The following is a 60,948-nucleotide window of genomic DNA, read 5'->3' on the forward strand; positions in this document are numbered from 1 at the left end:
GGGAGGTTGACTATATGTTTTACTGTTGTTCTATGCTCAACTTCCCAGGTCAGAGGTCAGAACCACACCTGTGGATGGGAGGTCAGTCTTGTCAGGGTAGTCTCTTGATCACCTCACATAGAGCCTCCACGGCCTGCACCTCTCTGTCATGAAGCTGCTCAGAATGACCTGGCCACAGCACAGCAGGTAGGCATCCAGCACCATGGCCACAGCCTAGCAGGTAGACCTCCAGCACCACGGCCACAGCCCAGCATGTAGTTCTCCAGCACAACGATCACAGCCCAGCAGGTAGGCCTCTAGCACCATGGCCACAGCCCAGCAGGTAGACCTCCAGCACCACGGCCACAGCCCAGCAGGTAGGTCTCCAGCACCATGGTCACAGCCCAGCAGGTAGGCCTCTAGCACCATGGCCACAGCCCAGCAGGTAGACCTCCAGCACCACGGCCACAGCCCAGCAGGTAGACCTCCAGCACCACGGCCACACCCCAGCAGATAGACCTCCAGCACCACGGCCACAGCCCAGCAGGTAGGCCTCCAGCACCACTGCCCAGCAGGTAGACCTGCAACACCATGGTCACAGCCCAATAGGTACGTTTCCAGAAACACGGGTCTGCCCAGCAGGTAGGCCTCCAGCAACACGGCCACAGACAGCAGGTAGTCCTCCAGCAACACGGCCACAGCCCAGCAGGTGAAGCCTCCAGCAACACGACCAGCAGGTAGGCCTCCAGCACCACAGTCAGCAGGTAGGCCTCCAGCACCACGGCCAAAGCCAGCATGTAGTTCTCCAGCACCACGGCCACAGCCCAGCAGGTAGTTCTCCAGCACCACGGCCACAGCCCAGCAGGTAGGTCTCCAGCACCATGGTCACAGCCCAGCAGGTAGGCCTCCATCACCACGGTCACAGCCCAGCAGGTAGGTCTCCAGCACCATGGTCACAGCCCAGCAGGTAGGTCTCCAGCACCATGGTCACAGCCCAGCAGGTAGGCCTCCATCACCACGGTCACAGCCCAGCAGGTAGGCCTCCAGCACCATGGCCACAGCCCAGCAGGTAGGCCTCCATCACCATGGTCACAGCCCAGCAGGTAGGCCTCCAGCACCATGGCCACAGCCCAGCAGGTAGGCCTCCAGCACCACGGCCACAGCCCAGCATGTAGGCCTCCAGCACCACGGCCACAGCCCAGCAGGTGAAGCTCCAGTACCACAGCCACAGCCCAGCAGGTACGCATCCAGCACCACGGCCAAATCCTCCAGCACCACGGCCACCGACAGCAGGAAGGCTTCCAGCACCACGACAACAGACAGCAGGTAGTCCTCCAGCAACACGACAACAGCCCAGCAAGTGAAGCATCCAGCAACACGGCCAGCAGGTAGGCCTCCAGCACCACAGCCAGCAGGTAGGCCTCCAGCACCACGGCCAGCAGGTAGGCCTCCAGCACCATAGCCAGCAGGTAGGCCTCCAGCACCACGGCCAAAGCCAGCAGGTAGGCCTGCAGCACCACAACCACAGCCCAGCAGGTAGGTCTCCAGCACCCCAGGCACAGCCAACAGGTAGGCTTACAGCACCACGGGATGACCCAGCAGGTATCCTCCAGCACCACGGCCACAGCCCAGCAGATAGGTTTCTCCAGCACCACGGCCACAGCCCAGCAGGTAGTCCTCCAGCAACACGACAACAGCCCAGCAAGTGAAGCATCCAGCAACACGGCCAGCAGGTAGGCCTCCAGCACCACAGCCAGCAGGTAGGCCTCCAGCACCACGGGATGACCCAGCAGGTATCCTCCAGCACCACGGCCACAGCCCAGCAGATAGGTTTCTCCAGCACCACGGCCACAGCCCAGCAGGTAGGTCTCCAGCACCACGGCCACAGCCCAGCAGGTAGGCCTCCAGCACCACAGCCACAGCCCAGCAGGTAGGCCTCTGGCACCACGGCCACAGCCCAGCAGGTAGGCCTCCAGCACCACGGCCACAGCCCAGCAGGTAGGCCTCCAGCACCACGACCACAGCCCAGCAGGTAGGCCTCCAGCACCACGACCACAGCCCAGCAGGAATGCCTCCAGCACCACGGCCACAGCCCAGCAGGTAGGCCTCCAGCACCACGGCCACAGCCCAGCAGGTAGGCCTCCAGCACCACGGCCACAGCCCAGCAGGTAAGCCTCCGGGACCACGACCACAGCCCCGCAGGTAGGCCCCTAGCACTACGACCACAGCCCAGCAGGAATGCCTCCAGCACCACGACCACAGCCCAGCAGGTAGGCTTCCAGCACCACGGCCACAGCTAGTAAAAAGGTAAGGACCTTTTTACTAGCTGACCACCACTACCAAGACCTGTGTCAAGATCAGTTACTTACAACACCGGCCCTCCTCATAACCTTTATGTACAAATAAGAGAGCAGGTCTGGGACCAGTGTGGTAGGATCAGACAATTACACAGAAGAATCTCCGCGCTTTTACGTGATGGTCTTTCTGCGGGCAGGAGAAATAAAGAGGCCTCTTGATTTGACGCTGATCGCTTGTATTAGAATGTCTACAGTGCGAACAGTGAAACAATTAATACATCATGCCGCGAGAGGTACAGGATCCAGGTAAATTTGTGCTGGAACAAACAAAGTCAAATCTGAGAGGTGTCGGATCCGGCTCAAATTAAGCACTGGTTTTACCTGAGCATAACCCAAAAACGAAGGACTAATTGGCCTACTCTGTTGTTTAGGATTTTGTTGTCATGAAAGACTGATTGCGCTTATTGCTTCGAGTAGAAATGGCATGCTTGGAACAATACCGAAAAGTGCTATTTGCATGTGAAAAATGTATGCTATAGGCCTATTGTTTACGTTTTTGTTGGTGACACCGATATCTCGATAATTTGCAGTCGATCAAAAATCCGCAATTTTTTGAGCAGCATGAGTTAGTTTGTGCAATAAAAGCCCAACTCGCGGTCTTCTTAAATTTAACTTGTTTTTGACAGTAGGGAGTACAATGCAATGGAGGAGTTTAGGGAAAGAATGGCCTGATAATGAAACATAAATCCTTGTTATGGCCTGATAAGGAGACATAAAGCCCTGCAATGGCCTGATAAGGAGAAATAAAGCCCTATTATGGCCTGATAAGGAGAAATAAAGCCCTGTAATGGCCTGATAAGGAGAAATAAAGCCCTGTTATGGCCTGATAAGGAGAAATAAAGCCCTGTTATGGCCTGATAATGAGAAATAAAGCCCTGTAATGGCCTGATAAGGAGAAATAAAGCCCTATTATGGCCTGATAAGGAAACATAAAGCCCTATTATAGCCTGATACGGAGACATAAAGCCCTGTAATGGCCTGATAAGGAGAAATAAAGCCCTGTTATGGCCTGATACGGAGACATAAAGCCATGTTATGGCCTGATAAGGAGAAATAAAGCCCTATTATGGCCTGATGAGGAGAAATAAAGCCCTGTAATGGCCTGATAAGGAGACATAAAGCCCTATTATGGCCTGATAAGGAGACATAAATCCCTATTATAGCCTGATACGGAGACATAAAGCCCTGTAATGGCCTGATAAGGAGAAATAAAGCCCTATTATGGCCGGATAAGGAAACATAAAGCCCTATTATAGCCTGATACGGAGACATAAAGCCCTGTAATGGCCTGATAAGGAGAAATAAAGCCCTATTATGGCCTGATACGGAGACATAAAGCCCTATTATAGCCTGATACGGAGACATAAATCCCTGTTATGGCCTAATAAGGAGAAATAAAGCCCTGTATGGCCTGATAATGAGTTCATATTTTGTTGCCAGATAAGAGTTTCCTGTGAACTGACAGGTTACCTAACTGAGAGGAAGTGTTGAGAGTTTACTGTGAACGGACAGGTTACCTAACTGAGGGGAAGAGTTTCCTGTGAACTGACAGGTTACCTAACTGAGAGGAAGTGTTGAGAGTTTCCTGTGAACTGACAGGTTACCTACCTGAGGGGAAGAGTTGAGAGTTTATTGTGAACTGACAGGTTACCTAACTGAGAGGAAGTGTTGAGAGTTTCCTGTGAACTGACAGGTTACCTAACTGAGGGGAAGTGTTTACTGTGAACTGACAGGTTACCTAACTGAGAGGAAGAGTTGAGACTAATAATTGTCAGTAAAGTCCCTGTTTTTTGAGCCAATCACACAGAGAAACAATAAAAAAAGAGCAGTTGTACTTCCAAACATATAAATGTACGAACCTGTTTAGCTTGTTGTCACTCATAGCTCAAATGATTTCAGTCATGGAATCCAAATTATTTTTCTGTGAGAGTATTTCTTATTTTTTTATTTAACCTTTATTTAACCAGGAAGGGCTCATTGAGATTTAAAATCTCTTTTTCAAGAGCGTCCTGGCCAAGATAGGCAGCACCAAGTCATTACAAAAATTAGACAGACAACATGAAAAACTACAAGTAATCTAGTAAAAACCATTGAATTCACAAGAGTATAACAAAATCAAAAACAGCAAATTAAAAACATTGACAGGTCAGGGAATCAGCCTCAAAATCCTTCATCAGTGATTTAAAAACACCAATCGGGACAAGTTCTTCCAGTTTAAAATTATTTTGTAAGGTGTTCCAAGACGATGGTGCAGAGTACATAAAAGACCTTTTACCAAATTCAGTTCGGACATTTGGAACAGTTAGCAGGATAAAGTCCAGCGAACGAAGAGAGTACCCACCACATTTCTGAACAATTAAAATGCCCAAATAAAAAGGTAGTAAACCCAAAATGGCTTTGTAAATAAAAGTATACCAGTGACTGAGCCTATGAGTGACTAGAGGCCAGCCAACCCTGGTATACAAAGTGCAGTGGTGCGTAAGGGTTTTGCAGTTTAAAATAAATGTCAAAGTGCCATGGTAAAGAGTGTCAATTGATCTCAAACACTAAGCGGAAGCATTCATATGTAAAATATCCCCATAGTCTAGTAAAGGCATAAATGTAGCTGATACTAGCCTCCTTCTGGCTTAAAAAGACAGGCCTTATTCCTAAAATAAAATCCCAATTTCAGCTTCAATTTTTTTGTAAGTTGTTGAATATGCAATTTAAAAGAGAGGCCGTCATCAATTAGAATTCCAAGATATTTATATGAGGTTACAACCTCAATCTCCTTGCCCTGACAGGTAGTAATAGGTGAAAGGTTCAGAGGTCTATTTCTTGCATTAGAAAACACCATTAGTTTTGTTTTGTCAGTATTGAGGATAAGCTTCAATTGACATACGGTATGTTGAACAGTATAAAAAGCAGTTTGCAAGTTCTGGAAAGCTTTTGTAAGAGACGAGGCACAACAGTAAATAACAGTATCATCAGCATAAAAATGAAGTTGTGCATTTTGGAAATTTTGTCTAAATCATTTGTATAAATAGTGAATAAGAGAGGACCAAGTACAGAGCCTTGGGGAACACCATTAAGGACAGACAATTTAACAGACATCAGCCCATCAAATTGAGTGCACTGAGTTCTATCAGACAGATAGTTAGCAAACCATGCAACTGCATGCTCCGAAAGACCTACACTCAACAATCTCTGCATGATCAACTGTATCAAAAGCCTTAGAGAGATCAATAAAAAGTGAGACACAGTGCTGTTTTTTGTCAAGGGCTTCAGTGATATCATTTAAAACCTTCATGGCTGCTGTAATTGTGCTATGCTTCTTCCTGAAGCCCGATTGGTACATTGATAAAATAGAGTTAGTAAATAAAAACTCTTTTAGCTGTTCACTTACAAGGGTTTCAAGTATTTTCACCAGGGGAGACAGCTTTGAGACTGGCCTATAATTATTTAAAAGAGTTGAATCTCCCCCTTTTAAAAGTGGTAGAACAAATGCTGATTTCCAGATCTTTGGATTTTCATTACATTCCAGGGTTAGATTGAACAGATATGTAAGTGGTTCAGCTATGAAATCAGCTGCCAGATTTAAAAAGCAGGGATAAATAGGCCATAGGAGCGAATAATTACAATTTAGCAGATTAACACTGGGGTGATAAATCATCAGATGATCATGTGCAAATAGAGATACTGGTGTGCAAAAGAGCAGAAAAGTAAATAAATGAAAACAGTATGGGGATGAGGTAGGTAAATTGGGTGGGCTATATACCGATGGACTATGTACAGCTGCAGCGATCGGTTAGCTGCTCAGATAGCATATGTTTAAAGTTGTTGAGGGAGATAAAAGTCTCCAACTTCAGAGATTTTTGCAATTCGTTCCAGTCGCAGGCAGCAGAGAACTGGAAGGAAAGGCGGCCAAATGAGGTTTTGGCTTTAGGGATGATCAGTGAGATACACCTGCTGGAGCGCGTACTACGGGTGGGTGTTGCCATCGTGACCAGTGAACTGAGATAAGGCGGCGCTTTACCTAGCATAGTCTTGTAGATGACCTGGACCTATTCCCCTAACAGCACAAGAACTTGCATTACCCAAAACAGTTACAAGCAATACAAAAATAAGAATGCTCCAATAAATATTTAAAATGAGCAAGGGGGATAAGAGTCTCAAGTTTAAGTTTAGTCTGCAGGATATTCCATAGGCAAGGAGCGTAACAGGAAAAGGCAGCCATACCCAACTCTGTGGAAATCGCATGGGCCTCAAGTGTAATCCATGTTGAGACCTGGTTTTAGGAATTCTAATTCTAATGTTGATGAGTGATGATAAATAAGAAGGTAGTTTATTCAGAAGTGCTTTATAGACAAACACGAGAGCATGTTGTTCTCGTCTCACGGACAGCGAAGTCCAACCCACATTTTGATATAAAACACAGTGGTGAGTTCTGTAGCTAGCACCCGTAATAAACCTAAGTACGCAATGATAAGTAGCATCCAGCGATTTAAGTGTTGATGCCGTAGCATGCATGTAGATAATATCCCCATAATCTAAAACAGACATAAAAGTAGCTTGCACAATTTGTCTTCTATTTGTAGAGGACAAACATGTCCTGTTTCTATAGAGGAAGCCTAGCTTGATTTTTAGCTGTTTACAAAGTTCGTCAATATACATTTTAAAAGACAGTTTATCATCCAACCATATCCCTAAGTATTTATATGCAGAGACCTGATTAATTTGAGAACCATCTAAGCTTGTAAATGCAAGTGTATTTTCAACCAACTTTTTGAACCTATTAAACATCATAAAATGTGTTTTCTTTGCATTTAAAACAAGTTTCAGCTGTATAAAAGACCCTTGTAATATATTATCTGTCTCCAACAGTGATAATGCTTGGGCAGCCGTTGAAGCGATAGAGTACATGACAGTGTCATCAGCATATAAATGAATTTGACACTTTCTTATCTCATCACCGATATTGTTTATGTAGAGAGTGAACATAACATGCACATACAGTCCATTCGGAAAGTATTCAAACCCATTGACTTTTTCCACATTTTGTTACGTTACAGCCTTATTCTAAAATGTATTAAATAGTTTTTCCCCCTTCATCAATCTACACACAATACCTATAAATTACAAAGCAAAAACTGTTTTTTATACATTTTTGCTAATGTATTATAAATAAAAAACAGAAATACCCCATTTACATAAGTATTCAGACCCTTTACTCAGTACTTGGTTGAAGCACCTTTGGCAGAGACTATAGCCTCGAGTCTTCTTGGGTAAGATGCTACAAGCTTGGCACACCTGTATTTGGGGAGTTTCTTCCATTCTTCTTTGCAAATCTTTCTGACAATGGACTATGGACCTAGTTGAGAATCTATTCATAACTTACTGCAGCATGGCTTCAGGAAATGAACTAGATTGCCATGGTAACAACACAACACAGACCCCTGGCTTAAACCCTGCCAATATGAACCAAGCAGGTTCAACCTCTAATGAACTGGAGTCTGTGCTGCAGGTTTCCATATAACCTCTAATGAACTGGGCCCAGATTTACAAAACCTTCTTAAGAAGAAATGTCTTCTTAACTGCCATTTTTTTCCTTAACTCTGGACTTAAGAAGAAAGTTAAGCAAAGTTGCTATTCCTCAAAAAGGTTATTGGAAATGTTATTGTGCTATTTCTTATGTGATTCTTGAAAAAAAAGTCATTTGATTTCTTCTTAATCCCAAGTCAGCTAAACTCAGAATAAACTCATGAAAGCAATTGAATATGTTTAATTCACTCACAAACTTCATCAGAAAGTTTCAGTATTGATTATTTTAAACACAAGAACATGTTTTAGAACCGTAATCTCAGTATGAAATATGATAACATGATTTCCATTGCTAGCTAGATAGCTAGCTAAAACGGTTGCCTAGCAACAAACATCTTAAGATTTATACGAATATATTTGAAAAGTTCATAAGAAAATCATAAAATCTTAAGATATTGTTGAGAAATTGCACTTAGGAACTATCTTATGAACTTCTTTTTTCTTAAGAAGCTTCTTAAGTGTTTGCGTAAGAAATGTTTGGTGAATCTGGGCCCTGGAGTCTGTGCTGCATGTTTCCATATAACCTCTAATGAACTGGAGTCTGTGCTGCAGGTGTCCATATAACCTCTAATGAACTGGAATCTGTGCAGCAGGTGTCCATATAACCTCTAATGAACTGGAATCTGTGCTGCAGGTGTCCATATAACCTTTAATGAACTGGAATCTGTGCAGCAGGTGTCCATATAACCTCTAATGAACTGGAATCTGTGCTGCAGGTGTCTATATAACCTCTAATGAACTGGAGTCTGTGCTGCAGGTGTCCATATAACCTCTAATGAACTGGAATCTGTGCAGCAGGTGTCCATATAACCTCTAATGAACTGGACTCTGTGCAGCAGGTGTCCATATAACCTCTAATGAACTGGAATCTGTGCTGCAGGTGTCCATATAACCTCTAATGAACTGGAATCTGTGCAGCAGGTGTCCATATAACCTTTAATGAACTGGAATCTGTGCTGCAGGTGTCCATATAACCTTTAATGAACTGGAATCTGTGCTGCAGGTGTACATATAACCTCTAATGAACTGGAATCTGTGCTGCAGGTGTCCATATAACCTCTAATGAACTGGAATCTGTGCTGCAGGTGTCCATATAACCTTTAATGAACTGGAGTCTGTGCTGCAGGTGTCCATATAACCTCTAATGAACTGGAATCTGTGCAGCAGGTGTCCATATAACCTCTAATGAACTGGAATCTGTGCAGCAGGTGTCCATATAACCTTTAATGAACTGGAATCTGTGCAGCAGGTGTCCATATAACCTCTAATGAACTGGAATCTGTGCTGCAGGTGTCCATATAACCTCTAATGAACTGGAGTCTGTGCTGCAGGTGTCCATATAACCTCTAATGAACTGGAATCTGTGCAGCAGGTGTCCATATAACCTCTAATGAACTGGACTCTGTGCAGCAGGTGTCCATATAACCTCTAATGAACTGGAATCTGTGCTGCAGGTGTCCATATAACCTCTAATGAACTGGAATCTGTGCAGCAGGTGTCCATATAACCTTTAATGAACTGGAATCTGTGCTGCAGGTGTCCATATAACCTTTAATGAACTGGAATCTGTGCTGCAGGTGTACATATAACCTCTAATGAACTGGAATCTGTGCTGCAGGTGTCCATATAACCTCTAATGAACTGGAATCTGTGCTGCAGGTGTCCATATAACCTTTAATGAACTGGAGTCTGTGCTGCAGGTGTCCATATAACCTCTAATGAACTGGAATCTGTGCAGCAGGTGTCCATATAACCTCTAATGAACTGGAATCTGTGCTGCAGGTGTCCATATAACCTTTAATGAACTGGAGTCTGTGCTGCAGGTGTCCATATAACCTCTAATGAATTGGAATCTGTGCTGCAGGTGTCCATATAACCTTTAATGAACTGGAATCTGTGCTGCAGGTGTCCATATAACCTCTAATGAACTGGAATCTGTGCAGCAGGTGTCCATATAACCTCTAATGAACTGGAATCTGTGCAGCAGGTGTCCATATAACCTCTAATGAACTGGAATCTGTGCTGCAGGTGTCCATATAACCTCTAATGAACTGGAATCTGTGCTGCAGGTGTCCATATAACCTTTAATGAACTGGAATCTGTGCTGCAGGTGTCCATATAACCTTTAATGAACTGGAATCTGTGCTGCAGGTGTACATATAACCTCTAATGAACTGAAATCTGTGCTGCAGGTGTCCATATAACCTCTAATGAACTGGAATCTGTGCTGCAGGTGTCCATATAACCTTTAATGAACTGGAGTCTGTGCTGCAGGTGTCCATATAACCTCTAATGAACTGGAATCTGTGCAGCAGGTGTCCATATAACCTCTAATGAACTGGAATCTGTGCTGCAGGTGTCCATATAACCTTTAATGAACTGGAGTCTGTGCTGCAGGTGTCCATATAACCTCTAATGAACTGGAATCTGTGCTGCAGGTGTCCATATAACCTTTAATGAACTGGAATCTGTGCTGCAGGTGTCCATATAACCTCTAATGAACTGGAATCTGTGCAGCAGGTGTCCATATAACCTCTAATGAACTGGAATCTGTGCAGCAGGTGTCCATATAACCTCTAATGAACTGGAATCTGTGCTGCAGGTGTCCATATAACCTCTAATGAACTGGAATCTGTGCAGCAGGTGTCCATATAACCTTTAATGAACTGGAATCTGTGCTGCAGGTGTCCATATAACCTTTAATGAACTGGAATCTGTGCTGCAGGTGTCCATATAACCTCTAATGAACTGGAATCTGTGCTGCAGGTGTCCATATAACCTCTAATGAACTGGAATCTGTGCAGCAGGTGTACATATAACCTCTAATGAACTGGAATCTGTGCTGCAGGTGTAATTGCATTAGTACTGTACAAAGTTAGAGGTGCGCAATTTGATAGATTCCCCCGCTCCCCCTACCTCAGCCTTCCAGTTGGGAGACCTGAGGGTTATCTACACCCACCCCCCTCCCCATCTCGTACTTCTGAGTGGGAGACCTTCCCAGGCAGTAACCTGCCTAGCTTACAAACTAGAATCAGGGCGCCCACTCCGACAAGGTTAATTGACCCACAGTCCCACACGGTGACATGATATCATTGACGTGACGTGCAAATGAGCGATAGAAAACCGATTGCGCAAATGTCACCATTCCGAATTTTTTGGTGTGGGCGCCCCGTGCCGCCCCCGGCAAGATGCCGTCCTGGTCGGCTGTCTACGTCGCCTATACCTAAATCTGCCACTGGTAACAACATAATACAAACCCCTCGCCTAAACCCTGCCAATATGGACCAAGCAGGTGTCCATATAACCTCTAATGGAGTCTGTCCTGCACATGTCCATATAACCTCTAATGGAGTCTGTCCTGCAGGTGTCCATATAACCTCTAATGGAGTCTGTCCTGCACGTTTCCATATAACCTCTAATGGAGTCTGTCCTGCACATTTCCATACAACCTCTAATGGAGTCTGTCCTGCACGTTTCCATATAACCTCTAATGGAGTCTGTCCTGCACGTTTCCATATAACCTCTAATGGAGTCTGTCCTGCACGTTTCCATATAACCTCTAATGGAGTCTGTCCTGCACGTTTCCATATAACCTCTAATGGAGTCTGTCCTGCACGTTTCCATATAACCTCTAATGGAGTCTGTCCTGCACGTTTCCATATAACCTCTAATGGAGTCTGTCCTGCACGTGTCCATATAACCTCTAATGGAGTCTGTCCTGCACGTTTCCATATAACCTCTAATGGAGTCTGTCCTGCACGTTTCCATATAACCTCTAATGGAGTCTGTCCTGCACGTTTCCATATAACCTCTAATGGAGTCTGTCCTGCACGTTTCCATATAACCTCTAATGGAGTCTGTCCTGCACGTTTCCATATAATCTCTAATGAACTGAGTTGTGTGCACGCAGTGGTGGAAAAAGTATCCAATTGTCATACTTGAGTAAAATCAAAAGATACCTTAATAGAAAATGACTCAAGTAAAAGTGAAAGTTACCCAGTAAAATACTACTTGAGTAAAAGTCAAAAAATATTTGTTTTTAAATCTACTTAAGTATCAAAAGTAAATGTAATTGCTAAAATATACTTAAGTATCAAAAATAAAAGTGTAAATCATTTCAAAGTCCTTATTTTAAGTAAACCAGATGGCACAACGTTCTTGATTATTTTAGTGATGGTTCGTTCGCGAACAAGTTGGCTCGCATATCAGAAGAGCCGAATCTATTTATTAAAAATACCAAAAAATGAAGATATGAATATTCAAAAGATTTAAATTAATAGAATTAACTAATTCAAAGAACGAAAAATAAAATAATATAGGCCTAAATGCTCAAGCGCACACACATTCGTTCTGACTGTCTGCTCAGACTAACAGCCTCACCTGTTGTTCCTGTCAATCAGACACGCAGTGTCAACCAATGAACCAAAGATGCGTGAGGGAGGGCGGAGCCAACTCCCTCACAGTCACACACTTAGCAGCCGAGGAGACAGAGGAAGGACAGCTGTGAAAACAACAGCTGGAAAATGAGTCGGAAGCACAGTAGCATTTGGATGCATTTTAATAATGTACACAATGTTAGAGCACAGTGTAGAATTTGCCAAAGCAAAATGTCATATGAAGCCTGTTCTACGCACAACCTACACACGGCATATGCGAACTGTGCACCCAACTGTGAAGCTAGCTGTAGCGGAGCTTCGAGAAACTAGCGGGCCTGCTAGTGATAGTGGTGGAGCCAGCACCTCCACACGTGGAGATGTATCCACTCAGTCAAGTAGGCCTACTCTGCGAAACACAGCAACACAGTCTTCTATGGACCAGTTTATGCCAAAGTCTATGTCTGTAGCAAAACAAGGGCAAATTGATATTGCATTGGCTAAAATGATTGCCACCGACTTCCAGTCATTTTCGATCGTGGAGGACAGAGGTTTTTTGAAATTATGGCAATAGTCTAAATCCAATGCTGTAACGATTCTCGTTGGTGGAAGGAGAGGACCAAGGTGCAGCGTGGTAAGTGTTCATATTCTTTAATCCAATACGCAACACTAAACAAAACACGACAAACGAACAGTCCTGACCTTAGTTCCGTTTTTGTGTCTCTATTTTAGGTTGGTCAGGGCGTGAGTTAGGGTGGGCAGTCTATGTTCTTTTTTCTAGGTTGTTGTTTTTCTATGTGTTTGGCCTGGTGTGGTTCCCAATCAGAGGCAGCTGTTTATCATTGTCTCTGATTGGGAGCCATATTTAGGTAGCCTGTTTTCCATTGTGTGTTGTGGGTGATTGTTTCCTGTGTTAGTTTCACATTTCAGGACTGTTTCGGTTTTCGTTATCATTCACTTTGTTATTTTTGTATTTTGTCGTGTTCAGTTTTATTAAACTATCATGGACACTTACCACGCTGCGTATTGGTCCGATCCTTCATACTCCTCGTCTGAACAGGAGGAAAATCGTTACAAATGTGCACAATTCCAAGCAGGAAAACCCTTTCAAAATCATTTATTCCACAACTGTACAAGAGCACACAGGCTTCAGTGTGGGAAAGAGTCCAAAAAGCTACTGCAGTTTGCCTTACCACTGACTGCTGGACATCAAGGGTAACCACTTCTTAAATGTCAGTTACATGTCACTTCATTAAAGATTTTTCGATGTCTAGCTGTCTTCTGGACTGCTTTGAGTTTAGCGACAGACACACCTCAGAGAACTTGGCAGAGGAACAGTTGAGTGGCCAGGGAATGACAAGTAGATGGAAAAGTGGTCTGTTGTGCTAGCGACAATGCAGCTAACATAACCGAACCATGACAATGTTTAAAGGGACCAATCATCCATGTCTTGCCCACACAATCAACCTGATAGTAAGAGATGCTCTGATGGAGGAGGAGATGTGCAGAGTCCTGGAACCCTTTGAGCAGGTCACTGTGGAGATCAGTGGAGAGAGGTACAGTAAGCAGTTATTACTACATCATTATTTAATCCAGTATTATATATGTATGTGAGCAGTAGTTTTATATACATTAAAGTTATACTTTAAATGCAAATGTTTAATAGCATTCTTTCTCATATCAAATCATTGCATTTTTAAATACATTGTGGTTAAGGTAGATTATGATTTCATTTAATTATTTAATTAGAATTGTTTTAACACCAATCATAGTCAAACTATCGCAAACTGTTTGACTTCAAAAAATACAAAAAAAAAATTTTAAATAGCCTTTTGGGGGCCAAAAGAGCCGCTCTTTTTGGTGAGCTGAGCCGAACTAGCCGGCTGAATGCCCATCACTAGGTTTGCGAGCAGCATCACTAGGTTTTGGAGCCCAGTATGGCAGAACGTTGACTTCGGTTTCACCAGCAACCCTTATTCCCACCATAGCCCTACCTCGAGGCTAATGCAACTCCCCAGTAGATAACCAGTTGGCATTACTGTAATATAATCTAGGAATAGTTGTTAGGAGCTAGTAACATAAGCATTTCGCTGCACTGCTATAACACCTGCTAAACTGTGTACACGACCAATAGCCTTTGATTTGAGCGGAGTACATGTTTGACATTACAAGGATGTAACACTAGGGGGCCTAAGAGAGTAGCCAATGGCTCTGCGGAGGAGGAATGGAAATATGGAAAATAGCAGCAGGTCAAATGATTCCTAATTTCTACCAGGCAACAGGGTATTGATTCAACGTGAACCACTACCACCAATTTATTAACAGCCAATTATCAATTATTATGCAATATCCGGTGACACTCATCTCCATGAAAAGAATAACCACACAATACATCACATTTATAGATCTTTATTCAACAGCAATGCATTGTATGGCATAGATTTATGTCTGAAAATGTGACATCACAATCAGTTGATGAATAAACCCTGAAAGCAATTATTTACACAGATTACGTACTAGTGCATAAAATAATATGGGTTCATTATGTCAATGCAAAATCTAAGCAGAACACTTTTGCTTCAATTGGACGCAAACAGAATGAAAGACAATAGAAATACTGAAGACAATTTTATAACAGAAATACAATGATTCACCATTCTCATGGCAATAGATTCATTTTAAAAACATGTTTCATTTTAATGTTTTAATGTTGAGTAATCCAGATGTGATCATCTTGAAAATCACCTGACCTTGTTTCACTTGAGGAAAATAACTATAAAACAAGAGTAGCCTATGTATCAAAGTTGATCAAATACGTTATGGTAGTTTCTGGCTGATAGTCAAAGCTTTTGAAAATTCAGTAGACAATGTTTTAAATCCATTTATATCTAGAAAATCGCACAAAGATAAACATTTATAATAATCACCAGCAGGGCTATTGTCATACATCTTGTCCTGGAGGCAGAGCTGATCTATTTCCTGCTAGATCGGCCAGCTGCAAAGTCAAAATGGGCTATGTTGTAAAAATGTATGGAAACAAAAATTTGCTTTTTGGTCTTAATTTCAGGTTAGGGTTAGGCATTAGGGTTAGCAGTGTGGTTAATGTTAGAGTTCATTTTTAAATCAGTATGGTTAGGGTTAGGTTTAACATCCAATTTTATGACTCTGTGGCTGTGCCAGCTAGTGACCACTCTGCAGAGCTGCCTTCATGACAATAAATGACAATGTTTTCCTAAGGGATACCTGGCCAAGAAGACAGCTGCTCCTGTATAAACAATAATATAACATAATAACATACTCTCAGAACATTCAATAAAAAATACAACACCTGCCTGGTGACCAATGAGACCAATAAGCAATAGACCAATAAGAAAGAGAGTTCCAAACCTCTCTGACAATAACAGATAGTTTTCAGTTTTCCCCTCCCCACTCCACTCCCAGACAAGTCCAAGCAAAATTCTTGCTTGAGAAAAATGACTGTTTGCTAAAAAGCTATTTTTGTTTCTTTTTGACCATTTGAATTGAAAACAATTACAGTAAGGTTCTTAATTGTTACCCAGAAAATATTTGATATTGAGATAATAAAAAAAAAACGTCTGCATTTAACCTTAAAACATTTATCCACATCCCACTGTGTTGCTCTCATCCTCACTGCTTGGACAGAGAAGACGGGGGCACAACATATTCCTTTCATCTTCTGCCTGAATCACTGGTCACTTTAATGATGGAACAATAGTCACTTTAATCATGTTTACATACTGCTTTACTCACTTCATATGTATATACTGTCTTCTATTCTACTGTATTTTAGTCAATGCCACTCCGACATTGCTCGTCGTAATATTTATATATTTCTTAACTCCATTCTTTTACTTTAGATTTGTGTGTATTGTTGTGAATTATTAGATATTACTGCACTGTTGGAGCTAGGAACACAAGCATTTCGCTACACCCGTAATAACATCTGCTAAATATGTGTATGTGACCAATAACATTTGCTAAATATGTGTATGTGACCAATAACATCTGCTACATTTGTGTATGTGACCAATAACATCTGCTACATTTGTGTATGTGACCAATAACATCTGCTACATTTGTGTATGTGACCAATAACATCTGCTAAATATGTGTATGTGACCAATAACATCTGCTACATTTGTGTATGTGACCAATACAATTTCATTTGATTTGAGTACAGTGAAAACATCTTCAAATGCAGGACTAAGATATATATTTTTTATTTATTTAGCCTTTATTTAACTAGGTAAGCCAGTTAAGAACAAATTCTTATTTACAATGACAGCCTACACCGGCCAAACCCTAACCCAGATGACGCTGACCCAATTGTGCGCCGCCCTATGGGACTCCCAATCACGGCCAGTCAATACAATCAAGGCCTCTCAATACAGCCTGGAATCAAACCAGGGTGTCTGTAGTGATGCCTCTAGCACTGAGATGCAGTGCTTTAGACCGCTGTGCCACTCGGGAGCCCAAAGATATTGAAAGACGAAAAAAGTCAAAGAACAGTAAAAGCCTGTGGTAGTCACTCGAACATCTCAGCATGTGAAAATGCATTTGCCCTTGTAAATGAGAACCAATTTTCTAAATACAATATCAGCTGCCTCCCGAAACACTACACCAGCACTTGTATTGAAGCTTGATGAAATATTGACCAACTATAAATACATGGTACAGGTAATTATACATTCAGTATAATATTATAAAACTGGTATTTTTGGTCCTTACTGTACTATGGTCCTTACTGTATTATGGTCCTCACTGTACTTTGGTTCTTACTGTACTATGGTCCTTACTGTACTTTGGTCCTCACTGTACTTTGGTCGTTACTGTAGTTTGGTCCTTACTGTAAATTCCCTTCCCAAGTTTCTGTGTCTGTCTCATTCCAAATTGAATGCATCTCATCGTCCCTCTTCTCAGCTGCCATTTCTGGGAGACATCTCTCCCACCTCTCCTCTGCCTCATTCCAACACACCTGCCCTGTGCTGTGACCTCACCCACGTCCTCTCCAGCTCCAGCTCAGGGCGTTCGCCCTTCCACCGGAAGAGTCTGAACAGCGCCTGACGTACCTCCCAATTGCGAATGCCAAAGATAAGTGGGTTGATGCAGGGAGGCACCATGATGAGGATCAGAAGGCAGATGTGCAGAGTTCCAGCTGACAGCGAGGTCCCAGCCCCGGAGAGGGCGGTCGTCATGGCCCCTGTGCCCTCCAGCTCCCACAGAGCATCTGAGGTGATCTTGAGGAACATAGGGAGAAGCTGCAGGAACACCATTCCACAGTAGAAGAGCACAGTGTTGCGCGCCCGAGTGTTCACCGTGTTGAAGGGCACCACAGCGTTGCGGGCGTCCTGGTACATCCGTACATAGGCAAAGAAGTAGCTGAGGAGGCAGAGCAGGGTGAAGATGAAGCCCACCAGCTTGCGGGTGATAGCCGCTGCCCTGGGGAAACCCATGTGGCGTTCCACGGTGTCAGGCTCACATATGAGTCCAGAGGTTGCTGTGCCATACTCCCCTTCCCCCTGGTGTAGTAGGGTGAAGTTAATGCAGCCAATGCTGATGGACAAGACCCAGGTGAGGCCGACGGTGAGGCGCAGGCGCAGTGGGGTGAGGACGGACAGGTAGTGGATGGCATGGCACACATACAGGTAACGTTCAATGGCCATGCAGGTGATGGTGATGAGGGTGCTGAAGATGCAGACGCTGCCGGTGAAATACTGGAAGAGGCACATGGTGTTAAAGTTCATTGTGCTTCTCTGCAGTAAGCAGTGGGTCACGAAGGGACCCAAATTGATGGTTTGCACCATGTCACTCAGAATCAAGTTCTTCAGCAGGGCGTAGCGTGGCTCCCAAGACAGGTCCTCCGAGCGTCCCAGTCCCAACAAAGTGAATCCGTTCACAGCCAAAGACAGGATTGTGAGCATCAAGAACACAAAAACCAGCACATTCACTACAGCATCAAATGGCATTATGAACAAAAAGAGGCAGCCTCCTAGGTTGACGTTGCGGTGGTCATCTTCCGTTCCGTTCTCAAAAGTATGAGCAACGCATGGACCCGTGCGGTTGAACACCTGAGTGGAATTCATGATGAACTTATGAGCCATGGTCGAGCCGAGCGCATGTCTTTACTCCTTTATACTCTCTCTCTCTCTCTCTCTCGCTCTCTCTCCCTCGCGCTCTAGAAGGGGGCTGAGACTGTGTCCACCTGTTGAATCAGTGGTTGCAGACTTTCATGTTTAAATTTATATTTTATTTACAATTTATTTTGGTTATTCATTGATATTTGTTGGTATGATAATAAATAATGACAGTAAAAATAGCCAAATAGTCATCATCACCTTCATCCTCATCACCTTCATCATCCTTGTAATTGACATTGTCGACTAGTTTTCTATAAAAAAAAATATATATATTTAAAGTAATTGTGTTAAATAGTTTTCCTTACAATAAATGGTAATTAAGTATGTTAAAAAGCAGCTTTTCTGTGTTGGAATGGTGAAGGCGTACCTCAATAATAAAATGGTTTGGGAGTATATGAATCATTCAAAATATGAACGCGAGTAGACCTCTGATTGGCCAGCTCATGGATGACATCATCCTCTATGAGGAAATGGCAAGCATTTTTGAAATGGTCTATTTGAGATACAAGTTTTGAGGTGTTTTTTTTAAAGTGTTTATTTCTCAAATGTTTGCTTTGGCCACAGATGCGAGTATAGGATGAGTCAACAACTCTATTTGGATATGAGTTGACAGAATATGAGATTTTCACTGGATAGTTACTTTAATAATGACTTAATTATATTTAATATATTTGGTTATAAATAGAAGATTGAGTATCCTAAATCACCTGTCACTCACATCTGTGGTAGCTGCGAGTATTGAATTGCTTAAAGAATTACTTATTACTGTAATTATATAAGTTGCACACGTGTTCGTGTGTGCTTGTGTGTGAGAGTGAATCGTTTTCAAGACAATAATTCAATTGATAATGAAAATCATTATCAAACATTTAGCTAATTTTGTAGGCCTAGTTCAAAATCCATATTCTCAGCAATATTAAGTATAAATTGGGTCATTCCACTGAGATAGTGCCTTTTGGGTAGTGTAACTTGGTTAAAAAAACATGTTTTCCCATCTCAAGAAGAAAGACTAGTAAGTGCCAATTAAAGTAACAGGGTTGATTGTAACAGAGTTGATTGTAACAGAGTTGATTGTAACAGAGTTGATTGTAACAGAGTTGATTGTAACAGAGTTGATTGTAACAGAGTTGATTGTAACAGAGTTGATTGTAACAGAGTTGATTGTAACAGAGTTGATTGTAACAGGGTTGATTGTAACAGGGTTGATTGTAACAGGGTTGATTGTAACAGGGTTGATTGTAACAGGGTTGATTGTAACAGAGTTGATTGTAACAGGGTTGATTGTAACAGGGTTGATTGTAACAGAGTTGATTGTAACAGGGTTGATTGTAACAGAGTTGATTGTAACAGAGTTGATTGTAACAGAGTTGATTGTAACAGGGTTGATTGTAACAGGGTTGATTGTAACAGGGTTGATTGTAACAGGGTTGATTGTAACAGGGTTGATTGTAACAGAGTTGATTGTAACAGAGTTGATTGTAACAGGGTTGATTGTAACAGGGTTGATTGTAACAGGGTTGATTGTAACAGGGTTGATTGTAACAGGGTTGATTGTAACAGGGTTGATTGTAACAGAGTTGATTGTAACAGAGTTGATTGTAACCGGGTTGATTGTAACCGGGTTGATTGTAACCGGGTTGATTGTAACAGAGTTGATTGTAACAGGGTTGATTGTAACAGAGTTGATTGTAACAGAGTTGATTGTAACAGGGTTGATTGTAACAGGGTTGATTGTAACAGAGTTGATTGTAACAGGGTTGATTGTAACAGAGTTGATTGTAACAGAGTTGATTGTAACAGGGTTGATTGTAACAGGGTTGATTGTAACAGAGTTGATTGTAACAGTTTTGATTGTAACAGGGTTGATTGTAACAGAGTTGATTGTAACAGAGTTGATTGTAACAGGGTTGATTGTAACAGGGTTGATTGTAACAGAGTTGATTGTAACAGGGTTGACGATTTGATCTTGAATAGCTATAAATACCCATGTGCTTTGCTAGCGCTGATTGGAATATGTTTCAAGACGCCACCTATAACATTGACGAGTGAACCAGGTTGGCGCTAAACTAAAGGACAGGGCTACCGCAGACAACGCTGAGGCTACGGCAGAGGACAGGAATAAGTACAAGAAGTCCCGCTATGACCTCCGCAAAGTCATCAAACGGGCAAAGGGACAATATAGAAGTAAGGTGGAATCATATTACACAGGCTCCGATGCCCACCGCATGTAGCAGGGGCTACAGTCCATTACAAAGGAAGACCCAGCTGTAATCTGCCCAACGACACCAGACGAAGACAATGCATTTTATGCACTCTTTGACAACAACAACATCGTTACGGGTGTGATGGCCGTCACCGACTCAGAGGATTGGGTGATCTCGCTCTCTGAGGGGCCCGACACTGGGTCTTTAATCAGGTCAACACCCGCAAGGCCACTGGGCCGACAGTGTTCCAGGGCACGTTCTCAGAGCATTCGCAGAACAGCTGGCAGGTATATTCATGGTAAGGTTCAACCTCTCCTTGTCCCAGTCTGTAATCCCCATGTTTTAAGATGACTACCATCATTCCTGTCCCCAATAACTCTAAGGCTTCATGCCACAATGACTACCGCCCTGTAGCACTCAGTTCTGTAATCATTTAGTACTTTGAGAGGCTGGTTATGGCAAACATTAACTCCACCATCCCAGACACCGTAGACCCACTCCAATTTGCATACCGCCCCAACAGATCCACAGATGACGCAATCTCAATTGCTCTCCACACTGCCCTCACCCACCTAGATAAGAGGAATACCGATGTGCGAATGCTGTTCCTTCAATACAGCTCAGGGTTCAACGTCATTGTCCCCTCGAAGCTCATCATCAAGCTTCAATCATCAACTAGATCCTGGACTTCCTGACGGGCCAACCCCAGGTGGTGAGGGTAGGCAATATCACCTCCGTCACGCTGACCCTCAACACAGGGGCCCCTCAGGGGTGCGTGCTCAGTCCCATCCTGTACTCCTTGTTCACCCACGAGCAGGTCGAGAGCTTCAAGTTCCTCGGTGTACAAATCACTAAAGACTTAAAATGGTCCAAACACACGCGCACAGTCGTGAAGAAGGCACAACAGTGCCTCTTCCCCCTCAGGAGGTTGAAAAAGTTTGCCATGAAACCTCAAATCCTCAAAAAGTGATACAGCTGTACCATTGAAAGCATCTTGACTGGCTGCATCACTGCCTGGTATGGCAATAGCACCGCCCTCCATTGCATTGCGATACAGAGGGTGGTGCGGACAGCCCAGTATATCACTGGGGCTGAGCTCCCTGCCTTCCAGGACATCTATATCAGGCAGTGTGGTAGGAAGGCCCTGAAAATTGTTAAAGACTCCAACCACCCAAGCCATAGACTGTTCTCTCTGCTTCCGCACGGCAAGTAGTACTGGTGCATCAAGTCTGGCCAAACAGGCTCTTGAACATCTTCTATCCCCAAGACTGATAAATAACTAACAAAATAGCTAAACGGACTATCTGAATAAACCTTGTATCTTTATTGGCCTTTTAGTTTAGTTTTGCACTCTCTCTATGCACAGTCACAGGGCCTTACACAGTCACAGGGCCTTACATAGTCACAGGGCTTTACACAGTCACAGGGCTTTACACAGTCACAGGGCTTTACACAGTCACAGGGCTTTACACGGTCACAGGGCTTTACACAGTCACAGGGCTTTACACGGTCACAGGGCTTTACACGGTCACTGGGCTTTACACGGTCAATGGGCTTTACACAGTCACTGGGCTTTACACAGTCACTGGGCTTTACACAGTCACTGGGCTTTACACAGTCACTGGGCTTTACACAGTCACTGGGCTTTACAAAGTTACAGGGCCCTACACAGTCACAGGGCCTTACATACTCACAGGGCCCTACACAGTCACAGGGCCTTACATACTCACAGGGCCCTACAAACTCACAGGGCCCTACAAACTCACAGGGCCCTACAAACTCACAGGGCCTTACATAGTTACAGGGCCTTACATAGTTACAGGGCCCTACACAGTCACAGGGCTTTACAAACTCACAGGGCCTCACACACTCACAGGGACCTACACACTCACAGGGCCCTACAAACTCACACACCCACAGGGCCCTACACACTCACAGGGCCCTACACACTCACAGGGCCATACACACTCACAGGGCCTCACACACGCACACACTCACAGGGCCCTACACACTCACAGGGCCCTACACACTCACACACACTCACTCCATCATCTTCTCACTCACACATAATATGCCCATACATTTATACTGAATCTATACACAAACACACCCACTCACATACCCACTCAGAGGAAGGCCCTAAAAATTGTCAAAGACCCCAGCCACCCCAGTCATAGACTGTTCTCTCTACTACCGCATGGCAAGCGGTACCAGAGTGCCAAAAGGCTTCTCAACAGTTTTTACCCCCAAGCCATAAGACTCCTGAACAGGTAATCAAATGGCTACCCGGACTATTTGCATTGTGCCCCCCCTCCCCCACCCTCTTTTACGCTACTGCTACTCTCTGTTTATCTTATATGCATAGTCACTTTAACTATACATTAATGTACGTACTACCTCAATTGGCCCGACCAACCAGTGCCCCCGCACATTGGCTAACCGGGCTATCTGCATTGTGTCCCACCCACCACCCGCCAACCCCTCCTTTACGCTACTGCTACTCTCTGTTCATCATATATGCATAGCCACTTTAACCATATCTACATGTACATACTACCTCAATCAGCCCGACTAACCGGTGCCTGTATATAGCCTCGCAACTGTTATAGCCTCGCTACTGTTATTTTTCACTGTCTTTTTTACTGTTGTGTTATTTCTTTACCTACCTATTGTTCACCTAATAGCTTTTTTGCACTGTTGGTTAGAGCCTGTGAATTAGCATTTCACTGTAAAGTCTACACCTGTTGTATTCGGCGCACGTGACAAATAAACTTTGATTTGATTTATACTGACTCTACACACAAACACACCCACTCACATACATGTATACTGACTCTACACACAAACACACCCACTCACATACATGTATACTGACTCTACACACAAACACACCCACTCACATACAATCTGCTGCTACTCTGTGTAACGGCAGCCTTCCCTCTCTTCACTAGAAGAGAGAGTGTAGCAGGGATCGGACCAACACGCAGCGTAGCCAGTGCTCAACATGTTTAATAACACTAATAAACAGTGAACACTTAACACTTAACAAATAACAAAATAACAAAATGTGGCAAACCGATAACAGTCCTATTTGGTGCAGAACACAAACACAGAGACAGGAAACAACCACCCACAATCCCCAACACAAAACAAGCCACCTATATATGATTCTCAATCAGGGACAACGATAGACAGCTGCCTCTGATTGAGAACCATATTAGGCTGGACACAGAAACAGACAAACTAGACACACAACATAGAATTCCCACCCAGCTCACGTCCTGACCCACACTAAACAAGCAAAACACATAAGAACTATGGTCAGAACGTGACACTCTGTTAATCATATATCCTGTTGCCTAGTCACCTTACCCCATACATATCTACCTCCATCACTCTAGTATCCCTGCACATTGTTAATATGGTATTAACTGACCCTGTATATAGTATGGTATTAACTGACCCTGTATATAGTATGGTAATAACTGACCCTGTATATAGTATGGTATTGAACTGACCCTGTATATAGTATGGTATTGAACTGACCCTGTATATAGCATGGTATTGAACTGACCCTGTATATAGCATGGTATTAACCTGACCATGTATATAGTGTGATATTTAACTGACCCTGTATATAGTGTGATATTGAACTGACCCTGTATATAGTATGGTGTTGAACTGACCCTGTATATAGTGTGGTATTGAACTGACCCTGTATATAGTATGGTATTGAACTGACCCTGTATATAGTATGGTATTGAACTGACCCTGTATATAGTATGGTATTGAACTGACCCTGTATATAGTGTGATATTGAACTGACCCTGTATATAGTGTGATATTGAACTGACCCTGTATATAGTGTGATATTGAACTGACCCTGTATATAGTGTGATATTGAACTGACCCTGTATATAGTATGGTATTGAACTGACCCTGTATATAGTATGGTATTGAACTGACCCTGTATATAGTATGGTATTGAACTGACCCTGTATATAGTATGGTATTGAACTGACCCTGTATATAGTATGGTGTTGAACTGACCCTGTATATAGTATGGTGTTGAACTGACCCTGTATATAGTGTGGTATTGAACTGACCCTGTATATAGTATGGTATTGAACTGACCCTGTATATAGTATGGTATTGAACTGACCCTGTATATAGTGTGATATTGAACTGACCCTGTATATAGTGTGATATTGAACTGACCCTGTATATAGTATGGTATTGAACTGACCCTGTATATAGTATGGTATTGAACTGACCCTGTATATAGTATGGTATTGAACTGACCCTGTATATAGTGTGATATTGAACTGACCCTGTATATAGTATGGTATTGAACTGACCCTGTATATAGTGTGGTATTGAACTGACCCTGTATATAGTGTGGTATTGAACTGACCCTGTATATAGTGTGGTATTGAACTGACCCTGTATATAGTATGGTATTAACTGACCCTGTATATAGTATGGTATTGAACTGACCCTGTATATAGTATGGTATTAACTGACCCTGTATATAGTATGGTATTAACTGACCCTGTATATAGTGTGATATTGAACTGACCCTGTATATAGTGTGATATTGAACTGACCCTGTATATAGTATGGTATTAACTGACCCTGTATATAGTGTGATATTGAACTGACCCTGTATATAGTGTAATATTGAACTGACCCTGTATATAGTGTAATATTGAACTGACCCTGTATATAGTGTGATATTGAACTGGCCCTGTATATAGTGTGATATTGAACTGACCCTGTATATAGTGTGATATTGAACTGACCCTGTATATAGTGTGGTATTGAACTGACCCTATATATAGTGTGATATTGAACTGACCCTGTATATAGTGTGATATTGAACTGACCCTGTATATAGTGTGATATTGAACTGACCCTGTATATAGTGTGATATTGAACTGATCCTGTATATAGTGTGATATTGAACTGACCCTGTATATAGTATGGTATTGAACTGACCCTGTATATAGTATGGTGTTGAACTGACCATGTATATAGTATGGTGTTGAACTGACCCTGTATATAGTATGGTGTTGAACTGACCCTGTATATAGTGTAATATTGAACTGACCCTGTATATAGTATGGTATTGAACTGACCCTGTATATAGTATGGTATTGAACTGACCCTGTATATAGTATTCTTACTTACTTAGTTATTATGTTCTTCATATGTCTTCTTATTTCTCATGTGTTTTGTCTAGTATTACATTGTCATCGATTATTGCATTGTTGGGTTTTGAGTTTGCAAGAAAAGTATTTTTACCGTACTTGCGCATGTGATATTAAAACTTTAAACTTGTTCAATGTTTCTTTTGGAATAAAAAAAATTAAGTAATATTTAAACGAGAGTTCAGTTCATGTTTACCTTGAAATGAGGGACAAATGTAAATGAATCACTAATCACGTTAAAATAATGAATCACCTTCAAAGCAATCAAAATAACTAGGGCTTTACAATGATGGTGAAAACCGTATGGGGTTTACAGGGTTCAAAACGTCCATGTCCCAGATGACGTGGGACATTTTAACACACATATTTATGTTACTTTATCAATTCTTTATTCATATTTTTTTTTTTTATCAGATTTATAGAATTTTCCATGTGATTTATTTTAAAGGGCACTTCATTTAATATAACAGGCTTTTAAAATGCAGTATTGGTGAACAATTTCAACATATCAAAGGAATGTAAAAGGCACTCTATTCGTGGAACGATCCAATTCACGGTATTTCTCTCTGGGATTTGCGGCAGCACCAATATTGATTTCTTCCAACATTGAAATTGTAAAGAATGCCAAGATGGCACCTTTTAACCACAAAGGAGATATTATCAGCATCCATTCAACAGTGACCCCTAGAGAAATCTATCCATCCCAATCTGTGTCCCAAATTCAACAGTGACCCCTAGAGAAATCTATCCATCCCAATCTGTGTCCCAAATTCAACAGTGACCCCTAGAGAAATCTATCCATCCCAATCTGTGTCCCAAATTCAACAGTGACCCCTAGAGAAATCTATCCATCCCAATCTGTGTCCCAAATTCAACAGTGACCCCTAGAGAAATCTATCCATCCCAATCTGTGTCCCAAATTCAACAGTGACCCCTAGAGAAATCTATCCATCCCAATCTGTGTCCCAAATTCAACAGTGACCCCTAGAGAAATCTATCCATCCCAATCTGTGTCCCAAATTCAACAGTGACCCCTAGAGAAATCTATCCATCCCAATCTGTGTCCCAAATTCAACAGTGACCCCTAGAGAAATCTATCCATCCCAATCTGTGTCCCAAATTCAACAGTGACCCCTAGAGAAATCTATCCATCCCAATCTGTGTCCCAAATTCTCAGTTTGCTAATGGAGTTGTGATGAAATGCAAACGCTAATTTATTTAAGTCCCATTGAGGTCAGAAGACATATTTCCCAGTTAAGGGAGACATGAGAGAACTAAGAGGTAGAATGATAGATGTTCCACTACTACATCTGTCAATATATTTTGATTATTGGGTCCAATTCCAAATGATCCTCTGGGTCCTTCCTACAGGACTATCTGTCTCCAGGACTATCTGTCTCCAGGACTATCTGTCTCCAGGACTATCTGTCTCCAGGACTGCCTGTGGGGACTATACCCTGGTGGCTCAGACCAGTCATTGCAATGCAGGGATCAGTATGGCCCCAGTCTGCTTGCCCTGATGAGGTCATGTTGGCTCAGAGGGTTATGGGTAGGTTAGGTAGGCTACTACCCTGGTTTTACATCACACTTTACATCCTATCCAAATCTGGAATTAATGTTATGCAAATGTGACATGACATTTTTAAAAATAAAAGTTGATATATTGAATGGAATTTCAGGAAAAAAATGTAAACATATTCCTCTACAGAGAATATTCGACACATTTTCTTTACGCTGATCTGTAAAGCCATCCACTTATCCTACCAATACATGGATCGGCTTTTCTCGCAAAGAAACATTTGGTGAGCGTCTCGACAAGAAAGAAACCCAGCTGTAGACACAAAAAAACACTCCTCCACACATTATAATAATGGATTTGATACAGTATATTGCCTCTTGTAGTCCTACTCTTTGCCCTCCTGCTTATAAATACAACAGAGACTCCCGTGGGGGGGGGGGGGTCGGTCTATGCGTAAGTCCACTAAACCATCTCCTATAGGGAAGTGAGAAATGGATGGATGGGAGGAGTACACATGACTCCTCCAGCCTTATTTAGTTTGTAACTTCATGTGACAGGACTGGTGGAGCTTCCAGCTGCTTTTCTTGGGAATGTCCAAGAATAGAGTGAGGAAAAGAGGAGGAGGTGGAGGGGGAGGGGTTAAGGGAAGGAGAGAAAGAGTGAAGCAGAGGCGGGGTGAAGGCCTAGGGATCAGCTGGTTCCGTCTGTCAAGGATAGATTAGACATTTGGACTAGCAGAGGTGACATCAGTGGTCCAAAGGGAGGCAGAGAGAGGAAGGAGAGAGGAAGGAGAGAGGACGGAGAGAGGAATGAGAGAGGAATGAGAGAGGAGGGAGAGAGGGGGGAGAGAGGAATGAGAGAGAGAGGAGACAGGACTGAGAGAGGACTGAGAGAGGAGGGAGAGAGGAAGGAGAGAGGAAGGAGAGAGGACTGAGAGAGGAATGAGAGAGGAATGAGAGAGGAGGGAGAGAGGAATGAGAGAGGAGGGAGAGAGGAAAGATAGAGGAGGGAGAGAGGAAAGATAGAGGAGGGAGAGAGGAGAGAGCAGGAAGAAGAGAGGAAGGAGAGAGGAGGGGATGTGTTAGCTGAGCCCTCTCCTTGATATGAGAGGAAGGGGAGATAGATTGACTGCTACTTACGAGGTGCAACTGCAGTTGGGGTGGATGATTAGGGGCCAGCCAGAATGGTGTGTTGTTACACTTTGGGTCGCTCAAAGTCCGTGATGACAGATAACTGAATCTGCATTGAGTACGCCAAGACCTTGGTTTCCCTAACTATGTTATACAGTAGTATACTGCATACTTGTGAACCGTACTACGCAGGCAAGAGAAACGTAGATAAAGACTTTCAAATGTGGAATTTACCATTTTCTGACTTTCACTTTCATGCACAGATTAAGAGAATTTGCCCAATATTAAGGTATTCCTACGCAACGCACAAAGTATTTCTGGACAAATTTACTTATTTTAATGGATGGTGATTTTTTTTTTTACATGATGAGGCTGTTCAAATGTGTTAATGGATTCAGCCAGGGACCCTCTTGTGTCTGAACTCTGACTGACGCAATGGATAAGGTTATGGAGTGGTTACATATACTGTAATGTATGTCTGTGGTTGAATCATGTCAAACTCAGGATATTATGTCCATTTTAAGGCGTGTGCAAATTGACTTATCTTTGTAATAAAAATAGGACTCAGATTTAAGTTTAGACTGAAGTCCTTATTTTAAAGTATTCGATTTGGCCTCGAATTCAGTTGTGGTTCTCTGTACTATGCTTTCATTTTGTGATGTAAATCACTTTAAAATAAATACTTTAAAGTACTAGACTGAAAACAATATACACACACCATGTGTAGTGTTGGTCCCATGTTTCATGAGCTGAAATAAAAGATCCCAGACATTTTCATACGCACAGAAAAGCTTATCTCTCTCAAATGTTGTGCACAAATTTGTTTACATCCCTGTTAGTGAGCATTTCTCCTTTGCCAAGATAATCCATCCACCTGACAGGTATGGCATATCAAGAAGCTGATTAAACAGCATGATCATTACATAGGTGCACCTTGTGCTGGGGACAATAAGAGGCCACTCTAAGGTGTGCAGTTTTGTCACACAACGCAATGCCACAGCTGTCAAGTTTTGAAGGAGCGTGCAATTGGCATGCTGACTGCAGGAATTTCCACCAGAGCTGTTTCCAGATAATTGAATGTACTTTTCTGTCATAAACCTCCTCCAACGTCGTTTTAGAGAATCTGGCAGTACGTCCAACCGGCCTCACAACCGCAGACCACGTGTATGGCGTCGTGTGGGTGAGCAGTTTGTTGATTTCAACGTTGTGAACCGAGTGCCCCATGGTGGCGGTGGGGTTATGGTATGGGCAGGCATAAGCTACCCCATGGTCTGGTTCGACGTGTACGAGTGTGTTCCAGTTCACTCAAATATCCTGCAACTTCGCACAGCCATTGAAAAGGAGTGGGACAACATTCCACAGGCCACAATCAACAGCCTGATCAACTCTATGCGAAGGAAATGTGTCTCACTGCATGAGGCAAATGGTGGACACACCAGATACTGACTGTTTTTCTGATCCACGCACCTACCTTTTTTTAAGGTATCTGTGACCAAACACATGCATATCTGTATTTCTAGTCATGTGAAATCCATAGACTGATTTCCTTATATGATTTCCTTGAAATTCTTGCATGTTGAGTTTGTATTTTGGTTCAGTACTACTTAAGTTGTTTTTTGGGGTATCTGTACTTTACTATTCATATTTTTGACAACTTTTAGAAAATAATGTAGTTTTTACTCCATACATTTTCCCTTATACCCAAAAGTACTCGTAACATTTTGAACGCTTAGCAGGACAGGAAAATAGTCCAATTCATGCACTTATCAAGAGAACATCCCTGGTCATCCCTACTGCCTCTGATCTGGCGGACTCACTAAACAGAGAACATCCCTGGTCATCCCTACTGCCTCTGATCTGGCGAACTCACTAAACAGAGAACATCCCTGGTCATCCCTACTGCCTCTGATCTGGAGGACTCACTAAACAGAGAACATCCCTGGTCATCCCTACTGCCTCTGATCTGGAGGACTCAATAAACAGAGAACATCCCTGGTCATCCCTACTGCCTCTGATCTGGAGGACTCACTAAACACAAACGTAGTTTCTAAAGTGTTGGAGTGTGCCCCTGGGTATCCATAAAAATTATAAATATTTTAAAAACGTGCCGCCTGGGTTGCATAATATCATAAATTTGAAATGATTTATACTTTTACTTTGATACTTAAGCATATTTTAGCAATTACATTTACTTTGGGATACTTAAGTACATGTAAAACCTCTATACCTATAGGCTTTTACTCATGTAGTATTTTACCGGGTGACTTTCACTTTTACTCAAGTATGACAAATGCCTACTTTTTCCATCATTGTTTTTAGTTGCACTGCAGCGTGTTCCAGCGTACTAGGATGTACTAGGAGGAGTAGTATTATGGTCATGATTATTTATCATCTCCTATCCCCATCATAAAATAGTCTTCCTAAACTTAGTTAATCTATTTTAGGTCTGATTATTACCTTAAAGCGATATGGCGAGATTCATTTTTCGACTCACACAGTCAGATGAATTTGTCGATACCATGTCTATGTATCAGCGTGCAGAATGAAAGAAGTTAGAGGTCGTTTTTGTGAACCAATGCTAACTAGCGCAGTCACAGTCACAATTTTCTTGCAAAATTATCACTAACAGAGCATCACACTATACAGGCGAAACTCGCCTAGCCACGCTAGCCTCGTGCTAGCAAGCAAGCAAGCTAGCTAGGTAGTGCTACGTTTCAACAGCCATTGTCAGACAATTCCTGTCAGACATAGTCCTCCCGGGTGGCGCAGTGGTCTAGAGCACTGCATCGCAGTGCTAGCTGCGCCACCAGAGTCTCTGGGTTCGCGCCCAGGCTGGGCTGGGTTCGCGCCCAGGCTCTGTCGCAGCCGGCCACAAACGGGAGGTCCGTGGGGCGACGCACAATTGGCATAGCGTCGTCCGGGTTAGGGAGGGTTTGGCCGGTAGGGATATCCTTGTCTCAGTATGTAAAATGTAATGAAATGTAAAAAATGTAATAAAATGTATGCACTCTACTGTAAGTCGCTCTGGATAAGAGCGTCTGCTAAATGACTCAAATGTAAAATGTAATTCAGTAAGGGTTGGAAGCTATGGTGAGGTTTGATTGGTCACTTGCGCCGTGATATCGCAGAGGATATGCATACAGTTCAGCTTTCCCCCTTGCCCATGCTCACATCACTCAATGGTCCCTGCTTCTCTTGCATTCCTTCTATTATAAATGAATGGCTTCTGAAGTTTCACCGCGCAATGTGTTTGTATAGTGTGAACGCACTAACGACTTGTATTGACTAGGGATGACGTTGTGCGATGAAACATCGGAACCCATTCATTTTCAATGGAAGGAAAGTGATGAGAGGTAGAACGGGCAAGGGACTGTTGGGCGATTCCAGCATGGGCGAGGGCGTGTGAACAGGGTGGGACTAAAGAGCTTTATGCAAATGATTCAAATCAAATCAAATCAAATGTATTTATATAGCCCTTCGTACATCAGCTGATATCTCAAAGTGCTGTACAGAAACCCAGCCTAAAACCCCAAACAGCAAGCAATGCAGGTGTAGAAGCACGGTGGCTAGGAAAAACTCCCTAGAAAGGCCAAAACCTAGGAAGAAACCTAGAGCAGAACCAGGCTATCAGGGGTGGCCAGTCCTCTTCTGGCTGTGCCGGGTGGAGATTATAACAGAACATGGCCAAGATGTTCAAATGTTCATAAATGACCAGCATGGTCAAATAATAATAATCACAGTAGTTGTCGAGGGTGCAGCACCTCAGGAGTAAATGTCAGTTGGCTTTTCATAGCCGATCATTCAGAGTATCTCTACCGCTCCTGCGGTCTCTAGAGAGTTGAAAACAGCAGGTCTGGGACAGGTAGCACGTCTGGTGAACAGGTCAGGGTTCCATAGCCGCAGGCAGAACAGTTGAAACTGGAGCAGCAGCACGGCCTAGGAGTCATCATGTCAGGTCGTCCTGAGGCATGGTCCTAGGGCTCAGGTCCTCCGAGAGAGAGAGAGAAAGAGAGAATTAGAGAGAGCATACTTAAATTCACACAGGACACCGGATAAGACAGAAGTACTCCAGATATAACAAACTGACCCTAGCCCCCCGACACATAAACTAATGCAGCATAAATACTGGAGGCTGAGACAGGAGGGGTCAGGAGACACTGTGGCCCCATCCGATGATACCCCCAGACAGGGCCAAACAGGAAGGATATAACCCCACCCACTTTGCCAAGGCACAGCCCCCACACCACTAGAGGGATATCTTCATCCACCAACCTACCATCCTGAGACCAGGCCGAGTATAGCCCACAAAGATCTCCGCCACGGCAAAACCCAAGGGGGGGCGCCAACCCAGACAGGAAGATCACGTCAGTGACTCAACCCTCTCAAGTGATGCACCCCTCCTAGGGACGGCATGAAAGAGCACCCGTAAGCCAGTGACTCAGCCCCTGTAATAGGGTTAGAGGCAGAGAATCCCAGTGGAGAGAGGGGAACCGGCCAGGCAGAGACAGCAAGGGCGGTTCGTTGCTCCAGAGCCTTTCCGTTCACCTTCACACTCCTGGGCCAGACTACACTCAATCATAGGACCTACTGAAGAGATGAGTCTTCAATAAAGACTTAAAGGTTGAGACCGAGTCTGCGTCTCTCACATGGGTAGGCAGACCATTCCATAAAAATGGTAGCCGGAAAGTAAAGCATTGCAGTAGTCTAACCTAGAAGTAACAAAAGCATGGATTAAATTTTCTGCATCATTTTTGGACAGAACATTTCTGATTTTTTCAATGTTACGTAGATGGAAAAAAAGCTGTCCTTGAAACAGTCTTGATATGTTTGTCAAAAGAGAGATCAGGGTCCAGAGTAACGCCGAGGTCCTTCACAGTTTTATTTGAGACGACTTTACAACCATCAAGATTAATTGTCAGATTTAACAGAAGATCTCTTTGTTTTTTAGGACCTAGAACAAGCATCTCTGTTTTGTCCGAGTTTAAAAGTAGAACGTTTTCAGCCATCCACTTCCTTATGTCTGAAACACAGGCTTCTAGCGAGGGCAATTTTGGGGCTTCACCATGTTTCATTGAAATGTACAGCTGTGTGTCATCCGCATAGCAGTGAAAGTTAACATTATGTTTTCGAATGACATCCCCAAGAGGTAAAATATATAGTGAAAACAATAGTGGTCCTATAACGGAATCTTGAGGAACACCGAAATGTACAGTTGATTTGTCAGAGGACAAACCATTCACAGAGACAAACTGATATCTTTCCGACAGATAAGATCTAAACCAGGCCAGAACTTGTCCGTGTAGACCAATTTGGGTTTCCAATCTCTCCAAAAGAATGTGGTGATCGATGGTATCAAAGGCAGCACTAAGGTCTAGGAGCACGAGGACAGATGCAGAGCCTCGGTCTGACGCCATTAAAAGGTCATTTACCACCTTCACAAGTGCAGTCTCAGTGCTATGATGGGGTCTAAAACCAGACTGAAGCATTTCGTATACATTGTTTGTCTTCAGGAAGGCAGTGAGTTGCTGCGCAACAGCTTTTTCAAAACATTTTGAGAGGAATGGAAGATTCGATATAGGCCGATAGTTTTTTATATTTTCTGGGTCAAGGTTTGGCTTTTTCAAGAGAGGCTTTATTACTGCCACTTTTAGTGAGTTTGGTACACATCCGGTGGATAGAGAGCCGTTTATTATGTTCAACATAGGAGGGCCAAGCACATGAAGCAGCTCTTTAAGTAGTTTAGTTGGAATAGGGTCCAGTATGCAGCTTGAAGGTTTAGAGGCCATGATTATTTTCATCATTGTGTCAAGAGATATAGTACTAAAACACTTAAGTCTCTCTCTTGAGCCTAGGTCCTGGCAGAGTTGTGCAGACTCAGGACAGCTGAGCTTTGGAGGAATACGCAGATTTAAAGAGGAGTCCGTAATTTGCTTTCTAATGATCATGATCTTTTCCTCAAAGAAGTTCATGAATTTATTACTGCTGAAGTGAAAGCCATCCTCACTTGGGGAATGCTGCTTTTTAGTTAGCTTTGCGACAGTATCAAAAATAAATTTTGGATTGTTCTTATTTTCCTCAATTAAGTTGGAAAAATAGGATGATCGAGCAGCAGTGAGGGCTCTTCGATACTACACGGTACTGTCTTTCCAAGCTAGTCGGAAGACTTCCAGTTTGGTGTGGCGCCATTTCCGTTCCAATTTTCTGGAAGCTTGCTTCAGAGCTCGGGTATTTTCTGTATACCAGGGAGCTAGTTTCTTATGACAAATGTTTTTAGTTTTTAGGGGTGCAACTGCATCTAGGGTATTGCGCAAGGTTAAATTGAGTTCCTCAGTTAGGTGGTTAACTGATTTTTGTCCTCTGACGTCCTTGGGTAGGCAGAAGGAGTCTGGAAGGGCATCAAGGAATCTTTGTGTTGTCTGAGAATTTATAGCACGAATTTTGTGTCTCTTTGGTTGGGGTCTGAGCAGATTATTTGTTGCGATTGCAAACGTAATAAAATGGTGGTCCGATAGTCCAGGATTATGAGGAAAAACATTAAGATCTACAACATTTATTCCATGGGACAAAACTAGGTCCAGAGTATGATTGTGGCAGTGAGTAGGTCCAGAGACATGTTGGACAAAACCCATTGAGTCGATGATGGCTCCGAAAGCCTTTTGGAGTGGGTCTGTGGACTTTTCCATGTGAATATTAAAATCACCAAAAATGTGAATATTATCTGCTATGACTACAAGGTCCGATAGGAATTCACAGCCTTCTGTCCTTCATACTGCAAGCAGAGACATGGAAATGGTATCCACGAGTTCATCTGACTCTGAGAAAAATGTCAAATAGAATACGGCTAATAGCTAAACCCAATTACAAAATGACAAATTGGTTTCCTTAACCTGTAAGCAATTTAACGTCAAAGTATGACAGCAATCCATGCTTAGGTTTAGTTTCCCTGGCACTGTTTCCACATGTTAACGTTTTAGCATTTGTGGTACAAATCCCATTCCAAGTCATGGGATCGATATTAGCATTTTTCGCGCATCATGTCCAAATCATCGTAAAGTATTTAACATTGATTGTGAAGCTCAACAAAAGTCACTTGGAGATGATGTGGACATAATCTTGCAGTATCCCATGAACAACTACAGAAAACGGATTTATTTTTAAATGAATGTTAGTCTGTGTCACTGTGTTACGAGTGAAATTTATCTGACAGGTGGATCAGATTTGTTCCTCACTTCCCACTGTGTTTCTCTGTTTGACAGAGTGCTCTGCATCGGTCTGTTTACAGGAAGTCATGACATCTAAAGAGACAGTAATAGATGCCTGGGTCATTCCATGAAATTAAGTACATTTTGTAGTGCAAAATTGTAAAAAATAAAAATAAATAAAAAAGATTACATTCACCTAATTGTAACATTCTGCCATAAAGAGCACATGTTCAACTTAATAAAAAAAACAGTTTTTTGATCTCAAAGGGGTAAAAAAAAAGACTATTTTAAGTGCCAATGAAGTGTCATTAAAGTAGCAGGGTTGAGGTTTTCATCTTAAATCAGCCATAAATCCCCTTGTAACAGGGGGAATGGAAGCTTGCTTAGCGAGTACCATTTCCTCCCGATTCGGCCATATCTGCCGCGAACTCAGGACCTCTGCCTTGCTAGCACACGTGACGCCCTCCTGAAGCACCTTACCAGTCCACGCCAAGCAAAAACCTAGCTATTCGCTGGCTATTTGCTGGCGTAAGTGGGGACACTTCAGGCTGAGGAGTAAGTTTCACACATCCCCATGGCGATACACAAGATTAACAAACAAAATGTAACTGTTAAAACACTTCTAGCCTAGCTATCTATGGGTAACAGGGTTGACGTGTTATGCTTGACACACTAAGTTTTCCACCACAAAACACCAGAAAATGGCCAAAAAGACTAGAACCAGCTCAGCTGCTTTTACACTATGATTTGACTAGTAGATGTTCAATTTTTCTTTTGTAAAATATTTTTTTTTAAAGGAATAATTTCACCATATTATAACAAGAGTTCAGTTCACATAACAGGTTTGACCTTAAAATCAGGGGCAGATGTAAATTAATCACATGATATAAATAATCATGTTCAGAAATGACTTTGTCAGATCAAAAATAAAGCTTGGCCTTTACAATGATGGTGAAAACATGAAGACATTTTGGAGCTGAGGGATTTAAAATCTTCCAAGAAGTTGGAAATACTTGATGAGGGTCATGCTGATTCTTGACACTTTTTTTATTTATTTTTTATTCACATAAAAAAATATATATATATATATATACATATATAATGAATTTTCCATGTGGTCTATATTAAATGCCACTTAATTTAATATAAACAGGATTTTAAAATTCAATATTGGTGCACAATTTCCGTATTCTACTCGTGGAATGACCTGTGTGTGTGTGTGTGTGTGTGTGTGTGTGTGTGTGTGTGTGTGTGTGTGTGTGTGTGTGTGTGTGTGTGTGTGTGTGTGTGTGTGTGTGTGTGTGTGTGTGTGTGTGTGTATCTCGAAACTTTAGCAGTGTATTTTGTGTGAGTGCCTTAGTATGACTGTGGGTAGCATTGTATGTTCAGTGTTTTATGTCAAATAAAATCTAAATGTTATTGGTCACATACACATATTTAGCAGATGTTATTGGTCACATACACATATTTAGCAGATGTTATTGGTCACATACACATATTTAGCAGATGTTATTGGTCACATACACATATTTAGCAGATGTTATTGGTCACATACACATATTTAGCAGATGTTATTGGTCACATACACATATTTAGCAGATGTTATTGGTCACATACACATATTTAGCAGATGTTATTGTGGGTGTAGCGAAATGCTTGTGTTCCTAGCTCCAACAGTGCAGTAATATCTATGTATATGTCTATGTGTGTACGTGTGTGTGTGTGTGTGTGTGTGTGTGTGTGTGTGTGTGTGTGTGTGTGTGTGTGTGTGTGTGTGTGTGTCTGTGTGTGTGTGTGTGTGTGTGTGTGTGTGTGTGTGTGTGTGTGTGCACGTGCGTAAGTCTGATTACGATTGCCAGTCTATAACACACACTGATGGGCCTTGGGAACAGATAGTGTATATTTGCAAAGCCAACGAAACTCAAGATCTTGAAGGATTACCATGAGAGAAACCTGATCGGGCACGGAAAGCCAATGAAGTGGATCGGGAGATTAGTGGCTGACAAGGTCACTCCTTGTGATTGGTCTGTAAGAACAGCCAAAGAGCAAGCAGCGAGAGAAAGATAGAACACAAACACACAGACATGAAACTGATATCTACAGTTACATTTCAAATATCGAGATATATAACAGTCTTCAAAGTAGTTGTCGACTTCTATGTTCTTGTATAATTAGATGGGTTTGATATCCTTGTTGAGACCTCTGATCTGTCAGCGTTTGGCGATTCTCAATGAGGAGAAAAAGAGATCGGTGGGATGGTTGATTTGATGGCACTGTTGTGCGATGAGAGATCATAACTTCATGTGCATGTCGTTTACAGATGTCACAAATCCAAGGCCGTGAGTATAGTGAAGAGTGCAGACTGAGTGAAGACAGAAAATCCTTCGCCCTCATGTCCAGCCCATCCCACTTACAACACAAGGCTAGTGCATGTGTGTGTGTGTGTGTGTGTGTACATGCTTGTGTGTGTGTGTATGTGTGTGTGACAGACAGTGTCCATCTGCTGTTAGATGGTCAACTGAACACTTGCCATAATAAATGTCATTGAGACTGCTACTCTTGTCCTTTAGCTAAATATGGAGGGAGCTTAAGGAGAGGGGGGGAGTATGAGTGAGGTGGAGGTTTTGTGGCGTTGCAAAGTAAGCAGCAAGACGATTGGTTGATGCTAGTCCAGGCAAAGGGCTTCTTGCCCAATCCTGATCATATTCAGACAAAGGTTACCTAGATAAGGGGTACTTATTGGGTAGTCATAGTACTGTGTCTATCAACGGTGTATCAGAAAGACACTCTTTCCCTGGACTTCCACCTTTCTCTCTGTTGTCTGTTGCAGCGGAGACAGCCACCATGGTAAGAGTCTGTAGAGGGAGAAACCGAGAGCGAACGAAGATGAGAATCTTTAATGAACAGATGTTTTAGGATTGTTTCGCTCATTCTGCTTTTTTTTGACAGATGATGTCGGATTTAAAAAAACGTTTTTCTGATATATTTTTTTCCATTGTGGGGAATAGAGTGGAATTGCTGAAGATGGATATTACTGATTGATTTGAAAATGGACTAGTCCTGCCTGTGATCAAACAACACACACACACACACACACCAGTTGGCCCAGCTGCGGAGTACAGCTATACCAAACACAATTTACGTAAAGAGAGCTACTGATTTTACTGTTTAAGGCTCTAGTTTTGTTCTTGTAGCCCACGCACCAAGATCTCACCTTTTTTTCAATTCGTTTTTTATTTATTTATTTTTCTATTTGCTTGTATGAGTGATATTAAGTTGCATGTACCATAGAGCAAACATCATGCGGTATAATATAATATGTACTTCAATTCACGTGGTAGTATTTGCCGTTGTTAAGGTTTTTCCAAGGCCACCATGGTCACCAAAGGTTACTGAGACAGTGGTGCTGGCTAGACAGAACACGGTGACAAAGTGATTGATAGTGACAAAGTGAGTGATTGACAGGTGGATGGCCAGCATATCTGTGTCTATGTGTCACAGTGTAGACATAGACACTAGTAATGACTCTGGCATAATCTTTTGACATGCCAGAGGGAGGCAGGATAATGAATGTGAGGGATTGGGTTGTGGGGGGGGGGGGGGGGGAGGCTACTCAGAGTACACGTTGTTAAAGAGGATGAATGAATCAGTGGAGGGGCAGAGTGGTGGGACATGACTGTGATTGACTATCAACTCTCCCTGGAGGTGTACTGAGTAGCTGGCATATTTTTTTTTGCTGTTGAACCCATATGGTTCAAGGAGCAAAGACAGACAGACAGTCCTATATTCCTTCATTACTTTTCTTGGAAATAATCTATATTGCTTTTCTGCTGCTTTTGAACAGTTATACGATATGTTCATTAATGACATGTAAAGGAAATAAATCATGTTGTTAGATTATTATTTTCTACCATGAACCTGTACAAATATGTGCCGCACTGTTGGTTCTGTTTATGGATAATTTGTTCTAGACTGAAATGCTAAATGAAAATAAGGTGGTAAAAGTGGAAAGTTTGTGAACATTTAATATTTTGTTAAATTGTCATAATGTAGCTGGTCATTTAGCTTGATGTAGATGTGAGTGGGGTTGCTGCCAGTCAATGGTAGGTAGGTGGAGGTGATGACAGATATATGGGGGGAAATAAGTGCCACAGCGGTTTAAGGCACTGCATCTCAGTGCTAGAGGCGTCACTACAGACACCCTGGTTCGAATCCAGGCTGTATCACAACTGGCTGTGATTGGGAGTCCCATAGGGCGGCGCACAATTGGCCCAGCGTCGTCTGGGTTTGGCCGGTGTAGGCCGTCATTGTAAATAAGAATTTGTTCTTAACTGACTTGCCTAGTTAAATAAAGTATTTTTTATTAAAAATAAAATGTACTAAATGACCCATCCAATACAGTGTGATACCAGCTGCCTGCAGCTATAGGGTGTCCAGACTGTGGTCTGAATCCTACATGCTCTCTTCAATGACAGCTCTACGGCACAGTTGCAGTCAATTAGAATTGAAGGCAGTCAATTCAGGAAATAAACTGAAATTCCAATTCAATAATTGAAAAAAGACTTCTCAAAAAACTCAAAAGTATTTCCATTTTTAAAGTTTAAATTCAAATCACTTATTGAATTGACTCCAACTCTGCTCTACAATACTTGTATTAATCTTCTCAGAAAGGTTTATTTTAATATATATATAATTATATAACACCACAGGCACAGTGAACTAGTACATGAGAGAAAACATATATATGAATACAACTTCCCCTATCCTCCCCCTCTAGCCTACTGAAACACAGAGTGACGCCCGCTCCTTCCTGAGCGAGGATATGATTGCCGGTAAGCCACGTGTGTAATAAATAACCTATCCACATGTCTGCTTGTTCCTAACTTTATTGAGATACATGATTCACAACCATTCAGCTATTTGGGTAGTGTTTATGGTGGGGGCTACTCCCAATGTCAACAAAATGTGTCACTTTAAAATGCTCTGATTGTACCAAGAGGACATTAAGGCCAACACGTGAGAATTTCTCTCAGTAAACACCAACTCTCCCCTCCAGAGTTCCAGGCTGCCTTCAACCTGTTCGACAGTGACGGTGGCGGTGACATCAGCACCAGGGAGTTGGGTCAGGTGATGAGGATGTTGGGCCAGAACCCGACCAGAGAGGAGTTGGCCCTGATCATCGAGGAGGTCGATGAGGATGGTAAAATAACTGACTGGGTCAAATGTCAGGAGATAATTCAAATGTCTAGCCAGGGTATTTCTACTATTATTCATACGTCCGATGTCCCTGCTTCATCTCATGAGCCCCTGGCTGTCTTCCCCTCCTCCCAACACCAGGTAGCGGCAGCATCGACTTCGAGGAGTTCTTGGTCATGATGGTGAGGCTCCTAAAGGAGGACCAGGCCGGAAAGTCCGAGGAAGAGTTATCAGAAGTCTTCCGTATTTTCGACAAGTACGTGGTCCCCTGAATCATAACTCCTGGAGTCTCCTCCTTATTGACATGACACAGAGGTTTCTCACCCGTGGTTCACCATAACCAACCAGGGATACCATACGGTATCTGGTGGATGGATAATCACAGGACCCAGCCTCGTTCGGAAGCTCTAATGACAAATACAGCAGCTATGTGTTACATTATTCTAATGTATCTCAACTGATCTATCCTCTGCCCAATACAACAGAAATGGCGACGGTTTTATTGACCGTGAGGAGTTAAATGACATCTTGGCCGCCACTGGAGAGCCAGTCACAGAGGAGGAATGTATCGAGCTAATGACAGACGCAGACCTAAACAAAGACAACAGGCTTGATTTTGATGGTAAGACACGCACTCCCACACACACAGGCTTCATTTGCTGCAATGGAAATATCATTCACATTCATGTGTTGTCCTAGCTGAACATTAACTTGTAGATGACTAATAGTCAATGGTAAACGATAGCATAGTAACTTTGACTAGTGATTGGTTTGGGAATAACAGGGGCAATTTGGGTGCACGGTCTGTGGGTAAATATAGACTGGAATGTACACACACACACACACACACAGTTGACTGTTTAAACTATGGTAATTTGTGTAGGCAAGTTTATTTTTTAAATTAATATTAATGACCACAAGTCTTGACTAAACTCAACTCCCGCTGTTCTGGGTTTCTCTACAACAAATATTCACAACAGAATACAACGTTGAGGTCTGGGATCACAGAAGTACCACATCCACATGCCATAAACATTAACATGAAAGGGCTCATATATAACATTGGTCCTCTGGTGACTGGACACATACAGGGTTATAGGGGGATACTATATATTGTGCTTGGGGTAAAATGTTGTGGTTTGATGATACAGTAAGGTATTTTCCTATCACACAGAGAGAGAGAGAGGTGGATCGGGATAAAAGTATTCTCAGTAGTAGGTGGTGGGAGAGAATCCAATGAACCCCTTTTTTTCTGTGTTCCAGAATTTCTGAAAATGATGGAGAATGTACAGTAACAAGACCAACATTCCTTTGTGACCCTTTCCATTTGTCACGTCTCCTGCTTGAAGAAAAGAGCAACTGTTTCTGAATGGAAAATCAAATACTAAATTGAAGCCACATTTTCTTTTTGAGTCTTCCCAACTACTTACAGTAAAGAGTCTACCCAAAAACACTACAAATCAAATCAAAGTTTATTGGTTACGTACACAGATTTGCAGATGTTATTGCAGGTGCAATGAAATGCTTATGTTAATATCAGTAATATCTAGCAATACAATAAAAAAATACAGACTATACAAAAAAATACAAAAAAACAATTGAAATTGAGAAATATCAAAAAAGGTCAAAGTCCAGAATATATACTGAACAAAAATATAAACGCAACATGGAAAGTGTTGGTCCCATGTTTCATGAGCTGAAATAAAATATCCCAGAGATTTTCCATACGCACAAAAAGCTTAATTTCTCTCAAATTTTGTGCACAAATCTGTTTACATCCTTGTTAGTGAGCATTTCCCCTCTACCAAGATAATCCATCCACCTGACAGGTGTGGCATATCAAGAAGCTGATTAAAGAGCATGATCATTACACGGGGTGGCAGGTAGCGTAGTGGTTAGAGTGTTGGGCCAGTAACTAAAAGGTTGCTGGATCGAATCCCCGAGCTGACAAGGTAAAAATATGTTGTTTTTCCCCTGAACAAGGCAGTTAACCCACTGTTCCTAGGCCAACATTGAAAATAAGAATTTGTTCTTAACTGACTTGCATAGTTAAATAAACACAGCTGCACCTTGTGCTGGGGACAATAAAAGGCCACTCTAAAATGGATTTTGTCACACAATGCCTGTATTTGTCACAAGTTTTGAGGGAGTGTGCAATTGGCATGCTGACTGCAGGAATGTCCACCAGAGCTGTTGCCAGAGAATTTAATGTTAATTTCTCTACCATAAGCCCAGGACCTCCACATCCGGCTTCTTCACCTGTGGCATCGTCTGAGACCGGACAGCTGAGGAAACTGAGTAGTATTTATGTCTATAAGAAAACCCTTTTGTGGGGGAAAACTCATTCTGATTGGCTGGGCCTGGTTCCCCTAGTGGGTGGGCCTGGCTCCCAAGTGGGTGGGCCTATGCCCTTCCAAGCCCACCCATGGCAGCGCCCCTGCCCAATCATATACATAGGGTATAGATATATATATATATAGATAAAGTAAGGAGTCTGCCCAAAACAACTACAGTAATGATTCTACCCCAAAACACGACAATAATGATTCTACCCCAAAACACTCCAGTAAAGTTAAAATAGGGTTTGAGAAAAGACAATAACTGAAGGTTATTTACCCCCTCCTCGATGCTGCCGATCTCAGTCATGTTGACTCCGTGGCTATAAATATACGTCCAACCCTTTTAAGACGAAGGGTCTTTCCGCTCCCCGCAACCTAACACTTCCCACCCAGCTGTCTCTTTACACCTGCTCCCTTTCAAGAAATGCTACACCCCTCTGGCCCCTCTGTGTGTCTCTCCCCTCGCTGTCTCTCCCCTCTGCGTCTCGCCCCTCTCTTCTCTGTGTCTCTCCCCTCGCCCCTCTCCTCTCTGCGTCTCGCCCCTCTCCTCTCTGCGTCTCGCCCCTGGCCCCTTTGCGTCTCTTCCCTCTTTGTCTCGCCCCTCTCCTTTCCGTGTCTCGCCCCTGGCTCCTCTCTTCTCTGTGTCTCGCCCCTGGCTCCTCTCTTCTCTGTGTCTCGCCCCTGGCTCCTCTCTTCTCTGTGTCTCGCCCCTGGCTCCTCTCTTCTCTGTGTCTCGCCCCTGGCTCCTCTCTTCTCTGTGTCTCGCCCCTGGCTCCTCTCTTCTCTGTGTCTCGCCCCTGGCTCCTCTCTTCTCTGTGTCTCGCCCCTGGCTCCTCTCTTCTCTGTGTCTCACCCCTGGCTCCTCTTTTCTCTGTGTCTCGCCCCTGGCGCCTTTGCGTCTCTTCCCTCTTTGTCTCGCCCCTCTCCTTTCCGTGTCTCGCCCCTGGCTCCTCTCTTCTCTGTGTCTCTCCTCCCTTGCAGTCTCAACCCTGTACAGAGTACTTTCAAAATAAATCTGCTTTCATCTTTAACATATGTTTCCATCTCCTTGTTGTCATGTTGATCCAGTAGACTGGATCATTGTCTGCTCCTTCTGTATCACTCCACTCTACCGTTTCTCTCATAATGCAACACTATCAGCTCTACCCTATTGAAACAGAATGCTCCAGTACCACTACCCCTCCCCCCACCACAGCTACTACTACCCCCGTCCCTTGCCACTCTCCCCCACCCAGACTTATGACTGCAACATCTCAGGTATCCTAGCCCCCACCTGCCTTCCCTTGCCACTCTTCCCCACCCTGACTTATGACTGCAATATCTCAGGTATCCTAGCCCTCCCTCACCCCGTATATTCCACGTTCTCCTCCCCTCTCCTATTCCCATATAATAACTATTCCCACTAGTCAGTGTCCTTGGTTTCTGAAAACACCTTTGTTCTAAAGTCCACAGAAAAAAAACGGTCATCCTGATTGGCTCTGCCTAATCCTTCTGAGGTCCTTTGTTGTAGTTTTTCGTGTGATGAATCCTGAAAGATTCATGAAAATGGATGAAAAGAGAAATAGGCATACAACATTAGGGTTAAGGAGCATGCAAAGTCCAAAACAGTTAATTAAAATAAAAAGACAGTACAGATGAAGAAAACTTTCAGAAGCTTCTAATTGAGTAGCTAATGCAACTTGCAAAATCAATGATCTTTTCATCACTTGAGAGATGTCATCCATGATGATCAAAAAAGAGATTGCAGCTGTTAACAGTGACAAGAATGCTCTGGCACTGCTCTGTCTCCACGAAGAGGTTACAAATACCATATCAGTATTGTAAGATGCCATCCCCAAGGGCTCTGACACCGCTGCCGGATGCAACAGCGTATCTTGAAGATGTCTGGAATAAGAACCTAGAGGTTTGTAATGTATAGTAGCAGCACCCCACCAAATCCTTATTTTGGTGGATATCCTCTGCTCCCTGAGTATATAGCCATTAAACCCCCCCCTCCCCTCCCCTCGCCACTACCACTAACAACATCCCACCCCCTTCTTCCCCATAATACCCCAGTATCCCACCGCTCCTCCTCCCTCTAAGACATCAGGCCTTATTATCTCTGCTCAGGAAACCACCACCATACAAGGAGAGTCAAATATTGAGTGGTTGGCCTGCTTATTGGATACGATACTGTGATTAAGGGCGTGCTCTGTCTCTGTCCTGTCCCCATACAACCATAAATCGTCTGCTATTCAGGGCATAGCACTGCCAGCTTCCAGCTTCTGCAGCCCTTTTCCACAGGGTAGGGTTTCACGCCCAGAAGGAAACGCCATCCCACAGTCACAAACCACTCTGGGCCCACCCTTCTTTATCAGCAATGCAGAGGCCTACCTTGGTTTAAAGTATGGTAACAGCAATCACCATATTTGCTTGAAATCACAAGTGCATGCTTGGACATAAGCTACACCTTGTTTCAGAATGTAATAATTTCAGAGATTGCTTAAAGGGGCTGGCTTCATTCCCTTCTGGAAATCTGCAAAAAATGTTTAAACTTTGAGAGTGGGTCCGGAGAGGGAATTTGTTTAGGTTGATGAGCAAAAACTTTGTGTCTGACAGGGAATAGATAGGCATGCTGTTACATTCAGGCACCTCAAACCTGCTGCACTTACAACAGGGGTGTCAAACTCATTGCCTGGGGGGCCTAGTCTCTGCTGGTTTTTGTTTTTTCCTTTCAATTAAGACCTAGACAACCAGGTGAAGGGAGTTATTTAATCATTAGTGACCTTAATTCATCAATCAATTACAAGGGAAGAGCGAAAACCAGCAAACACTCAGCCTTTTGTGGAATCAGTTTGACACTTGACTTACAATCAAAAGAAACAACTGGTGCATAGATGCATACTTATAAAAAGTCTTACTTCAATGCCCAGAAATGTTGTGTGCCTTTCAATAGTGACATGTACCTGAAAACTTCCTAATAGCTAAGTTTACCCCATCAATTAAATGTTTGCAGATTCAAGACCACCACTCTCCACTTTTATTGGCTGGTGGGGGACCTCAGAACCCTAAAAAGTTCAAGATTCTAAATCTGGAGTCCTGTGAGCATCAGTGGGCGTGTCTTAGGTGACCGGTTTAAAGTGTGTCTAAACTCACTTGACGTCTAGTCTTTCTGTTGAGGTGCACGCGGATTGACCACTCCTTTGGGCTGTATTTCCGTGGATATTTAGGGGAAAGCTAATTCGCAACCATGGTAAGAAGAATGACTTGAACAAACGCAACCAATTACACGAATAAAAGCATGATAAATAGCGAGTTTGTATAGGTTAAATGTGCAATGTTAAATTTGGATGGGAAATTAATGGGAAATTAGGGCAATTAAGATTAAATTAGCCTAATTTTGAAATGATTTATTTGAGAATAATTTCAACAATGTATTGTCTCAATATACAGAGTGAGGTATAAAACATCCGATTGAAATAGTACAGTAATTAGCTTAGCTCATTATTCCTCAATCATCTTGATAATAACAATCACTAAATTGCTTAACCAAAAATATATAGTGTAATATAGTGTAACAACCCTGGGTTTATAAGCGCGGAAATCGATTCTGCCGCTTGAGCATGCTTTTGCGGCACAGTCGATAGCGCGCCGGACCTCGGGCTAGAAGGTCGAGGGTTCGAGACCTGCTCCCTCCCTGCCTGTTTCATTACATTGGTGTCAGAACCAGGGTCGTTACAACATATATATATATATATATATATATATAAAGTTTACAGTGTATATATATCTAAGTTTATAGTGTGTGTATATATAAAGTAGATATCTATCTATATCTGGAACATGAAAGTTGTGGGGGCGCAGGGTAGACATGGGTACTTGTCAGGCACACAACCTAAAAGGGAGTCCTACAGCAAGGCTGCGGATTGTGCTTCTGCGACAAATTCCGTCGGATTGTATATCAGTATGGCCATATACGGGGGTAATGTGTTGAGCCTTAAATAGCATGGCACATTGTCACTTGGCCTAAGAGCTGTCAGTAGGCCTTATAGGCCTAACCTACCCTTTTTGGGCAGGGCACGTGTGACTGTCAATATAAACACACGAATGCTAATAGCCAATAACTGTTGCCCCCAAAAATATATCTAAATGTTGTCTTGGAGAGATGGTCACTATAATGACTTGACACATGTGGCGCTGTTTTTCCTCTAGACTGACGCGCAACAGGAGGCCCGCTCATACTTGAGCGAGGAGATGCTTAACGGTGAGTAGGCCCATAGCAAACCCATGTTGCCGTTAATTCATGTCAGGTCTAATAAATATAATGTTTCCCGATACTTATGACCTAATCATTCCAGAGTTCAAGGCTGCCTTCGACATGTTTGACACCGACGGTGGCGGTGATATCAGCACCAAGGAATTGGGTCAGGTCATGAGGATGTTGGGCCAGAATCCGACAAGAGAGGAGTTGGATGAAATCATTGAGGAGGTCGATGAGGATGGTGAGAAACTGCTGAATCTAAAATAGACTAATGTTAGCCTACATGAATGTGTGTGTGTATATATAAACCTAAATGGGACGCTTATATTTTGGCGCGTAATTGGTCTACTTTTGGGTAACCAATGCCCGTGTTGTGCTCAGGTGACCAGTGTTTCATAAGTACCTGTTTACATTGTCTATAGTTGTTTTATTCGAGCGTGATGCGTAATCTGGCCCTTCACCTCAGGTAGCGGAACCATCGACTTCGAGGAGTTCTTGGTCATGATGGTGAGGCTCCTAAAGGAGGACCAGGCCGGAAAGTCAGAGGGAGAGTTAGCGGAATGTTTCCGTGTGTTCGACAAGTACGTTACAGGCTTGGGGAAAAGGGGTTACCGTTTACATGTGTGCAATTACAGTCAGCTTTCAAATGATGTCGAAAGGCTGTTAAACTCCTTCCAATGTGTTACTTGTGCAGGAATGCCGACGGCTATATCGACAGAGAAGAGTTCGCCATCATCATCCGCAGCTCTGGCGAACAAATCTCAGAGGAGGAAATTGATGAGCTGCTGAAGGATGGAGACAAGAACGCTGATGGCATGCTGGACTTTGACGGTATGACACAGGGACGATGCCTTAGATAATAATAATTGTGGTGCTGATTGGCCAATATATTGACCTGCATTTTCATAATAGATACTGACCGGACTTTTTAATTGACCCTGAAATACATTTAAATGTTTTGTTCATAATGGATTATTTTTCAGAATTCCTCAAGATGATGGAAAATGTGCAGTAAAACAGAGACTCATGGACATTCCCCCTTCCTTTGACCCCTGCTGACCTATTCTGATCCTCTATTGACCCACACCAACCCTCCCTATCTGGTCCATTGCCTCCGTCCATCCACCTCGAAACAACTAGACCTGTTCGACAGGCACCTGGTGGAGGTTACCAGAGCTTTTGAGCCCTTCCTGCTTGTGATTATGACGCCAAGCTGCTGCTGTTCCCCAAATCAGGTGGACAAGGCCGGGATGTGAAATTAACTGCAACTCCACAGAATGGCTCAGTGCATTATAGGCATTCAGCACAACAGCCTGAAGCTGGAAGCTTAGTCAGGATGTAGTCTAATGGGCAGCTTGTGATCGCTGGCATAGACCAATGTCAACAGTTATCACATCACTGTTATAACAAATTGTTTGAAAGGAGAAATAAATAAAACACATGCTCACTGGAAGTTGGTCTGTAGGCTATTATTGAGGAATATCAATGTTTTTCATTTACTTTGATTCATACATCCATCTTGTCTTTGATTCTGTTACTGTTTTTGGACCAAAATAACAAGCCAGATTAGAAAGCAGTAAAGCTAGGCCTACTTACTCATTGCAAAATACAAATAAATAAAATCAGTGGGAAATCCTGGCAAGTTTTTAAAATGTTGATTGTGCAAACTAAGTAGCCAAAGGAGTCCCTATTAAAATGCGGTACTGATACAGTGGGTTAAGGCAGGGTTTCATAAAGTTGGTCCTGCCTCCCAGGGGTGCACCTTTTAGATTTTTTGCCCTAGCACTACACAGCTGATTCAAATAATCAAAGCTTGATGAGTTGGTTATTTGAATCAGCTCTGTAGTCCACCCAGGGAGGGCTCCAGGACAGAGTTTGGGAAACCCCGGGTTGAGACAAAGGGTAAACTCAGTCCTGCAGGTTTATTGCATGCAAAATTTAGGCCCATGTGCATTCATTTGCAAACATTTAACAGAACAGGCCAAATAGTTTATTCAACGATAACATTAAAAAGGTGTAGGAGCAAGTTAAATAGTTCCGGAACAAAAACCCATCCATGGATTCATATACAAAGTCCACATTGACCTCCCTGCTGGGCTAGGCCCATGTCCTGAAATATCTCAGTAAAGGATGGAAGACCGTGTCAAAAGGTGTGAGTTACTGTATTCATTTCACAATGTCTATCCTTAGTGATGATTGATACTGCAAAGCAATATCCTTCAGCAGACATTGAGACTTTAATGAGAACTTTCTAGTATAAATTAGGGTAAAGTGCCTTGCTCAAGAGCACAGACCATTTTTCCCCAGTGTCAGCTCGGGTATTCGAAACAGCAAAACGCTCAGCTACTTGCCATATTCGTCTATGCTATTAGATTGAGAAATTATTTGTGAACAAATGTGCAATCCACTTTCCCAACATAGCATCTAGTCTGCCAGAAAGCCACACCGATGATTATGATAAAGATAGGCATTGGCATTTGACATGAGCACAAACATATCTGAAGTCACAAGTGGATGGTCAATTAACATCTCTATGGCCACATCTGCTACAAAATAAACGTTAGAGCCTTATAAAAACATGTCAAATAATCATAGCAGAATAAACAGTATGGACAATGCGAAAGAAAAGGAAATTCGTGTTGAAGCCCATATCCCTCTACAACCACACGACCTAAGAACCATAGTTTGCTTCATCAAAGGCCTTGCGGGCTCTCTTCAACTCCTCGTTCATCGTCAAGAGGTCCTTCACTCTGGCAAACTTCCTTGGATCTTTCCGGATGAGGAAAACAATGTCTTCCACCTGGACACGGCCCTGGCGTCCGATGGACATGGCTTTGTGCGTCATCTCCGTGACGAACTCGATCACAAGGTCCTCCAGGATGTCCACTGACTCGGTGTAGGGATTCTGGTCGTCTCCAAACCCGTACATCATACACCGAAGCTCTTTAGAAAACAACCGTTTTCGCTTGCCGTGGCTCCCATCGGTTCCACCCGCCCCGTCATCCAAATCCTCGTCAAAAACTGTTTCGTCTTCCTCCTCCGCCATTCTACCAGCGCCAAACGGTGTACTAGAGCTAGCAATTGTAGCTAGCGTTAGCTAACTAGCTAATTAATAACGTGGCTAACTTAGCTGGCTAGTTACAAATCCCAGTGTTCAAATGTGTTTCGCAAACGTTGCAGGAAGATGCAATTGGAATCCTGAAACGGTTTGTGTCGAGGTGTTTATATTTTGTTTAGCTTATTATCAATGATAAAAACCTAGGAGCACAACAACAGCCAACCCCGAATTAACGACTTCTTCTTCGCTGTTGTTGCCACCGGAAGTACTTACTGCAATTGACTAGGCGTTATTTTGCTTGGAAATATAAAAATACTGCCACCTAGCTGCAGTGAGTGGGGCTCAAATCAAATGTTATTTGTCACATGCGCCGAATACAACAAGAGTAGACCTTACAGTGAAATGCTTACTTACAAGCCCTTAACAATGCAGTTTTAAGAAAAATAAGTGTAAAGTTAAAAATAAAAACATAATTAAAGAGCAGCAGTAAAATAACAGCAGCGAGGCTATATACAGGGGGTACCGGTATAGACTCAATCAATGTGCAGGGGCACCAGTTAGTCGAGGTAAATGAGGTAATATGTACATGTAGGTAGAGTTAAAGTGACTATTTATAGATAATAAACAAAGAGTAGCAGCAGTGTAAAAGAGGGGGGGGGGGGACAATGCAAATAGTCTGGGTAGCCATTTGATTAGCTGTTCAGGAGTCTTGTGGCTTGGGGGTAGAAGCTGTTAAGAAGCCTTTTGGACCTAGACTTGGTGCGCCGGTACCGCTTGCCGTGCGGTAGCAGAGAGAACAGTCTATGACAAGGGTGGCTGGAGTCTTTTTGACAATTTTTAGGACCTTCCTCTGACACTGCCTGGTATAGAGGTCCTGGATGGCAGGAAGCTTGGCCCCAGTGATGTACTGGGCCATACTCACTACCATCTGTAGTGCCTTGCAGTCGGAGGCCGAGCAGTTGCCATAACAGGCGGTGATGCAACCAGTCGGGATGCTCTCTATGGTGCAGCTGTATAACTTTGAGGATCTGAGGACCCATGCCAAACCTTTTCAGTCTCCTGAAGGGGAATAGGCTTTGTGACTGGTTGGTGTGTTTGGACCATGCTAGTTTGTTGGTGATGTGGACACCAAGGAACTTGAAGCTCTCAACTTGCTCCTCTACAGCCCCGTCGATGAGAATGGGGATGTGCTCGGTCCTCCTTGTCCTGTAGTCCACAATCATCTCCTTTGTCTTGATCACATTGAGGGAGAGGTTGTGCTCTGCCGTAATTGAATGGGGTGCACTTGATTCAGGTCATCCTGGACCGGGTAGGGAGAGTGATCCATCGCCTCTACCTCTCGCACTGTGATTCTTTCCATTGGACCAAGATCCAGAAATCCAACATGCACCAGAGGCTTTAGGAGAGCAAAATCAAGTGCATCGGTTAATTTGCTTGCACACATATCCAGATGATGCTGAGTATCATTTTGTGTAATGATGCTGTCGGTGTGATCAATGCGTCAGTCCACATACAGCGAGCGGATGGTTTGTACTGCAAAGTGAGGTTTTCTGAAAGCTTCAGGGCTTTCACCCAATTGTCCCAGAAAACGGTGCATTACACGGAGCTCCATTATCTGTTCACAATGCACATGAGTGATATCTGCTGGTCAGCAATAAATAGCAGCGTGTGATTATCAGATTGCCGTTTTTTTCCACCACTGTTTTCATCAAAACTCCGTGGCGCAGCGTTGAGTCGTTGCTTTATTTAGGATGCTTAAGACAGAAGCTTATATTATACAAAAGAAAACTAATTATTTGAACAACAACGCAGAAAGTGTGGTTTCACACAAAAAATATATATAAATAGTATGCCTTCAAAGGGATTGGATGTTGCCTCACACATACCTACTTATTAAAAAAGTTTATTTTAAAATTATTCATAAATATGATCCTGAAAACCACTATATGAAGAAGTGGATAAAAAGGCATACATTACAATTGTACCTTTTTGTAACGACCACCCAGAAACGACGTTGCATCTCTTTTGGCCCTGTATTCATGTAAAGAATCTGTGGTAAGACACCGAGGTGAAGTTGGTCAAGTTTATATTCACACATTACACATTCAACGGACATTCAACGGACATTCAACAGACATTCGCCAAAAGTCATTTTAAAATTGTAAAAATCAATAACTAATTGATCGATTGTCACAGAAATGTAAAAATAGATGTGTTTTTTTCTATAAATGTCTAGCATGCTTTTACAACCTTTTGTTTTGAATAAAGATTCCAGTTTTGATTTGATCGAGGACATGTAGTCTGTCTCGAGGGCGTGTGGTCAAAGTTCTAACGAGTCTGTTTTACCCTATTAGAAGGGGCCTGGTATAAAATTCTGCATCGTCAGTCATATTAAATGACATTACAGGAATAAACTACGTGATGAAGGCGTCAGGCCTGACTAACAAAGAAGACAGGTGGATGGATCAGGAGAACCAAGACGATCAACATGGACATTCCACAGTGGCGATAAGGAAAACTAAGAGTGAACCATAACATACACTACCGTTCAAAAGTTTGGGGTCACTTAGAAACATCCTTGTTTTTGAAAGAAAAGCAAAAAAAATGTGTCCTTTAAAATAACATCAAATTGATCAGAAATACAGTGTAGACATTGTTTATGTTGTAAATGACCATCGTAGCTGGAAATACCAGATTTTTTATGGAATATCTACATAGGCGTACAGAGGCTCATTATCAGCAACCATCACTCCTGTGTTCCAATGGCAGATTGTGTTAGCTAATCCAAGTTGATCATTTTAAAAGGCTAATTGATCATTAGAAAACCCTTTTGTAATTCTGTTAGCACAGCTGAAAACTGTTGTGTTGATTAAAGAAGCAATAAAACTGGCCTTCTTTAGACTAGTCAACAGTGAAGAGGCGACTCCGGGATGCTGACCTTCTAGGCATGGTTGCAAAGAAAAAGCCATATCGCTGTCCAGTGTCTGTGTTATTTTGCCAATCTTAATCTTTTCTTTTTATTGGCCAGTCTGAGCTATGTCTTTTTCTTTGCAATTCTGCCTATATGGCCAGCATCCCGGAGTCACCTCTTCACTGTTGACATTGAGACTGGTGTTTTGCGGGTACTATTTAATGAAGCTGCCAGTTGAGGACTTGTCTGTTTCTCAAACTAGACACTCAAATGTACTTGTCCTCTTGCTCAGTTGTGCACCGGGGCCTCCCACTCCTCTTTCTATTCTGGTTAGAGCCAGTTTGCGCTGTTCTGTGAAGGGAGTAGTACACAGCGCTGTACGAGATCTTCAGCTTCTTGGAAATTTCTCGCATGGAATAGCCTTAATTTCTCAGCAAATAATAGACTGACGAGTTTCAGAAGAAAGTTATTTGTTTCTGGCTATTTTGAGCCTGTAATCGAACCCACAAATGCTGATGCTCCAGATGCTCAACTAGTCTAAAGAAGGCCAGTTTCATTGCTTCTTTCATCAAAACAACACATTTTACAAGAAACTCAGAAGTGACCCCACTGCCCAATTTCAGAACACGATCTTTACTGTCCTAGATGGGTATTTAAGTTCTGGTCAGATAACCAAAAAAGAACACAACTTTTTGGCTATTCAGCACCCTAAAATTGCCACTTTTTATACTTTGCCGAAATTACACAAGAATGTTACAAAACCTCCAGGGTGCCCTATTGTAGTGGGCATTGATGCAGTAATGGCCCCTCTCTCGAATTTTGTTGACTTTTTTATTAGACCACTCGCAGAACAGCTCCCCTCCTTTGTAAAGGACACCAGCAGTATGATCTCTATTATTGAATCTCTTGATCCTCTCCCTGATAATACTTTGTTAGTTACTTTTGATGTTGATGAAGCTATGGAACATTTTCTTCTGCAACGTGACCCTAATGAACTACCTTCCAGTGCATGCATTATATCATTGGCTGAAATAGTACTCACACACAACTACTTCTTGTTTCTAAATGATTTCTTTATTCAGACGAAGGGTACTGATATGGGATCCCCCATGGCTCTTAACTATGCTAATTTGTATGTGAGTTACATGGAGAAACAGTCTATTTTCAATCCTCTCAAAAATGTTTTCTTGCCTAACATCATTATTTGGAAACGGTATATTGATGATATTTTTGTTCTGTGGAGGGGTGATGCAAAACAGCTCCAGTGTCACGTTCTGACCCTAGTTATTGTGTTAATTGTTTGTTTTAGTGGGTCAGGACGTGAGTTGGGTGGGCATTCTATGTTTTGTGTCTGGTTAGTCTATTTCTGTGTTTCAAATCAAGTTTCAAATCAAGTTTATTTTATATAGCCCTTCGTACATCAGCTAATATCTCGAAGTGCTGTACAGAAACCCAGCCTAAAACCCCAAACAGCAAGCAATGCAGGTGTAGAAGCACGGTGGCTAGGAAAAACTCCCTAGAAAGGCCAAAACCTAGGAAGAAACCTAGAGAGGAACCAGGCTATGAGGGGTGGCCAGTCCTCTTCTGGCTGTGCCGGGTGGAGATTATAACAGAACATGGCCAAGATGCTCAAAATGTTCATAAGTAACAAGCATGGTCAAATAATAATCAGGAATAAATGTCAGTTGGCTTTTCATAGCCGATCATTAAGAGTTGAAAACAGCAGGTCTGGGACAGGTAGGGGTTCCATAACCGCAGGCAGAACAGTTGAAACTGGAATAGCAGCAAGGCCAGGTGGACTGGGGACAGCAAGGAGTCATCATGCCCGGTAGTCCTGACGTATGGTCCTAGGGCTCAGGTCCTCCGAGAGAGAGAAAGAAAGAGAGAAGGAGAGAATTAGAGAGAGCCAAGATTTTCAAAATGTTCATAAATGACAAGCATGGTCAAATAATAATCAGGAATAAATGTCAGTTGGCTTTTCATAGCCGATCATTAAGAGTTGAAAGCAGCAGGTCTGGGACAGGTAGGGGTTCCATAACCGCAGGCAGAACAGTTGAAACTGGAATAGCAGCAAGGCCAGGTGGACTGGGGACAGCAAGGAGTCATCATGCCCGGTAGTCCTGACGTATGGTCCTAGGGCTCAGGTTCTCCGAGAGAGAGAAAGAAAGAGAGAAGGAGAGAATTAGAGAGAGCCAAGATTTTCAAAATGTTCATAAATGACAAGCATGGTCAAATAATAATCAGGAATAAATGTCAGTTGGCTTTTCATAGCCGATCATTAAGAGTTGAAAGCAGCAGGTCTGGGACAGGTAGGGGTTCCATAACCGCAGGCAGAACAGTTGAAACTGGAACAGCAGGAAGGCCAGGTGGACTGGGGACAGCAAGGAGTCATCATGCCCGGTAGTCCTGACGTATGGTCCTAGGGCTCAGGTTCTCCGAGAGAGAGAAAGAAAGAGAGAAGGAGAGAATTAGAGAGAGCCAAGATTTTCAAAATGTTCATAAATGACAAGCATGGTCAAATAATAATCAGGAATAAATGTCAGTTGGCTTTTCATAGCCGATCATTAAGAGTTGAAAGCAGCAGGTCTGGGACAGGTAGGGGTTCCATAACCGCAGGCAGAACAGTTGAAACTGGAACAGCAGGAAGGCCAGGTGGACTGGGGACAGCAAGGAGTCATCATGCCCGGTAGTCCTGACGTATGGTCCTAGGGCTCAGGTTCTCCGAGAGAGAGAAAGAAAGAGAGAAGGAGAGAATTAGAGAGAGCTTACTTAAATTCACACAGGACACTGGATAAGACAGGAGAAGTACTCCAGATATAACCAACTGACCCTAGCCCCCGGACACATAAACTACTGCAGCATAAATACTGGAGGCTGAGACAGGAGGGGTCAGGAGACACTGTGGCCCCATCCGATGATACCCCCGGACAGGGCCAAACAGGACGGATATAACCCCACCCACTTTGCCAAAGCACAGCCCCCGCACCACTAGAGGGATATCTTCATCCACCAACCTACCATCCTGAGACCAGGCCGAGTATAGCCCACAAAGATCTCCGCCACGGCAAAACCCAAGGGGGGGCGCCAACCCAGACAGGAAGATCACGTCAGTGACTCAACCCTCTCAAGTGATGCACCCCTCCTAGGGACGGCATGAAAGAGCACCCGTAAGCCAGTGACTCAGCCCCTGTAATAGGGTTAGAGGCAGAGAATCCCAGTGGAGAGAGGGGAACCGGCCAGGCAGAGACAGCAAGGGCGGTTCGTTGCTCCAGAGCCTTTCCGTTCACCTTCACACTCCTGGGCCAGACTACACTCAATCATAGGACCTACTGAAGAGATGAGTCTTCAATAAAGACTTAAAGGTTGAGACCGAGTCTGCGTCTCTCACATGGGTAGGCAGACCATTCCATAAAAATGGTAGCCGGAAAGTAAAGCATTGCAGTAGTCTAACCTAGAAGTAACAAAAGCATGGATTAAATTTTCTGCATCGTAGGCAGACCGTTCCATAAAAATGGAGATCTATAGGAGAAAGCCCTGCCTCCAGCTGTTTGCTTAGAAATTCTAGGGACAATTAGGAGGCCTGCATCTTGTGACCGTAGCGTACGTGTAGGTATGTACGGCAGGACCAACTCGGAAAGATAGGTAGGAGCAAGCCCATGTAACGCTTTATAGGTTAACAGTAAAACCTTCTTTGACCTGATATGGTTCTCAATCAGAGGCAACTGTCAATCGTTGTCCCTGATTGAGAACCATATTAAGGTAGCCTGTTTGGTGTTGGGTTTTTGTGGGTGATTATATTTCGTGTCAGTGTTCGTGCCACACGGGACTGTTTTCGGTTTGGTCACGTTTGTTGTTTTTGTATCTTGAAGTGTTCAGTTTTCTTTCATTAAAATATGAACACTTTCCACTCTGCGTCTTGGTCCGATCCCTACACCTCCTCTTCAGACGAAGAGGAGGAAATCTGCCGTAACATCCAGGTGTTCCATGCTTTTCTTAACTCCTGTTCTGAGCATCTGAGATTTACTATGCAATCTGATACACGTCAAATCAGTTTTCTTGATCTTCTGATCTTGTGTGAAGATAATGTTCTATACACTGATCTTTACAGGAAACCTACTGATCCTAACAGTTTGTTGAGGGCTGATAGCTGTCACCCACTTCCCTTGAAAAATAGTTTGCCCTACAGCCAATTCTGTCGAATCAAAATAATTTGTAAAAAACAATCAGATTTCGACAGAAATATGGCTGAGACGCAAAGAATATTCAAGGAGAGGGGGTACAAAAATGGTCAGATTTAATACTGCCATTGAGAAAAATCAAAACAAAACGAGACATGACCTTTTTCAAGGTCATTCTCGCAAAAATAAGCATTCTTGCGTTCTAACTACCTGCTATTCAAAGTGCTCTGAACAAATGAAGGGAATCGTTCACAAACATTGGCAAATTCTAAGATCCGATGATAGTATCAGTCATGTGTTTTCGGATCTTTGCTTTGTCGTATTCTCGCGGGGCAGAAACCTCAGAGATCAATTGGTAAACTCTGATTTACCACCCCAAGATATCCCTGCACAGCGTCTATTTGCGCCCCTACTGGATGGAGACTACAAATGGCTGTGTTAATTGCAATGGCCCTTTATAAATGTAGATCCTTCAAACACCCTCAAACAGGGAAACAGATCCCAATCAAAAGGTGTTATCACGTGCTCCACTAAGGCAGTTATTTATCTTATAACTTGTCCTTGTGGTAAAAAATATGTGGGTAAAACAAAAGTACGTATCTCGGAGCATCGTAGCACCATTAGGTGCAAAAACTGGACTTACCCAGTTGCGGCCCACTTTTTGGAAGAAAACCACTCGATTTCGTCTCTACGTTATATTGGCATCGAACATGTCACCCTCCTTAGGCCTCTCCTCGACAATTTATTGTTAAAACGAGAGGCTGCTTGGATCTTTAATTTAAAGACCCTTGCTCCTTCGGTCTCAACGTAGACTTTGATCTGAAGCCATTCTTGTGATTATTGTGACTTTGCTATTGTAAATGTATGTAGGCTTATTTAGCCAAATTGTATGATCGTACGCTATCCATTTAGGTTTTTTGTATGCTATTTTAATATATGAGAATTAACCAATGACATCAGGCCACACCCGGCCATGATTACAGACGCCTGTGTGTGTCTTTTGACACTATATAAATGAGTCATCCTGCAGTGTTTGTCATTATACCCTGATGAAGACAGCTTATCTGTCCAAACATTGGACATAAATATTTTTCCACTCCTCTAGCCAGCACCTCGCCTAAATAGGTGTGCGTTTATTTTGCCTCTTGATTCTCCAGAACCTATACCTGATCGCCTTCTGTTCTGGCCCCAAAGGAACTTTGAATGTCTTTGCACTTCAGTGTTGGCTTCACGTTGGACCAGGCTTGAAGCTTGTGTGTGCAGAGCAGCACCAGAATTAAAATAAAACACATCTTACCTTTTTGTAGTTAATAATTCCAATGTGAAACGGGATAACTATAGTATCCTTAACTCGCATTGAAAAGGTCCATCCATCTCTCTCCCTAATTTCTGAATCACGCTTGTAAAGTCAGTAGAATACTTGACAATGCTTTGGAGGGGGGAAGGGGCAGGTTACCTACACATGCACACACATTGGTAAAGATTTCCATCTGGCATACAGACAGAGGAATACGTTTGAGTAAAAGGGTGAGGGCATTTCATAGGCACTGATTTGTTTTTTGTGTGTGTGGACTGGAAAAAATGACCAGAAAGTAAAATAATGTTATTACCCGGTTCCCATGTTTTTAATATAACGTCTCTGTTTCCGGAACAGTATAGATCACTTTTGTTCCTGTTTCTGATTCTGTTCCTTGACAAATGTTCTGTTCTGTTCCCTGAACCGGTTCCCAAACCCTGCTCTGCACACACCTGCTCCCTCACTTGAATTGGTTATTTTCACATACACCATCTCTCCCTCTGTCTCACAAACAATCCTGGTTTCACCTCCACTACTCTCTTTAGTCAAAGTATGCTTTTCATCTCTCCCTAATGTACACTCCCTGTAGGAGGTGTGTACCCTGCTGCTGGCAGAAGGCCTGATGGGGGACAGGATGAGTGGACTGAACTGGATGGGTTTCGCTGTCTGTGTGTCTGGTATCTCCTTACACCTGGGACTGAAAACCTACTATTCCATAAGTAAGCTATATGTGGTACCGTACACTGTAAAATGAAGCAAATTGTTGTTAATCTGTTCCTGGTGTAGTCGGTATATGAGGTATATTGTAATTGCTTGTTAACGATGCCAGCTCTGCCGACGGTTCCAAGGTACAGTATTTCAACTAGCTAGCCTTCACATACAGTAATTCTGTATTCTTTTTCTAATGACTTCCAGGTAAAGTTCACTCGTTGAGTCTGCTGCCCATCAAAAACAGCCCAGACCTGGAACTACCATTATTACGTCAAAAGGAAAACGAGGGGGAGGAGACAGCTACTGAGGACGATGACGAAGAGCAGGAGATTCTACTCTGAATCAAACAAAATGGTGGACTGACTGTCATGTTCCAGGGATGCCACAGAGGAACAGAAGGGAAGGTTTCTTACGCTCTTCTACAGCCAACATTCTCTTCAGCTTTTGTTCAAAACCTATCGCAGTTTTACCAGCGGTAAAAACGGACAGACACCCTAAACTGTATCAAATGCATATACTGTTGCTGTCAGTGATGTGAAACAGGAGTTTTATTACAACCAATTTGTTTTACAACCAATTTGTTTTAACTCAGTAGTTAAATAAATCAATCATTTGCATTTGAAAAAATGTATTGAACATCAGTAGTCCTTCATTCCTAGTAAACCTTTCCATCATTATTAAGGTTACCTGAGGTTTGGTCTTTTCAGCGGAATGTTGGGGGGGGTTCCGCTAGCGGAACGTGTGTCCTAGAAAGGATAAACTGAGTTTTTGTTGATGCTACAATGTGCTGGATGATCTTACTTTAAATTAAGTAAAAAATGTGCACAATTATTCAGCCCATTATGAATAATTTCTTCACCAAAGTCTTTCACATAGCGGCACTCAGCGTGTGCTAAGTGGTGCTCACACCGTCTGGCCGACCATGTAATCACATTTAACGTCTCTTTCTCATGTGCACTGCTAGACGCCAGCCCTTCAGCCACTTTTATTAGATTTAATTTGGAATCTAAATTCATGTGGAGATACCTCGCTCTCATAAACCTGATTTAGTTGGATTAACATATAAAACCTGTGGAGAGACCTCCCTCTGAAACCTGATTTAGTTGGCTTAACTTATAAAACTTGTGGTCATGTGAGCACTTCTTAAATTCCCCCAGGTGGACGGAGACACGACCAGTCACTGTGAGTTTGGATATGTGGTGACACTGACAACGGGCAGACTGGGACGAGAAATCGTCCCGGGCAATTCTAACTCAAAGGCCCATTATTTTCCTCGAGGTCCCCACACCTGCCCATTTTTTTCTCC

At 42.9% G+C, this 60,948-nt stretch overlaps 3 protein-coding genes across 3 annotated transcripts; 2 read left to right on the top strand and 1 right to left on the bottom strand.

Moving 5' to 3' along the window:
- Nucleotides 1-38,483: 38,483 nt before the first annotated feature.
- Nucleotides 38,484-42,506, top strand: LOC120060799 (troponin C, skeletal muscle-like). The gene is made up of 6 exons (XM_039010220.1): nt 38,484-38,559; nt 40,490-40,544; nt 40,769-40,912; nt 41,050-41,164; nt 41,394-41,530; nt 42,172-42,506. The coding sequence occupies exons 1-6, from the start codon at nt 38,557-38,559 to the stop codon at nt 42,201-42,203; spliced, it is 486 nt and encodes a 161-aa protein (XP_038866148.1). The 5' UTR covers nt 38,484-38,556; the 3' UTR covers nt 42,204-42,506.
- A 3,887-nt stretch (nt 42,507-46,393) lies between these two features.
- LOC120061470 (troponin C, skeletal muscle-like) lies at nt 46,394-48,940 on the top strand. Its single transcript, XM_039011306.1, has 6 exons — nt 46,394-46,479; nt 47,439-47,490; nt 47,585-47,728; nt 47,954-48,068; nt 48,182-48,318; nt 48,471-48,940. The coding sequence occupies exons 1-6, from the start codon at nt 46,477-46,479 to the stop codon at nt 48,500-48,502; spliced, it is 483 nt and encodes a 160-aa protein (XP_038867234.1). The 5' UTR covers nt 46,394-46,476; the 3' UTR covers nt 48,503-48,940.
- Nucleotide 48,941: 1 nt separating this feature from the next.
- On the bottom strand, nt 48,942-50,795 carry LOC120061471 (transcription initiation factor TFIID subunit 13-like). Its single transcript, XM_039011308.1, has one exon. It carries the CDS (start codon nt 50,531-50,533, stop codon nt 50,159-50,161), a length of 375 nt encoding a protein of 124 aa, XP_038867236.1. The 5' UTR covers nt 50,534-50,795; the 3' UTR covers nt 48,942-50,158.
- Nucleotides 50,796-60,948: the final 10,153 nt, after the last annotated feature.

This window comes from Salvelinus namaycush, chromosome 16, assembly GCF_016432855.1.
Source record: "Salvelinus namaycush isolate Seneca chromosome 16, SaNama_1.0, whole genome shotgun sequence".
NCBI classification, from domain to species: domain Eukaryota; kingdom Metazoa; phylum Chordata; class Actinopteri; order Salmoniformes; family Salmonidae; genus Salvelinus; species Salvelinus namaycush.

Excerpts from the sequence above, each read along its gene's own strand:
- LOC120061471 (XM_039011308.1), bottom strand. The coding sequence starts at position 50,533 with ATGGCGGAGGAGGAAGACGAAACAGTTTTTGACGAGGATTTGGATGAC.
- LOC120060799 (XM_039010220.1), top strand. Across the intron at positions 40,545-40,768 it reads GAGCGAGGATATGATTGCCG|AGTTCCAGGCTGCCTTCAAC; the intron begins GTAAGCCACGTG and ends TCTCCCCTCCAG. Across the intron at positions 40,913-41,049 it reads CGAGGAGGTCGATGAGGATG|GTAGCGGCAGCATCGACTTC; the intron begins GTAAAATAACTG and ends TCCCAACACCAG.
- LOC120061470 (XM_039011306.1), top strand. Across the intron at positions 47,491-47,584 it reads GAGCGAGGAGATGCTTAACG|AGTTCAAGGCTGCCTTCGAC; the intron begins GTGAGTAGGCCC and ends TAATCATTCCAG. Across the intron at positions 47,729-47,953 it reads TGAGGAGGTCGATGAGGATG|GTAGCGGAACCATCGACTTC; the intron begins GTGAGAAACTGC and ends CCTTCACCTCAG.